The sequence below is a fragment of the Rhipicephalus microplus genome, chromosome 2 (genome assembly GCF_043290135.1).
Source record: "Rhipicephalus microplus isolate Deutch F79 chromosome 2, USDA_Rmic, whole genome shotgun sequence".
Lineage (NCBI taxonomy): Eukaryota > Metazoa > Arthropoda > Arachnida > Ixodida > Ixodidae > Rhipicephalus > Rhipicephalus microplus.
Genome location: NC_134701.1, coordinates 124,514,640 through 124,586,728, shown reverse-complemented (window position 1 = coordinate 124,586,728; position 72,089 = coordinate 124,514,640).

Sequence of the window (72,089 nt, the reverse complement as noted above, 5' to 3'; positions counted from 1 at the left end):
CATGTAGAGCGTATACAGGATAAGCGCTGGTCATTAAGGGTAACTAACTGGATTCCCAGAGAAGGCAAGTGGGTTAGGGGGAGACAGAAGGTTAGGTGGGCAGATGAAATTAATAAGTTTGCGGGTGTGAATTGGCAGCAGCAAGCACAGGACCAGGTTAACTGGCGGAACATTGGAGAGGCCTTTGTCTTGCAGTGAACGTAGTCAGGCTGAGGATGATGATGATGATGTAGTGTTCAAACTGCTGCTACAATGAAATTCTGCTATGTCCAAGTCTTGAAGATTTACTTGTGCATGCATTTCCATGCGTGTTCTCCTGATACGCTCATGAGTTCTTATATGAGCATATAGTCATGTGAGTATGAGAATCATATGCTCATATGAACTCACTTGAGCGTATCATATGCTCATATGAGTCCATAATAGCATACAAGATTCACATATGACCATACAGATCTGAATCTAATTTGATCATATGATAATGTCGCCAATTTTTTAAAAGTATGTGTTTGTGCTGTGCACTTACCCCAGTATAGTTACATGGCGCCAATAAGAGCCAATAATAATTTACGAGGAACATGTCAACGCGTTTTTTATTCTACACTTTTGTAATAGAATCATATTGATATGGCCACGCACACAAACATTTAACAAAATAGGCGTAAACCTCTATTTTCTGCGGTTACTGACAATTTAGTAATGAGCCAACCACTCAAGCCAGCACTATTCGCTTACTAACTCGGTAGTAATTTTAACTACCCAACTACGTAGTGCTTTTACCCAGCCTGTTAGCATTTGGGCTACTGTTCGCTACGAGCCCAACGAGGTAGTGCAATACGCTAGGGTTACTTTTATTAGCTTCATTTACCAGCTAGTTAGTAAATTCTGTGACAAGTAACCGGCTAGTACTTGTTGAATATACCAACCCTTTTTTTATGAGTGTATATCGCCGTATAACTTACAGAGCCAGCGTGACCACCAATATTGTGAACACGAGGAATGCAAGGCGCCGCCACACGGATCTGGTTAGAACGGAACAAAAATTTATTTGATTTCCGTCGTGACGCTATATGAATGAGGGGCTCTCTTCTCCATGACCGCATAGCACATGTGAAGGCTAGGCAATGGCGACCGCAGAGAAGGGATTGAGGAGAGAGTGGTGAACGGCTGTATCGGGCGCATCTGGCTGGCATTGGTAAAATAAAGGAGGCGTTCACGTGACCTAAAATTCACAAAATGAGAAATAAAAGGGGCAAAAAAACAAAAAAGTTCTTTACAGTGATATCATATTCTTCCATTTGTAAAAACTTGTGAAAGCCAAAAATTGTGAATATCCAGATTAACCTTTCTTCGTTTACCTAGATCTTAGGATGCCCGGCAACTCCTATGAGCGGGCATGTTCTTTGGAACCGAAACTAGCGCCGAGTTCCCGGTGCCTGCTGTTACTGTAGCAACTCGGTAAAATATCAAGTTGCATCAAGTTATCAAGCCTGCTTCAGTTTTCCAATTCATCCACTTGAGCGGATAAATCCTTTGCGATACAATGCTAATCTTCAGTTTTCTACGTACATTCTGTCACAACTTATTTTAAGTTTGCGAGCTGTGCTATTGAGCTTTTCAATGAATCTATTCGTGACTTCAGCCATTGTATAGCAGTGTTACTTTGATTCTGCGATGTTTCAATAGCCTGTATTTTGGTCTTTATGTATTTGCGGCAATCCAAATTTTCGTTTGATTTCTCTGCAGCAGACAGACCAGGCTTTACCTTAACGTAACCACAAAAAAAACAAAAGCAAGAAATAAAATATTGGCTCCATATCTGCATGTTTCACTGAAAATGTCGTCGAAAGACGTTAGTCTTGCGTCTGGAGAGAGTGGACAAAACGTTAGTGCTCTGCGCGAGAAAATCAGTGAATTGTATTGTGGAGGCGCTGCGTTAATCTCACTCCGTCGAACGAAGGTGAACGAGCACATCGAGGCATGTTAGACACGAGCGCTATCATGCAGTTATCTTCGAAAACGAAGGAAGACGTGCGTGCCTGCCTCGGAGGCGATAAGGTGTAGAACGCAAAGCGACGGGCAAGTGCCACTACCATGTCGTCTTAGCAAAGCATTGCAAACATTTGCCTTTTTAAGCATAGCATCGCATTGTCAGCGCAGCGTGATAAATGTTACGGTCCTTAGAATTACTTAAGAATGCTCTCTTTAGGATGAATACACACATACAAAGTATTGACGTTTTGTTATGGTGCCTCAGATGTGTGCAATAGTTGCTTTTTAATTGACAATCGCACAAGTTTGAACGCTGAAACTTGAGCACTATTGGTGGGCACGGCGTATGGGGCTGGCCGTTTAGGGTATCATTACGGTGTACAAACAGACTAATGTACAGACATACAGACAGACGGACAGGCCAAAAGTTTTGCGTCGAAGTACCACAAGAAAGACTCTCTATTTAAAATGCTTATCCGCACAGTAAAACAAAGCGACGTCGAGTATAACAACACATACCACGGCATTTTGAATCCACGCGTGAACCACGGGACATGACCGGTACAACGAATACATAAAAACCTTCCCTAAACTTGCTGTTAACAAGAGCCAAAATTTCCCGATAACAAACAAACTTGTGTTTTAAAAAGTCTCAGAATGGCTATCAGAAGGCCTGTGTGCATCTCTCTTTACCCATGTTTTTGTTCCGCTAGTAACATGTATTCAAAACAACGCCAAGTACCTGAAATGTTAGCTTTAACGTTTGACAGCACACGTTGACTTCTAACAAACGCCAGCATGTATGAGCCATCAGTTAGCAAGATTACCAGCATTGTCTGGTAACTGTCAGGCGTACAATAAAGTTGAAAGCGATTTCTTCAGTCGATATTGATATCTACTACCATGCAGAGGTAATGAAATGCTTCAGCAGTCACCTCTCCCGTAGAACTTCGCGAGTGTGGGATTGACAGGTGACGCTACACTGTTCTTATACATGCGCACATAAATATCCGTTAAGCCCTGCATCATGTTGTTTTTTTTTTCAGTTGATGGTCGGCATTCCCATTCTCTTATCCTATACGCTTGTCTCCTTACCTTCCCACCATCTTTAAAGATTTACCCAACAAGTCTGCTAATCGACAAGTGTGAGGCATCAGTAACGGAAGCTTTGGCGAATTGGTACATAGCTGAAAATAATGTACTGCGCACGGAGGAAGCACTAGGAAGAAAAACTTACTAACGCTGGACGTACCCGCGTTATGTGCCACGGGCATGCGGGTATGTGCCACAGGTGATTAACAGTTCATATCTACCCAGAAACGGCGTGAACAGATATGGGCAAAGTTAACGCGCGAGCATTCAGAAAAACATTCGACAGATCCTACGTATCTGGGAATCGATGTCAGGCGAAGCATGCCGATGGGAGCCCAGCGTGGCAACCAAGTGTCCTACCACAGAGCCACGCCAAGATTTGCGACTACTTTCCAAATAGGCCCTAATTTTCATGAAGGTTACATTGCGGTTGCAGTGCTGGCTATCCAATTTTATAAACATTGCATCTGTACTCCTATGATACAGCCTTAACATCAGGTTAACCTCAATCGTAGATATGCGCCATGCAAGATAACTTATGTAGGAGTTTCTAGCAGTAAGAGGAAAATCAATCAATAAATCAATTATTCAAATGAAAATTTATTGCAATATAATATAAAAATGTGTACAGAAATGTTTGGGCCTATAGCCTAAGCGGCTGGTGAAGGGTTAACTACAAAATATTGTAACAAAGAATAAACTAATAGCAGTCTTTTACAAAAAAAAATTCAACAATTGTGAAAGCATCATACTAAAGCGATTTAGTGATATACGAAAAACAAAATATAAAAAGAAAACAAGACAAAGAAAGAATAGAAAAAGTACATCAATTTACAGTTTCGCTTCAGAATAGATTCGAGGCTTTAAGCGAGGTAACCGACGTTAGCGTTGACACCTTGAACGATGATCTAACTAGTATTACGAAAGAGTGTGCAATGAAAGTAGGAGGTACAGTCACTTGACAGGACACCAGCAAGCTATCTCAGGAGACGAAAAATCCTTTTAAGAGACGCCAAACTACGAAAGCCTCAAATGCAACCAAAAAAATGGAGCTAGTCGAGCTTTTAAATTTAATCAACAGGCGTACCGTAGCCGACATCAGAAGCTACAGCATGCAGAGAATTGAGCAGGCTGTAAAAAGCGGCAGAAGCATAAAAGCTGCGAAGGCAAACTTGTGCATAGGCAAAAATCAGATTTATGCATTGAGGAACGACAAAGGCAATGTCATAACCAATCTGGATAGGATAGTCGAGTTGGCGGAGAAGTTCTTCGGAGAGCTGTACAGACCCCAGAACAACCAGGTTGTTACCGTGAGAAAAATTATTAGTCCATAAGAATTTGACAACCTACTAGTAACGACATGGGAAGTAAGGAGAACCCGAGAAGGAATAAAGAGAGACAAAGCCATCAGTGAAGATAAGGTAACAACGGACCTGCTGAAAGATGGCGGATAAATTGTGTTAGAAAAACTAACCACCTTAGACACGCAGTGTCTTTTGACGGGAAGGGTACCAAAATCTTGGAAGAACGGCAGCATCACATTAATTCATAAGAAAAGAAAAATGGCAGCAAATCCACGGAGTGAATGATGGAGAGTGGGGCGAAGCATTCGTCCGTCCATGCGTCCGTCTTTGTGACCGTCCATGCGTCTGTTCGTGCGCCCGTCCCTGCGTTCGTTCAGGCATCCGCCCCTGCGTCCGTTCATGCGTCCATCCATGCATCTGTCTGTGTGTCCGTTCGTCCATCTATTCAACACTCCAAGTCCCACCATCTCGCATCCTTTTATCATATATTCCCCATATAGAAGCACCACCATTCAGTGGACATTCCAAGGACTAAACGAGAGGTGGCACACGCACACTTTCTTACGGCTTGCGCTTCGGGTCTACTTCCCACCTTCAACCACCTTGAGTTCATGGTATATACTAGTTCACTGTATTCATGGCACTGCGGCCCAATTCTCGCTAAACCTTTCTAAAACCAAGGAGGTTACGCCCAGCGAGTATAACGTAGCAACCTTTTTCTATCAGATAGGGCACAATGTACATGCCAGTGGCTGATAATGTGAAATGACAGACAGGAGGATTCAGCTTTTAATTTCTTACGGCTTGCGCTTCGTATCTGCTTCCCCTCTTTAACCACCTCGAATTCATTTATGGTATATACTAGTTCATTGTATTCATGGCCCTGCGGCTCAACGCTCGCTAAACCTTTCTAAAACTAAGGAGGTTACACCCAGCGAGTATAATGTAGCAACCCTTTCTTGTCCGATAGTGCTCAATGTACATGCCAATGGCTGCTAATGGGGATCGCCGCGTGCGCGTTGACTAAAAGCCGAATGCTCCTGTCTCTCATTCCCTATCAGCAGCCATTGGGATGTACATTGAGCACTATTTTTTATTGTTAAACAACGCACAGAAGAAATCTCTCACCGGCCCCACCTTGGAGGTCAAATGTTATACCTATTTCAGGTATGTGCCACTGGTGGTTACGTACTACGAGAGACGCCCAAGCCACGCCATAAGGAGCTTCGCCCCTAAATAGTCAAGGACTTGGAAACGAGGCCGATAAGATAACTGTCTGTTTTGTACAAACTAATTAGGAAGAATAAGCAAAGAATAGGTGACACTAGCGTTCAATCTATTAAAGGACCAAGCAGGATACGTGCAGGCTACTCCACAATTAATACAATCGATCATGTAATAGATAAATGCACAAAATAAAACGAATTTTCATACATATCCTACATAAATGATGAGAAGGCGTTTGGCTGAGTCGAGACTTCAGCAGTCATGCAGGCACTATAAAATCAGGGCATCAACGAACCCTTCATAAAAATACTGAAAGAAATTTACAGTGGCTCCACAGCCACCATAATCGTCATAATAAAAGTGACCAAATCCCAAGACAGAAGGGTGTAAGGCCGGGGGACACGATCTCTTTAATGCTATTCACCGCGAGTGTACCGCGATGGCCTTATATTATCACCGCGAGGCCCTAATATTAGGAAGAGTTATATATACGAGTTAATGAAGAGTATCTCAGTAACCTGGGATCCTTTGATGATATTGCCTTGATGATCAACTCAGTGGGCGAATCACAGCTCATTATTTCTGAACTAGACACGGAAAGCAGAAGAGTAGGTATAAAAATTATTATTCAAAAGACTAAAGTACTGTGCAACAGTCTCGGCAGAAAACAGCGCTTTGCGATAGGTAGAGAGACGCTCGAAGTTGTAAAAAAAACGTCTATTTATAACAGGCAGTAACCGCGGAGCCGAACCATAAGAGTAAAACATCTAACTATAATAAAATTTGCAGATCCCACGTACTGTGGGAATCGGTGATATCCGAAGCACAAATGAGAAATGTTTATATTCCACTTTAAAATCCGCACAACGTTACGAGTTTGAGGTAAATGAGGCCATACATTACTTCCGTGTCATGATTATCATGTTTGGATGTGTCGTTTACCTTCGTCATCTATTCACGTCACGTGATACCAAATTTAGTATATGCGGAGCTATCGAGATGGCCACGAGCACGCTATGAGCGCGGTATTTTGTCATGTTATTACATGACAGCGTGTCAGGGTTATGATTTTTGCACCAGTAATATATTTGGTCATCGATTGACGTCACGTAACACCAATTTTGGTATATGTGGGGCAAGCAGAACGGCCGCGAGTGCATCATAAAGGGCTCAATATACTCCAATGTAGCACTGAAACGCTCATGCGTCAAAGCGACGCACTGCGGCGCGTGCGTGCAAGTATATGGCAGGACCGTTGCCTGGCGTGGCAACGCCAGCGTCACGCGACAAAATGAACGCCGGTGAACACGTGCACCGCGTCACGTCGTAAAGTATTGGTGCCTTCACTGTGGCATGTAGTCATGTTCTCACATGACACGAATCTCATGATTATCATGTTTGCACCAGTCACATACCTTCGTGATGCATTGGCACCACGTAATTCTAAATTCGGCATATGTGAAGCTAGCGAAACGGCCGCGAGCGCATCATCACTGTGGCATGTGGTCATGTTGTTATGACACGCATGTCGTGATTATCATGTTTTGTTGTGTCATTTGCCTATGTCGTCCGTTCATGTCGCATGATACAGAGTTTGGTACAAGTGAAGCTAGCGAAACGGCTGCGAGTGCATCATGAGTGTAGCAGGTAGTCATGTTCATACATTACACGCATCTGATGTTTATCATGTTTGCACCAGTATCATACCGTGGTCATCTATTCACGTCCCGTAATACCAAATTTGGTATAAGTAAAGCTAGTGAAATGGCCACCAGCGCATCATGAGCATGGCATGTAGTCATGCCGTTACATGACACGCATCTCATGATTATCATGTTTGCGCCAGTCAAATACCTTCGTAATCCATTCATGTACTGTAATATCAAATTTCGTACATGTGACGCTAGTGAAACAACCGCGCGTGCATTATGAGCGTGGCATGTAGTCATGTTGTTACATGACACGCATGCCATGATTTTCATGTTAGGGTCTCTAACTTGTGTTCGCTATGCAATTGTCGTACCATACCAGTTTTGCCACTTGTCATGTGAATGAAACCACCGCAAGAGCTGCTGGACCATGAAATGTATATCATAACATTGATGTCATAGTTTAATGATTTCCATGTTATGACTAGTCAAATATGTTCTTCGTACAGTCATGTTATGCCATACCAAATTTGATATCGATACCATTATTGAAATGGCCGGGAGGGCTAAAAAACGTAGGCGGATAGATAGATAGATAGATAGATAGATAGATAGATAGATAGATAGATAGATAGATAGATAGATAGATAGATAGATAGATAGATAGATAGATAGATAGATAGATAGATAGATAGATAGATAGATAGATAGATAGATAGATACGCTCAAAGTCGTCGAAGTTTGCTAAAAAATGCTTCGTATTTAATAAGGATTGAGTGGATGACATTCGGCAAGCATTCTGAAATAACGAATGGTAATCTACCCCTAGTCCTAGAGAGAAAGGTAATTGGCACTGATCATAGTGAGATAACAGCTGCATCTTTCCAGTACGTACAAAGCAGAAACCCAGAGGCTTACAACGAGGGTTCAGCTAAACATGCACTACGACACAGCGAGCGATGGAAATGAAAATGATAGGTGTAACCTTAAGAGACAAGAAGAGAGTAGAGTTGGTCAGGGAACAAACCGGTGTTATTGAATAATATGTGGGGTTTAACGTCCTAAAACCACCATATGAATATGAGAGACGCCGTAGCAGAGGGCTCCGGAAATTTCGACCACCTGGGGCTTTGGGAATGGGAGGCTGCGTTCGTACGGCTCCTGTGGACGCGCAACTAAATCTGTTTCTAGAGTTTTTTCTTCAAGTGTTCATGAACTGTTGCTCGCATCGGTTCCGAAAAGTCACCAGGATCCTACCGATACCATATTTGACCACAGTGAGTGAGTTTTTGTCAAGTTAAGAACAATTTCTTTTCCTGTGGAGTGGTGTCCTCTTTAACCCTAACGAGTGGCTTGGGAGACCGCGCTTTTGTTGGGCTTGTTCTCGCCTGCGGTCGGCCCTTCGGAGGACCGGTGCGCGGAATTATTTGCTCACGATGGAGTATGAAGTGCACGGAGAAGATATTTCAAAAGAAGAGTTTACTCAAGATCAAGGTTGGCAGTCCGCTGGGGCTAGAAGAGCTGGCGCCAAAACACCCACTGCTGACTCTAACATGCTATCGTCGCAGCCAGGCGCACACCATTGCAAATTGAGTGGCGCTGTGCTGAAGTGCAAAATAATACGGGCGGGAAAGATGCCCTCCCTTCCTCAAGATGACATCAAGATTGTTATCCGGCCGAGAGGTGGACTCAAGATCTCGAAAATTGGCACAGATACAATGGCAGACGCAATACTAGTTGCCGCTGGCATAAGCCAGGAAGATTTGTGCCAGGATACTCTATGCCCGAATCTGCAGCAAAATATTATGGTTGCCAGTAATCCCAAGCGCAAAAACGCAGACCAATACGTTCACATGAAGCAAATACTCATTTCGGGCAAGGTGCACGAGCTAAGTGACTCTAAGACTGCCCCACATTCCACTTGCAGAGGGGTTATTCGCAACGTCCCGCTTCAAGACGGCTCTGACGTCATCGATGCGAAGATTGTCAACACAAATAATCCACTCGCCTTAGCAGCCAAGAGAATGGGCCAAACTGGCAGCGTCATCACCGCCTTCGCCGGGTATCGTGTACCGAACTGGACCAGTGCTGATGCAGTGCTCACTCTACCGCAAGCAAATTGACGTGTGCCATGCGTGCAGCCATCTTGGTCATCGCGCTAACGTGTGCCCCACTCCCGGTGACACGATTTGCCGAGGCTGTGGTGCCGCAAGACCCGACAAGGAACATTTGTGTACTCCCAAGTGCAAACTCTGTGGTGGCCAGCATCTCACGGCTAGCAAAGACTGTGCTCAAAGCTTCAAGATCCAGTACATTGTGCGCCATCATCGCAGAGAGCGTGCCAGAATGGCTGGTGCTGCGTCACCGTCCACGCAACGTCACCTCGACACTGCGCACGACTTCCTGTCTTCGTCACCCTTCACGGATGCTCAGCGCAGAGGACGCCCCCGTTCCAGGGGACGCTCGGGAGGCCGCTCCGGATCCAGGCGCCGTGGTGCCTCCAGTGATGTTCCGGCTCGTGCTCCAGGTCGACAAAACGTGCCCGGGGAAGTTCCACTTCTCAGCCTCGCTCCACCTCAAGGTCGAGGCACGTTTCATCGGGGCCGACCAGGTCCCGCTCCCGCACGCCTACCACCTCTAACAGCTAGAAGCCGATGCTCTGCTGGGCCGACAAGGCCCAGGAAAGACGTGAGTCTTCTAGAGGCGACGAATCGAATCGAGGTTCTCCCTACACGAGTGAGCTCGACGAAATGCGACGAGCTAACGAGCAGCTGAGGAGAGAAAACGCGCAAGAAATGATCGAGCAAGAAATGATCGAGCAAGCTAGCCGCGGAGATGGCGGAGATAACAAAGCTCGCATCTTCGCCCTTTTTGGTGCAGCCCGCCCCAACCCCGGTCACCATGGAAACGTCTGAGCCACTTCGCAGGCCTAGCGGAACCAAGCGCCGAGTGGTTGAGAAAACACAAAAAAGAGGCGGTAAACTTACTGTCGGAACTCAAGGTTTCCTTCGTCAACATGCAGGCTACCTTAGCGAAAATTCAAGAAGCCATGGCGCACCCCCAGATGGAATTAGGAGCACTGAGTGAACGCATAAGCAAGTTAGAAGAGGTCTATGCGAGGAGAGACACCGGCCCAGCTCCTTTGCAGGTCCCAGCACAACACAATGTACTAGCGCCACCGACTGAGGGCGCGATCCTTCACGCCGCTATAGCTGCTCAACCATCCCTTCAGCTTAAACATGGATAGTGTGGACAAAAACTTCAGAATCTGGCAACAGAACTGCGGCGGGTTTACTCACAAAAAGCCCATTCTACAGCAATATTTAGAAACTCTCGATGTTGAGCCACAAATCATCGCTGTTCAGGAAGTTGCATCTGGCCCCCCCATCAAACTTCAGGGCTACCTAGTAGCGTCATCACCTTGAGTAGGTAGGGGAGTTGCCACACTTGTCAGCAAAAAGTGCAATTACCTATCGCGTAACCTCGGTGCAGTTGCCGATGAAATTGAGTACGTAATGACTGAAACTAAAATTAACTCGCGCAAGAAGGGTCTTCAAAGAAATAGCCTTTTTTTATTCTCAACGTATACTGCAGTCCAAGTTATCGCAGGGCGAGAGCAAACTCTCTCCTCAAAAAGGGCATTGAGCATGGCCAGTAGTTACCCCCTTGTCGTCGTAGGGGATTTCGACGCCCCAAACAGCGAGTGGGGACACATGTATGATACCCCCAAAGGACACGAGCTATGGCAGAGTGCGACAGAGGCCGACTTGACGCTTATCACTGACAAGGATTTCCCCGCTAGGAGAGGTAACTTCACATGCCGGGATACCACCCCAGACCTCACTTTTGTGAAGAATATAGGTGGGGTCAAGTGGGTCAACACGGCTCTAGACCTCGGAAGTGACCACTACGTCATCGAGGTATCCTTTGGGATTGCCCACTTTAGAACGAAAAAATTTAAGGTGTTCGACTGGGATGTTTTTCACAAAGTCAGAGCTGAGAGAGCACCGACGGCTGTGACAGAGTTTGAAGGATGGTACAAAGAATTCAGAGATGACGCCACGGCAGCGACCAAGGAGGTCGTCACTGACCTCGATGTCGAAAACATGGACAGCAGGTTGGTCCACCTACTAGAAGCCAAGCAAGCCCTACTCACGAGGTGGAAGGGACAGAAGCATAAGAGGAGGCCCCGCAAGAAGGTTTCTGAGGTTAACAGGGTGATCGAGGAGCACTGCAAAACCTTGTGTAAACAACAATGGCACGATCTCTGCGAGAGCATCGAGGGTCGGCTCAGATCTGGGAAGAGCTGGGGTCTTCTCAAACACCTTCTCGATCAGCGCAGCACAAGGTCCAGCCAGAGGCGATCCTTCGCGCGAGCCATCTATCTTCCTTTTGACTCTACCCCGGACGAATTCATTGTCAATAAGCTTATAGACAAGTATCTGCGAGTCGCGAATAGCTCTGCATCCACACAGTTTCCGGACTTCGTGGGGTGCGACGTGCCGGAGTTGGACCAGGACTTTACTGTGGCTGAGATCCGACAGGCTTTCTTTTCTCTAAATGCCAAATCCGCCCCTGGCCCTGATGGCATAACCAATAAGATGCTCAAGAACCTTGATGGTGACTCCATCTAATTCCTTACGGAAAAGAATAATGAGGTGTGGCGTGTTGGGGAGGTCCTCGCACAGTGGAAGACGGCCTACACAGTTCTAATGCCGAAACCTCGTAAAGCACCAGGAATAGATAATCTAAGACCAATTTTCGTAACTTCCTGTGTCGGTAAGGTCGCAGAGCACGCCCTTCTGAACCGACTCAAGGTGCACCTCGAGACCAATGACATGTACACCCACATATGATTGGTTTCAGAGCTCGCCTCTCGACACAGGGTGCCATGAAGCTGATAAAGCATCAGATCATCGACCGGAGCACAGGAGATACCAGAGCCATCCTTGGATTACACCTGTAGAAGGCTTTCGACAACGTTTCTCATGAATTCATTCTCCAGTCTATTACCAGCCTGGGGCTAGGGAAGAGGGTCTACGACTTCGTGAGATCCTTTCTTTGCCAGAGAACTACAAAGCTCAAGATCGAAGGGTACTTCCCACGAGATATCAACTTCGGTCCACGCGGCACGCCTCAAAGCTCAGTTATTTCACCAACACTATTTAACACCGTGATGATCAGGCTCTCCAAGGTACTCGCGAAGATTCAAGGAATCAATCATACCATCTACGCAGACGATATAACCATCCGGTGCACCGGCGGGAGCGATGGTCAAGCTGAGGAAGCCATGCAGCGCACAATCGACATGACCGAACATTTTCTCCGTCCCTCCGGCCTTAGGTGCTCCCCGTCGAAATCTGAACTTCTGTTCTACAAGAAAAGACCCTGAGGCGGCGGCCACCGTAACTGGAAACCTGCGTCTCAAAGTGGAATACGCCTTTTCACTGGTGACAGGTCCCCAGTACCCAGAGTGGATTCGCTCCGAATATTGGGATTGTATACCGAGTCCAACGGCGCTAACAGAGCTGCACTCAGACAGCTTGGTATTCACAATACACTCGAAGAGATAATCGAGGCGCACGAGCGCTCACAGCTGCTCAGGCTTTCCGGAACCAAATCGGGCCGCAAGATACTCGATGATTTGGGCCTCAACTCTATTGACCAGTGCCCCGATCCCATGCAGATTTCCAGAAACATCAGGTCTCAACGGCGCATCGCACCCATTCCCCGCAATATACACCTTGCGCACAACGTCGGTTGACGTAGGGCCAGGACTAGAGCTCTGCTCGAGCGCGTCCGTAGCAACCCCACTGATGCAAGCTTTGTGTACGATGCGCCGTATGTTCAGCAAGAGGCATTCGCTGTTTCCATCGTCGACTCAAATTCCAGGCTCACTTGCTCCGCCACGGTATGCGAACAAAGCCCATGATAGCCGAACTGGTTGCAATTACGCTGGCTATGCTAGATAGTCGCAGAAAGTCAATATACAGCGACTCCAAGGCGGCTATCAAAGCCTACAAAACCGGGATGGTAGCCCCTCAGGCCCTCTGCATTCTCCAAAACGTCAAGAGTGTCACGCCCCATTCTCTCACTTGGTTTCCCGCTCACCTGGGGTCAATTGAGGGCTCTACCTCTAACCCGAACGAGGGCGCACTCGAGGCCGCGTGAGGACTCACTGACCGCGCCGCCTCCGCAGTCCCTCTGCCTCACTGAGAACCCTTACTTACGTTCAATGAAATAACAAAGCACTTCTATCTGTCAAAAAAGGTATTCCCTCTCCCACACCTTGCCTTGTGCAGGGCGACGGCAGTCACCCTAAAACTATTGCAAGCCAGTGCGTATCCTAACCCTGCGGTTCTTCATGCCATCTACCCTGAATGGTATCCAAGAGCGGGTTTCCCCGGTTGTGGACTGTTAGCCACATTCAATCATGTGCTGTGGGAATGTGAAGCCATTGGCCCCGCCCTATGCGAGGACAGGTGGGCTGCACTCTTACGCAGCTCCGAACTTGAGGATCAAACCCTGGCCGTCCAAAGTGCCCGTGAACGGGCCGCCAAGCTCGATTTGACAGTCCCTACGTGGGATTAGTCGGGTGGCGCGGGGTCTCCCCTGCGTCTTCTAAGGACAAAGATAAAGTTTTAATCAACCAATCAATCAGCTGGGGTTCTTTAAAGTGCGCCCATATCTGAGCACATGGGTCTACACCATTTGCGCTTCCATCGGAAATGCAGCCGCCGCAGCTGGGATTCGATTCCACGACCTGTAAGTCAGCAGCCGAGTACCTTAGCCACTAGACCACTGCGGCGGGGCACAAACCAGGGTTAAGTATATCATAGTTGAAATCAGGGAGAAGAATGGACATGGGCCGACAACGCAGCACGTTGTCAGGATTACCGGTGGTCATTAAGGGTAACTGACTGGATCCCAAGCGGAGGCAAGCGCGAGAGCCGGAGGCAGAGAGAGAGAGACAGAGAAGAAATGTAGGAAAGGTAGAGAGGTTAACTAGACTATGCGTCCAGTTTGCTACCCTACACATTAGGAAGGAGGAGTGGAGTAAAAAGAAAGTCAGAGAGAGTATACACATGTCACATCACACACACAATGCCGAGTTTCACAGGTGGTCCCTCAATAAAGTTGCTGTCAAGTATATCAGTATCGAGTATCAAGTCTCGAGTCTATTCAAGCCACACTGGAGAGTCCGGCAATCTTCATCAAATTGGGCACAGTGGCACAAGAGATGTTCAATAATCTCTATACAGTTGCAGCTTTCACACATGGATGAATCTGCCATGCCAATGCGATGGCTGAATGACTTAGTAAACGCTACCCCAGTCCACAGCCGGCACAGCATTGTAGCGTCACGTCGAGAAATCTTGGATGGCAGTTGTTTCTGGAGTAAGAGCTTAAGGTTCTTAGGGTGATGATTGGAGTTAAGTGAAGAATTCCAGTGCGCCAGCGTGGCATTATGCGCCATGTGACGAAGTTCTCTAGCTGCGTCTACTCTTGACAAGGGTATTAACAGTGTGGGCGCTCCATCGTGGGCACATCGAGCAGCGTCGTCGTTGAGGTGTTTACCACTGATGCCACAGTGGCCCGGCAAGCGTAGTAAAACAATGTCGTGTCCTTGGTCAGCGGCGCGATGACAAATTTCATTAATACAATACACCATCTGGTGGTAGTTTCCACGTCGTAGACTTCGCACGCATTGAAGGGCTCCCTTGGAGTCGCAGAATATGGCCCATATACTAGAGGATTCCTGCGTAACAAACTCCACAGCGGCTGGAAGAGCGGCAAGCTCGGATCCCGTAGATGTCGTGACGTGTGCTGTCTTGAATTTGACGGTGATTGATCGAGATGGTATGACAAAGGCACCTGTCGAATTTCCCAAGAACGAACCGTCCATGTAAACATGAATTTGGTTAGCATACGACAAATGCAAAAGGTCTAGTGAGATCTGCTTGAAGGCTGCAGATGACAGGCTTGCTTTTTTAGATATCCCCGGCACTTCATTGTGCACAGTGGATCTTTTCATGCACTACTCTGGAGATAGTGGTATGGTTACGGGCGAGAATCTTCCCAAGATGGAATTCTGGTTAGCCGCAACAACTTTGGAAAACGCTGCTTTTGGTCTTTCTAGTGGCAAGCTAGCAAGGTGCTGGTTAGACACTCCGAATATGTGACGGATATGTGTCTGGAGTGTGTCGACAGTCATATATGTCGTGATCGGATGGTCTTTAGCAATACCAATTGTTGCTAACGTATTAGCGCACCGAGGTAGCCCCAAGCATGTGCGGAGGACTTGGCTTTGATTGCTTTGCAGGACCCTGATGTTAGTTTTTCCGGCGTTGGAAAGCACAGACATGCTATACCGCAAATATCCTAACAGCGCTCTGTACAGCTGAAGCATAGATGACACTGATGTGCCCCACGTTTTACCAGCGAGAAATCTCATCTAGTGTGTAATAGAGCTGGGCCTCTTCTTCGAGTGCGAGATATGAGCAGATACGAGAGATCTCTGTCGATAATGACGCCCAGGAATCGGTGACATCTCGTATACGAAAGGTTCCCGTTGTCGCTGGAAACAGGATAATAGATCATGGGCTTGCGGGTGAAAGGGACTAAGGCGCACTTCTCGGTGGAAATTGTCAGGCCTCGATCACGGAGGAACGTCGACGTTATTCTCGCTGCTCTTTGGGGCCGTGCGCGAACTTGGGGTCGTGTCACTGCTGAAGCCCAGATACATATCTCGTCAGCGTATGTAGAGAGACTGACTTATTGAGGTAAACTTTGTACAAGGCCAATGGTCGTGAGGTTAAACAGCGTAGGGCTTAGAACCCTGCCTTGTAACGCCACGAGTGGTGTAATGATCAACGGTGTGGCCTTCCGCAGTAAGCACGAAGAAGAATCTCCTCTGTAGGTAGCTCCGAATCCATCGAAACATTTCTCCACTGATTCCAATGTTCGCCAAGGCATCTAGGATGGCATCGTGCGTTACTTTGTCGTATGCACCTTTCACATCTAGGAACATTGCAACCGAGATGCGCTTTAGGTATTTCTGTTGTTGAACAGAGGTTACGAGGTCAATGACATTATCAATAGAAGAGCGGTCTCTTCAAAAACCAGCCATGGCCTCTGGGTATATATTATAGCGTTCAAGGTACCACTCGAGGCGTGTCAGAACCATTCTTTCCAATATTTTTCCCACGCAGCTGAATAGCGCAATGAGTCGATATGATGCGAGATCAAGCGGTGGCTTCCCAGGTTTGAGGATTGGTACTAAGCGGCTGGATTCCCACCTTTCTGGAACGACGCCATCGTTCCATGACTGGTTGTAGCATTTAAGTAGCTGGTCTCGGCCGCGTCTTCCAAGATGGCTTATTAAAGCAGCGTATGTAATACCGTCCGGCCCAGGTGACGATGAACGTCTGCAGGTGGCTAGAGCTGCATCCAGTTCCTCGAGTCAGAAAAGCATATTCAGTTCATAAATTTGTGCTACGAAAACATCCCCGAGAACTTCATCACTCATGGTAACCACATTGCCCGCAATCCTCACGCAAAAATCTTCAGTAACGTCAAACTGCAGGCGGCCTTGATGGAGAGCCAATGTGCTGAATGGACGTTGTTGTGGAGTCGAGCGAAGGCCATGCACCGTATTCCATTATGGGACATAGGCTTGCGAGGATCGAGTGATTCACAAAATTTCTTCCACCCTTGGTCCTCCAGCTTGTCCATTCGACGTTGGATTTTCTTTTGTAGACGTCGAGCGTCTCTGAGGTCATGAATCGAATTAGTGCGCCTGTACCTCCGCTCAGCCCGCCTACGAATCATTCGTAGTCGTTCAAGTTCTATATTAAATTCTGTACGCTTTGATGTGTATTTAAAGGCACACGTAACCTCTTCCCTCACATTTCTCATTATCTCCTGGAGGCCGCGCGCGCTATCATCGCATGCTTCTTCGACCTTTGTCTTGTACATTGTCCAATTAACTCTTCTGTTAGTTGATGAGGAGGAAGTTGCGAAACCTGTGACCTTCAGATACATTGGAATATGATCATTGCCGTGAGTCTCAATATCAGTGAACCATCGCACTTGTTAGGTGAATCACCGTGACACCAATGCCAAATCCAAGCAACTTATATATCTCGAACCACGCTAATACGTTTGACTGCCGTCATTCATATCGTTTAGTTCGTGGCGTGAGGCGAATTCAGCAAGTTTCCGGCCTTTGGAGTCAATCTTTTTGCTTCCCCAAAGCAAGTGATGAGCATTGAAATCCCCATTAACAATCCAGGGTCCAGGTGTAGCGGTCTAGATGTCATGTAGTCTTTCACCATCGCACTGACCAGATAGTGAGATGTATGCGCCGATAAGCGTGAAGGCTACCTTCTTATTTGCAACGCGGAGGCATACGTATTGATTTTTGTTATGGGGTTGCACTAAACGTGGAATGTAGGTTAAATCTGTGCGGATATATATAATTACTTTGCTGGGCTCACCACAAGTCGATGAAGTGAAGGCTTCGTAGCCAGAAAGCTTTTTCGCTCTTGACAAATTTGGTTTACATATTACTAATATAGGAAATCAGTTGCGGAAAATGTACTGTCGAAAACATGAGATCCGTGATTTAAGTCCCTTGGCATTCTATTGTAAAACTGTCGCACTACGTACTTCATCTCAGAATGAAGGCAGTGAACGAGCCATTTTGTCTATGCAAAGTTGGCAAGCACTGGACTCAGGGCATTCAATACTTGCACTGCGCATTGTGCTGTAGGCGTGTTCGTGTTCCCTATAAGCGTGCGAATGGCATTGATGAGAGACTTGATCATCGTCAAAATTTCACGCTCATGCTCTGTGGCCTCATCTTGGCGAGATGCAGAAAGTGGTGCTACCGGTGCACGTTCCAGTTTTTCTGTAGGGGATATTCTTGGAAGTGATGGCCATGCTTCTTCTAGAACCTCCTTTTCAGAGGCAGCATTCTTTAGTGCACGTGTTCCTTCTGTCCGGCGGTGGTGGTGAGGCCGATTCAACAAAAGGAGGCTTTACAGAAGGCTTGATACTGTGGGCAGGCTTTCTAGATGAGCGTCTGCGGCGAGAAAGATGTCGCCTGACGACAGCAACCGCTTCTCGGTGAGTCGAACGGTCCCACATCATTTTCTTCAAAACCGAAACCTCCTGCCTTAATTTCGGACACTCTTCTAATGTGGCGTCGTGGGGCCCTTGGCAATTCGGGCAATTATAGCAATTAGCCTTACAGTTGTCGGCAGAGTGTGGTGCACCAGAACGAGAACATGTTGTAGGATTTCCACAGACGGCGCTCACGTGACCAAATTTCTTGCATTTTCGGCACTGAAGCAGCTTAGGGACAAATGCCCACACAGCATGTCGCAAATGACCTACCTTAACATGTGTCCGCAGGCAATTACTCTTAAAGTCTATCTTCACACAACTCTACTTTCCTAGACGGCACACCTGTAGTATTTGGGGCCTATCATTAGCAGGCTTAATAAGAATCGGCAGATCTTCGTTCGAGATGGTCACATCAATGTCATATATGACACCTGTAGTTGCCTGATTTTCTAACGGAATGATAGTGTGAACATTCATGCCGCCGAGAACGGTGACTTTTCTCAGTGAATCTAACGCTGACGCTTGAGAAACGTACACTGCTACAACACTTTTCCGGGGATTTAGTCTGATATCCTTAATACCGTTCGGCAACAGTGCCTCGAGCTCTTAAGATACAGCTTGCCTGTTCAGTAATCTCATGTTGATGGATGGTTGCGTAGGCAAGAATAGGACGGCGTACCTCGGCGTGCTTTGCGGGGCCCTCCCAGCAGATGCGTCCATGGATGCCCTGAGCATCCTCCGTTTTGCTTTCTGGCTCATGACGGTCACGTATTTGTCGTCGGAGCTGTCGGCGCTCTCGGCAGTGTCAATGAGAGTAGCCTCGCTGTCACTGTAAAGGCAGTTTCGCTTCCTTGAGGCTGCCGGCACTGTCACCGGTAAATCGGGCGGGAGGGCGTGCAGATGAGTACACTTCCATCACCGTCGAAAAGGGAACTATGTTCCCCGTATAAATGCAAAAATAGGTGAAAAGTCTGAAGATGAACGGCAAACACTCAGCTACAGCAACACTTCTTCTTCATCCCTCCAGCAAGAGGCAGAAGGTTAGGCAGGCAGATGGCACTAAAAAAGGTCGCAGGTATAACGTGGCAGCAGAAAGCACAAGACTGACGGATCATGGGAGAGGCCTTTGCCCTGCAGTGGGCGTAGTCAGGTTGATTATGATGTTGATTTTCAGGGCTCCCCGCGAGCACTTCATATCAACTTCATAGTACTTCATATCAACTTACCGCTTCTAGTGTTGCTTATACCCATGTTGCTATTTGCATCGTTACGCAACTGTAAACTGCTTATATAAAACATATGCGGCTCTTTGACGTATGTGTGTGCGTGCATTTGGGCACATTTTTAGCGCTATGCCATAACGTTTGGCTTATTCAAATTATTACAACACAGTCACCTTTCATCTGCAATGCTTCGCATAACATTGACTGCAGAGGTACGTTGGATCTGCGGTATCTATTTTGTTATTATTTTATCGGTCAGTCGGTCAGTTAGTAACTCAGTTAGTTAGTTAGTTAGTTAGTTAGTTAGTTAGTTAGTTTGTTTGTTTGTTTGTTTGTTTGTTTGTTTGTTTGTCTGTCTGTCAGTCAGTCAGTCGGTCAGTTAGTAACTCAGTTATTTAGTTAGTTAGTTAGTTTGTTTGTTTGTTTGTTTGTTTGTTTGTCTGTCTGTCTGTCTGTCTGTCTGTCAGTCAGTCAGTTTGTCAGTCAGTAACTCAGTCAGTCAGTTTGTCAGTCAGTAACTCAGTTAGTTAGTTAGTTAGTTAGTTGGTTAGTTAGTTAGTTAGTTAGTTAGTTAGTTAGTTAGTTAGTTAGTTAGTTAGTTAGTTAGTTAGTTAGTTAGTTAGTTAGTTTGTCTGTCAGTCAGTCAGTAAGTCAGTTTTTCAGTCAGTAACTCAGTTGGTTTGTCAGTAACTCACTCAGTCAGTAACTGACTCAGTTAGTCAGTGAGTAACTCACTCACTCAGTCAGTAAGTCAGTCAGTCAGTCAGTCAGTTAGTTAGTTAGTTAGTTAGTTAGTTAGTTAGTTAGTTAGTTAGTTAGTTAGTTAGTTAGTTAGTTAGTTAGTTAGTTAGTTTGTCTGTCAGTCAGTCAGTAGGTCAGTTTTTCAGTCAGTAACTCAGTTGGTTTGTCAGTAACTCACTCAGTCAGTAACTGACTCAGTTAGTCAGTGAGTAACTCACTCACTCAGTCAGTAAGTCAGTCAGTCAGTCAGTCAGTCAGTCAGTCAGTTAGTTAGTTAGTTAGTTAGTTAGTTAGTTAGTTAGTTAGTTAGTTAGTTAGTTAGTTAGTTAGTTAGTTAGTTAGTTAGTTAGTTAGTTAGAACATACTACAGGCCCACATGGGCCCAGCAGGTGAGGCAAATCAAAAACAAAAGCAAATCCGAAAAAGTGGCAAAAAATATTAAGCACATAAACACTTATTAGATCAGTATAGCTAGACTCTCACCGCTTTAAATTCGTAGAATGACACCGGATTCGGTTTCACAAAGAGGTCATCCAACCTGATGCGCTTGTAATTTGGCATCGGCGACGGAACATTGCTATAGTCGTTGGCATTCGACAAGGTGCAGCCGCTCTTGTAGATCTTCAGCAAAAGCATCAAATTACCGAGCTGAGGATTCCGAACCGCAGGAGCAAAGCGATCTCCGTTATAGTTTTGTGCTGACACGCTGAAACAAAAGGTGAGGCCGATGAAGTCTCTCAATTTACGTGACCTAGCTTCATATTATGCAAATGAATGTTACAATGCATTGCTGCCCTATCACACGGCTATCATAGGCACATCTACAATGAGCGCGTACAAGCTTAAGGCAATTAAAATTCGTGAATCACACTGACTCCCGTGCGTGATGTTTCCTTAAACAACCGCTAGAGCAAGCGGTTTTTACTACCCTTTCTTTAAACTTTCTCTGAACATATGCGTTCCAGATTGTAAAAGAGACTCCAAGCACTGCAACTCGTTTGTCGCAATAGGCTGACAAAACCGAATTAGGCTGAAAAAACTTTTCGCACTCTTTTAGGTCTACAGACACTATTGTTGGTAGGACCACACTGATGTTGTCAAAATGTTGCTGTTTTTAGTCCGATTATAAGTCATTTGGCTCTCCTACGAATAAGATATATGCTGCCGTGTGTTTCAATCAAGCTATGCACATATGGGTAAAGCGCACATGCCCCGAAGCTACCCACTGAAGAAAGTAACCAAATATGTTGCCGCTGTCTACTCATCATATGGCTACCCACAAGCATTCTAAAGCAATATACCTAGTTGACATACCATTTCAATATTTCGTGATAATATTGCCGCGAACCATGCATTGCGTTTGTTTATTTGTGTTTTGTTTTTTCGGCCTGGCTGCACCGGCCTGTGCTATCGCCGTTTTCACAGCGTTTCGAACAAACGCTATCACAGCGTTTCGAACAAACGCTATCGAACAACGCTTCAGGCATTGTTCGATAGAAACAACGCTTCAAGCGTTGTTTGTTGGAAACGCTGTTCGAACGAACAGCGTTTCTAACAAACGCTATCACGGCGTTCCCGATACAATTCGAGACTATTTGAGAAACCCTCGTGCCGAGGGATATAAATTCCCGCACAGCCGATGCCGCGTCATTCGATCGCCGACGCTCACTAGCGTGCCCGTCGTTTTGCTGGCCGCTGCTTCGCCGCCTGTGTATGTTTTCAGTTGTTAGGGGAGCACAGGTTCGCTCCAATAAACTTGTTTACCTCATAGACAACTGCGACGTCCTTTGCTGCGTGACAATATTTCCAGGTAACTTGTGAAATACGTAGGGAGACGCCTGCCACTCCTCCCGCAGCAACTCTTCCGGGTATGTTCTTCATCAATATATTTCTTATACTGTCCTCTTTTCTAAGACTAATTACCTTGCTAGTTTCGAACGACTTATAGCTCGTATTTGAAAGTACTATATCAAAAGGCGCCAAGCACAGCACTGATCACGTGAGATATTGGTGTCAAAGAGCATTGACAGATTGATATAAAAGTCATTTTAGACTTACGGACTCCTGAGTCAACTAACTCGAACTCACATCAAGCCGTTAGTTTTAGTCTCTGTCCAGCTGAGTACTATTTTGGTTAGTTTGAGTCAGAGTGACTCCTGCTCAACAAAATTTTGGTGAGGCTGAGTAAGTACTAAGGGCAAAATATCTTTCATTAGTGAGTCTGAATAAGGTCCACAACTTTTGCCGACCTATGGTTGCAACTGTGCCGAAACAACACAGTCTCCAGGAAAACGTTTTTTTTAACACTTTAATTGGAACTTGAAGGACATCGTCAATTTCACGTTAAAATATTTGTCTGAACGGTTGTGTAGCGCTCCTCAAAGGACCCTGGAACACTTTTTTCTAGTAATCATGAAATGAATTCACTGAAAGAGCTCGTTGTCTTGCGAATTCAAAGCGGCGAAAATTTCGAGAATCCGTCCAGTACGAGCGGAATTAAAAAAGATTAGTCGCACGCTATAGTATACAATCGCATTTTCTCTTTTCTCGTGCCGACGAAAGCCCTGGAAGCTAAGCAGAAAGGGGGGAGGGCAGGGACAAATAAAATACGTCACGTGCACCTCCTGACTTAAAGCACTTCTTTTTTTTTCTTCAAATAGGCTGCTTTTTCAGTGCAATCACGGCCACACGCGTCCACAAGTCGTGGCCTTCCGCAGCGATCCCTGCAACAACCGAGCGCGCCACGTTCCAATCAGCAAATGGCTGACAGATGGCCTCCAACGAGTGATGTCTGAGCGTCTTTCGTCATTTTTCAACAGAAGAAAAAGCAATTTTTAGCCTACTTTGATCATTTAGTGTGAACTTAAGGCCCCGTATTGCGCTATAGCGTTTTGCTCGCGTACTCTCGGGAGCCTCTACTACTGATCAGCAGCGTTTTCTGACCATGCACAAAAAGTGTTGCAGGGCCCCTTTAACCTTGACTTGATTTTATGTTTACTGCGCGTTGCACAACATATTTTCAAAGTAGGTGTCTCATTTCATCGAGTTTCGTCTCATTTTTTTCGAGTTTTCTCGAGAAGTAATTTAAGATGTTCTTCTCGCAATTCAAAGCAAAATTTTCTAATTTGCATCTTCGCAGCGGCATCACTAAGATCACGCACCTCAGAAGGAACGCGTTTACAGCGTTTGAAGAATGAAACAAAAATATTATTCAATAAAAAGTTTCAGTTATGTATTAAAAAGGAGCCATGTTTTTAACGGGAATCCATAAGCTTTTCTGCCGCCTGGCTAATGAGCCGCTTTCAGTCTTCCAGGTAGGAGCTGGACAGCAAGATCTTCCTTTGCTTTCTAAAGGCGCGTGTACACTAGAGAGACACACACCTACTCTAATCTGTGGGCTGTCTTTAGGAGTGTCTTCTCTCTTGTCGTCGGCCTATGTACACTGCAAAGACACAGGCAGTCCACCGGTGGTCTCTCGAAGGCCCCGCCCGCACCTTGTCGTGCTTACAGTCTTTCGTTGGCCAATTCTGTAGTCACCTTGAGGCGCCTTTACACTAGAGAGACACGACACTGATTTTGGTCTGCGGGCTGTCGTTATAAGTCTCTTTTCTCTTGTTGTTGGCCTATGTACACTGCAAATACACGAACAGTCCGCGGATAGTCTCTCCAAGATCACGCCCGTGCCTTGTCGTGCTCACAGTCTTTCGTTGATCAATTCTGTAGTCACACTGGAGGAACACACAGCGACACCGACTAAACTTGCACACCTGCACCTCATTTTCAGCCATGCTCTCCACTCTGTCATTGTCCCTCTCCGGTTACGCGGCGCAGCCCCCGCCGTAATGCATGGTAACGAGGGGCGGGGGGGGAGCACACATTAGAGAAGAAGAAAATACTTCTTATTCAGGCGCCGCGGAAGCCCCGGAGGGCCCGTTCTTGCAAGGGGGCATTCAAGCAAAGACATGGGCGAATTTTTACTCAGCCGCCAATCTCCCAAAGACACGCTGACGACAAGTCTGCGGATGCTTTTTGCTGGAGTTTTCGTTCTCATCATGTTGCACTACGACGAAATGCTGTCTTTTGAGGAGGCGTCGGCGTCGTCAGCCTAGCGTGACCATGGGGTCTGGCAACTTCGTCGGTGGATGACTCGTCGGCAAATGGCTTGCGTCTGCATCGTGCTTTTTTCGGGTTCGCGTCAGTGTCATGTCGCTCTAGTGTACGCGCTTTAACTCTTTCGTTACCGCGCGAAATGGTTTGTGTTTGATACGTCTCGAGAAGATCGTTTTTACCAGTTTAAAAAGCACTTCAGCACGCATCGCAGCCTATTAAACTTTGCACTATTAAACGCCCTTTCCAAAAAATAGGTGTTTTAGACCGACAAAACTATTTTAGAATGAACGAAAATGTAAAAACTGTGGAATGGTGGTTTGCCAGCTGATAAAAAGTGCAATAAAAACACTATATGTGCAAACGTATTCTTAAGAAGAAAAATCAGAATATACACTTAGTAGATGAATGACCCAAAAACAGCATAAAAATAATGAATGTTGTACAAAAGATTTCTCTTTACATAGACCAAGAAAACCTGAACCGGGGGGCTGCTTCGTTTCTCATGCCATGCGGTGAAGCATTGCATGGTATTTCGTGAGATACAAGTGTACTAGTAAACTTTTCACAGTAGCTTTCGCTGTCTTGCGCAAAATGTCTGGAAGTGTTCCGATCCAATATAGATGAATACCCGTGATGTGAATAATGCCTCTATAAATGATACGTCCAATGAATTTCGCTGTTTCATCTAGTGTCGCCTCTTTTCATGAGCCACCTCACTCCACATAGGTTGGTATTCTAATAAATGCATCCAAGCATATTTCTTTGCATGTTTGTGCATTTCATATTTCATAAAAGGACAACATCGCGCGCCGTTCTAAAACGTTTCGCACCTATCCGTAGTCAGGGGCAAGATGTGCTGGGGGGCCTTCCTGTCGTTAGGAGAAGCACTGCAGCCAGTGCCAGCACACCGCGCCCCAGCGAAGTGTGGACCACGCAAATAAAAAGAGTAGCTATAGATTGTGCCCAAAGGTCACAAGCTGTACGCACTTGCGGCGGAGGAGACAACTTGGGGATGTAAACGAAACAAACTCATGAATGGCCGTGGATGTCTGTGTCTGACGCAAAACATCGTCGCCATAATACTTGAAGCCGAGGCGCTGTCATCGTCCAACTCTAAGCCCATTCTCCCTCATTTCAGGTGGCCTTGCAAGACAGTTTCAAGCAGCGCATGTGTTTTGCAGCGCTGGTGCACATCCATGCGTGCGTGACGATGATGTCATAGGTGTGACTAGTGACAATAGATGCGACCCTGTGTCTGATATAACAATACAAGTAAAACCAAAGCTGCTGCAAGCTGTCAGAGGATGCCACCTCGACATTTTAAACTCGCGGTGGACCTTTGTAAATATTTTTTGTAGAATAAATTTTTCCTGACTTGTAGAAACAGGTCTATAATCAATAGCTGGCATAAATATCTGGCAAATTACTTCTCAACATTTTCAAATTGTTCAGCTGACAATTTGATTCATTAATTGGCTTGTAAAGGTTCTTCTCATTACAGAACTGCGATGTTACTGTAGCATAATCACGAGGAGCCCGCAGTATACTGTCAAGGGCACCCGCATAGTGCACTTTGCCAACAACGCACGCACATTGGTTCCCACGATAGTCTGTCGAAAGTCACTATGCTGCCGAAACGGAAAAATATAAATTTATTTTGAAAGATGATTGGCTATACTAAATACTATAAAGTACTTGGTGCATGAGAAACAAATTTATTATGCCCATATCGACGATCCAAAAGCGCCCATCACCGAAGATCGACTCGAATAGGCCTGGTAACGAAAGAGTTAAGGGGTGATAAATAGGGTGGAGATGGATTTTGGGTGTAGACCCCATAGAAGTGTTGATGCGTGCTGTGCTGTTGGTTGAAATTGCATTCCCTTCGCATGTCTTGTAGTGACATTGACTTTAAGCACAAGGGACACTTCTCCCCGTATTAACTCCGCTGCATTCTGTTAACTATCGGGAATAGCAGGAATGTTTCTTAACTTTATCAATGAGCACGTTGTCTATTGCTCCCTTGTAAATTTAGACAGCCAAAACAAGCCATATTGCAGGACTGCGCTATAGAACGCGCACAAAGAAAGGCAAACACAGGGCGCGCGCGTGATACTCATATAAGAATTGCCTGACAAATTGTACCTACGCATTGTGTGTGTGTGTGTGTGTGTGTGTGTGTGTGTGTGTGTGTGTGTGTGTGTGTGTGTGCGTGTGTGTGTGTGTGCGTGTGCGTGTGTGTGTGCGCATGTGTGTGTGCGTGTGTGTAGGCGCGTGTGTGTGCGTGTGTGTGTGTGTGTGTGTGCGTGTGTGTGCGTGTGCGTGCGCGTGCGTGCGCGTGTGTGTGTGTGTGTGCGTGCGTGTGTGTGTGTGCGCGCGCGTGTGTGTGTGTGTGTGTGTGTGTGTGTGTGTGTGTGTGTGTGTGTGTGTGTGTGTGTGTGTGTGTGTGTGTGTGTGTGTGTGTGTGTGTGTGTGTGTTTTGAGACGACTGTCAGTCATCAGTGCCTTCACAGTGTGTCACCTGATTCTCACCGCGGTATTGCATGGCGTCGTGGGAAAATACTGAATCGAACAAATCCCTGAGTGAAGGAATAAACATTCAACACTGAACATCCTCTGCAAGTTGTCTTCATGATTTGTGAGCGTAGATATTTTTCTAGGCAACCGTTGCAGCTTTTCGTAGAACGTTGTTGTCGGGCGACGTTGGAACGTTGTTGTTAATGTTCTATAGTTAGCATCCGAAATGGCTTCAGAAAAGCCGAATCTGACAACCACTGAAACGCGCGTTCAGGATTGAGTTTTCTCATAGTGACAATTTTTCCAGACTTGCAAAAAGCCTTATGGTGGCCATAAATTTTGTCCTAAAGAGAACTTTCACTCCACCAGCTGCTTCTGCCTACTTTTTCTACTAGAATTGCTCTATATATGAAGCAATTTTGGTGCTGAAATAGGTTATTCGAAAGCAGGCGCCCTGCTAGGCATTTTCTTGCATTTTTGCCGATCTCGTATTGGATACCGTACTTTCTTTCTCGAACTTAGCTTCAAAATTTAATCCCTCTTCAGGGGTTGCTGAGTGCATGCAGTACCCGACTTCGCCATATCCCTGAATTCCCTTTGCGATAACGCTTGAAATGGTGCTCAACTGCTTCGTGGGCCAATTTCGACGGCTGGGATTAGTGCTAATCAATATTTTTCATTGCTGAAGCTAAATGCTCACTCTGTTCCCGGTGTCCACGATGCATACCAAAGTACGTAACCTCCTTCAGAAATTTCAACGTTTTTATGAGGGAAATAGTAGTCTGCGTTTGGATTGTAGAATGCCGGAATCTGTAAAACAAAGCAACAAGTTTGCGGTTACACATAGTTACAAACATAGTGCACTTCATTGCACCATTTTCTTTGTACAATGAAACACAAGAGTCAATCTTAAAACGAGTGTGTGAAGATTGTCCCAAGGAACACAGCTTGATTGCACATCTTGTACACGCGAGTGCTGCGACGTTACGCATGCTGGTCCTCCGGATACACTGTTTTGACATTTTAACACGACAGTACCTAAAGAAGTGAAATCTATTGCAGGAGTTTCACCCACCGAAATCATCATAGTATCCTGAAGTTGGGGAAAACTTTGAAATAATTTTGACTTCCTCGACTTCGTTAACTCGCATCTAAACATAAACTAACTGTTGTCTTACAATGTAAGCTGTTGTGAGCTCACCAGAACAGTCGACAATGGTGGCGATGTTGTCCGCCACTCGTCGCAGTCATTGCACGCACTGCGCTGTGAAATACGAATGATCCAGCGCATCGCGGCAATCCAGATTATACGCAGCCGTATGAGAGCACCTGCCGCTGCTGTATTTGGCAAAATGAATTAATTGAATGCCTTCTCAAAAGCAAAAATTAACACGAGTGATGCGAAAATTATTGTGACGTGATAATGTCACCCTATACGATGGCATCACATGCAGTGCGAACCAAGGTTCGAGAAAAGAGAACACGTCTGGCCAAACAAACCACCGAAACCTTTCGGCAATTGTATGCAACGCGTTGTGTGAATATATTACCAAGAGAAAGAGAGCGAACATATTACAAGGCCGGGAGGTCAGCCCAAACTCGTGTTCTGCGGCCTGCTACTCTGCACAAGGAAAGAGAGAAAGGAGTAAGAAGAGTGATAGAGAGATTACTATGATGAAGATAGGAAGAGGTGATGCGCAGGCATGTACAGGGACCACACGTTACACGTTGGTCTTCATAAAGTCCAGCGTCAGCTCAGTACTCTTCCAAACGCCTACAAATTCTTTCAGCCGACACACGTCTTCGCGTGTTGCCCAACGAACGCGTAGTGGGCCTCTGGCTGATTCTGAGATTATTGTGTATTCGACACTTCGCAAGTGTACTTGCAGTAGGCATTCTGGGCTAGTTTGAAACAGTCAGTGTTACGCGCACAGACAGTCGTTTACTTGCGACGCGGATGTGGCCATCCACCGAGAGCCGCAGCACTTGAGAAGACGATGCACGCGGGAACAGATCACGCTATCGCTTTCTGCTCTTGAGGGCGACGGTCAGGCGCCCGTCAAGTTTTTCTATCTTTCTTTTTACCCATTCATTTCTCGAACCTATTTACTTACAACCCCACTATGTTCGAGAATATTGGGCCCCTCGCTAGGAACTTCGCGTCGATTGAAGCTAGAGTCATCGAAGCGGCACAAAACAGGAGGCGAGGTTTCGCCGAGCTGTCGCAAAGGTGACCCGTACGAATTTCATTCTCATTGTCGTCATCATAAATGTCATCTTGTAACTTCGTGCACGTTTTCCTGTCTCTTACCGCCACCGTGGACTCCGGGAGAGAAAGACTGTGTTCTATGTACGCAGGCCCGTAGCCAGAGGGAAAAGAAAAAGAGAGCGAGAAGCTTGCCCCCCCTCCCCTTCTACCGAAATTAGGACGGAACTGTGTGTTTTACAGACGACATTAATAAAAAAATAGGCGCTTTGCAAAGCTTGAAGCCGTCAACATGTGTCCCCACCCCCGTGCCGAAAAAAAAATTCCTGGCTTTGGGCCTGTATATATATATATAGGTATAACTTTGCTGCTCAAACAACGACCTCTTTCTGGAACACTACGTGGTGATTTAGATCGAAATGCGAGCGATGCCTTACCTTAAGCACCCGATCCACGTCAGGCATGGTGTAGTGTGTCTCGTAAAACACGAATGGGGAGTGGGTTGTGCCTTCCGAGGTGGCGAAAACCACGTGAGCATCAAGATCGGGGCCGTCCGTGATTGAGCGCGCAGGAAGCAGTAGCTCACCGTCAAGAAACAGCTGCAAAGGGTTTTTTTTACTGGTACATTGCTTTCAGAACTGCACTCTACCTAACAGAAAAACGTTTACATAGACACTTCTTTCGATAGGCTATGGCGGCTTCTTTTATTAGAGTGTCAGCACTAAATAGTACGGGGATGACACAAAAATCACATGGATGCTGGCGAGCGAACCAAGCACCATTGCACAAATTCGGAAACAAAATCAGGGAGCGATGGCACCAAATTCACGCAATATATTTCAATGGAAATAGCGGCCCTGCTAAGCAATTATTGCCCACTTTCGCATTCAAACTACATCATATAGGACCATTCGTTTCAGCACTTGCTACGATCAATTGTTTTGAATGATAGACTGTATAGCATGCTGCACGTAAGGATCATGGACAGTGTGACGCTTTCATAAGAATCGCATGATACTATGGGGCAGAGAAACACAATTGATTAAAAACCACATAACTCCTCGAGGCATCAACGAAAAGAACAGGGAAAAAAATGTGTAAGAACTCGAAGTTCAACGTGTGTCTCCCCCCCCCCCCCATGTTTTCTCGTTATTGCCTTTTTTACCTGTCTCAAAAAAAAGCGCGAAAAACAAACAAGTCACGGTAAAACATTACTGCGGTATAGGGGTCTGCCACAGTTTTTGCAATACCAACCTACTTTGCATACCTTCATGTTTAGTACATCCCTCTCGAACTCCAGAACGTGAATGCCTTCCAAATTCTGCTCCCTCTGAGTCGCGAAGGACGATTTCTTTCCCTTGTATCGTCGCTCCACTGCAAGTTCGTCCGCTCCAGCAAGGCTAAGTCGCACGTACGTGTCTTTGTGGTCGTTGTACTGGCCAAGGTAGAGCGGGTAGCCCTCGCTGAAAAAAACAAAGAACGCGATCAGTTGCACCGGTAATACACGCTCAACGTTTCAACGTGCGAAGGAACTTGAAATACTTTTAGCTCCGCTTTCTGTAACATTTGACTCATAGCGGTGCGTCAAAATCGTAATGCAAATTAAGCCTTTCAACCATGGGACACCCGCCATATTTACTACAGACTGCTTAAAAGTGGAGGAATGAGATAAGCAAGTGCGAGAGATATAAGGCGCGTGCGTCGAACCTCATGTGTCTGTGCCGTTGGCGCAGTGGGTAGATGGGCCGGCACCTATTGCTGCTGAACGAGGACTTGTAAGTTAGACTCCCGGGTCACACAAAATTTTTGTGGCTTTCCTTTTTCTTCCGTTGGTATCCATTCTAGCGACACTACTTCGTGATGAAATTGAGGTCAGTAAAGTCCGGATGCCACCCGGAACAAAACATTTTCGTGTTAATAAACAGCGACAAAAAAGCCATAAACAAAGACAAACAAGACAAACAGGAAGCAAGAAATAAGGATCCTAAATGAAGAAAAACAAAGAAAGCCGCTGTGTTTACGTTATAGGTGCATCTGTAAAATTTCATTGCCTTGTTTGTATTATCTGCATTTATTTATTTAGTTTTAATATCAAACATTTTGGAATTACCGTACTATCAAAAGCAAGATTACTAGAAATAGTTTTCTTCCCTATATATCAAATATAGTTGTCGCATATTCCTTTTTTTCTTGTTTCTTCTTTTTCACAAATTCTACTGTCGCACGTTTCGTGGCCGATCTAGTCGATCCTCCTGCTGTGTTGAGCAATTCTTCAAGCAACCAGCGAGCCACCAGGCTCCGCACTTTCATCAGTCTGGGCACCAGTAGTGCTAAGCCACATTGATTTTTCAGGGGCGAAGGTCCTTACAGTGGCACACGTTCGTCCCTCGTAGCCGTTGTACTGTGTAACAAGTATAACATTTTGACTTCCAAGGTGGACCCGTGCGTTGTTTTTTCTTCTGTGCGTTGTTGAACAATATAAGAAAATGTTCAATGTACATGCCAATGGCTGCTAATGGGGAATGAGAGACCGAAGCATTCGGCTTTTAGTTAACGCGCACGCTGCGATCCCGATTAGCAGCCATTAGCATGTACATTGAGCACTATCTGACAAGAAAGGGTTGCTATGTTATACTTGCTGGTGTAACCTCCTTAGTTTTAGAAAGGTTTAGCGAGCGTTGAGCCGCAGTGCCATGAATACAATGAACTAGTATAGACCATGAAATCGAGATGGTTAAACGTTGGAAGTAGACCCGAAGTGCAAGGCGTAAGAAAGTGTGCGTGTGCCACCTCTCGTTTAGTCCTTGGAATGTCCGCTGGATGGCGGTGCTTCATATGGGGAATATATGATGAAAAGATGCGAGATGGTGGTACTTGGAGTGTTGAAAAGATGGATGAACGGACACACAGCCAGATGCATGGATGGACGCATGAACAGACGCAGGGGCGGATGCGTGGACGAACGCAGGGACGGACGCACGTACAGACGCACGCACGGACGGGCGGATGGGCATGCAGGTCACACAGACGGACGCATGGGCGGACGGAAGCAAGAACGAATGGACGGACGAATGCTTCGCCCCACTCTCCATCATTCACTCCGTGGATATGCTGCCATTTTTTTTACTCCTGAACCTTGAAGCTTGGTGCTTTCTTTCCAGAATTACTTGCCTATCTGACGTTCACCGACGTCTTGCTGCAGTTTCGCAGACACAGGCAGACAGACAGACACAGACACAGACAGACAGACAGACAGACAGACCAAAATTTTTGCACCGAAGGTCCCCAAGAAAGAATCGTCTTCACTTCACTTTCACTTCACTTTATTACCTTAAAGACCCCCTGTAAATAAGCAAACATCACTGTACAACATGCCAGTGGAACAGACGTGCTACCAGAATTATTACAAGTGAAACTGCGTAGAAACGTCGAACCTTTCAACACAATCATATTCACTTGTTGCAGTCACTAAAAAGTTCATTGTTCAGTCTTATGTAATTGGGCGGCTCATGTCAATGTACCAATTCGCTTTGTCTGTCTGGATACATAACCATCTGCGTAGGTGGTTTTCACGTACTTCATAGTGCTGAACTTGAAAAAAAATGAGGAAGTTTGCATTCGGCCACGCAGGACTTGATACAGTGAAGCCGGTTGATCCACGTAAAGGCTTCATGGACAATGGATCACTTGCTTAAGCCTAGGTCTCACACTAGGTTAAGCCTAGGTCTCTTTTATGACTCTTTGATTGATTACCGCTTTCTCCACTGCTTTTTTGAACTGCTTGTTGCTCCTGGATTGACCACTAGCTAGCGTGGTAGTGCGAGTCGAGGCCAGGTGGTGCATAGCTGTGGCGTCGGTGGTTTCTAGACAATGGCGCGACGAGGGCTCTTGCGGACAACACAATTTTTTTACCTACCTTTGAATACCCGGCATTCCACTTCAGGGGCGTAGGCTGAATTTTTTTCTCTAAAAGGAGAGGGGGACACGTTTCTGAAATGGTGATTTTCCGCTTTGTATGCCGCGTGCCTTGACGAAAGAATGTTTCGGGGGGAGAGGGTTGGCATGGGCCTGGTGTGCCACCATGTGTAAGTGCGGTTCTTTATTCCAGTGATTAAGAGACGTCATAATTCAGCGTAAATTGGACCGAAAGCTACCACCACAAACAGTTATGCTACTTAATTTGTTTAGGTTTATGCCTTTAACTTGCCAGCAATTTGTTTTACATGATAGAATGCTGGACAGGTTTCCTCACTGGGTTGGTAGAGGAATGCTTCTGCCTCAAAAACAAACATGGTAACTTAGTTTTATTATTTTAAGAATACTACAAAATAAAATATATATGTTTAATTCGGGCACGTTCTACCATATGCCTATTTATTTCTACGGTACAGCGTTATTCTAGGCGTAACGTTACGCAAATACTGAAGTGACTGAGGCTAAGCGAGACGGGCGATGTTGGGAGGAGTCATGCTTTTATTGGGATAGCAATTATCCAGCTAAAGCTAGCAGCTGTTTAGGGGCGAAGCTCCTTAGGGCCGAGCCTTGTTGGCGTCCATCACGCTCCGAAAAACCGAAACTGAACATGCGTACAACGACAAACAAAAACATCTAAAACAGGTGTAAAAACTCACTTTATGAATAGATCAATCAAGTATATGCCAGTGTACATGTTCATCTGGGCCACACGTTCATACACTCATGTGTCCGTTCTTACTACTCGTCGGGGATTTCAACATAAACAGTGTGGACCTCAAGACCGAGCTTTGCCCACTCGTCATTATTCGCTTCGTGGAGATGCGAGGATTTTTCAAAGTCAGCGCCACCGTGACTTCGCCGCACGACGCATTAGGGCGCGTTCGCACTTCACCTCGAAGAGAGAGAAAGCGGTGAAACTCTCCGGAAATTGGCTCATTTCACCAAGCGGCCGGAAAACCACGCCACGCGGCCGGTTCAAATCACAAACTACCCATGCAGCATGAAGAAGATTGATGGCCTCAACGAGGACGCGTTCATCGAGAGCATGGTTTGGATTACGATCGCCGAAAACTCTGGAACGAGACAGTGTAGCAGCAGCGAGTCGGCGTGCCGCAACGGCCCTCCCGTTTATGTGCAGCTGGTTGAATCTGCCGCGGCCGCTGCCGGTGCTTTTGCTGGTGCGTTTCTCCGGGCTTATCTCCCAAAACAACGCGTGAAAAGGCTCGTTTTCACTACTTTGCTTGAATAACTAGAATTCAGCACGAACTTTAGTTTTCGGAAAGCAGGCAAAATTGAACTAATTCTCAAGGTGGCGACCGCAGCGGTGGCGGGATGGACACGCGCTGTGGTGGGTTTCCGGCCTCTTTGGAGCTTTCGCTTTCTCTTCACTTATACACTGTGAACGCAGAGTGGTTGAAGAGCTACGGCCGGGCTAGACTGCACGCCCGCGCTCCTTTCGTTGTGGCCTTCTCACCCATCACGAAAGCAATGGGAAAGTTTCTGAGTATGTTTCGCCACCCGTCGATGTTAGGGGCGCTGCGACCCTGACCTTTCATGGTATTGGAGCATTTATTCATAAAAGTACAGACTGGCAAAGGGTCAAGCAGTAGTGTAAGCAACATTTATGGCTAAAAGAGAAAGTGGGAGGGCCCATGACGCTTCGCGGTTTTATATACTTGTGGACAGAGGCAAAAGCCAGAAACTAAAACGAAGAAATGGTGCAGTGCATAGAAATCGACATTGACGAACTAGGAGAAGAGTGTGAAGTAATTATATTCGAAGATATAAATGCACACGTAGAAGATATGGATGGATATACTGACCCAACAGGCCGAATGCTAATGGATATGTGTGAAAGGCATAATTTGATCACTTGCAACAGTACCGAGAAGTGCGAAGGACAGTTAACACAGGAGGTGGGAAGGCTGCAGTCGACGATAAATTACGCAATGATGTCACATAGAATGTACGATCGGTTAAGGGTCATGAATACGGGTCTAGAAGCTGAGGTAGTGATCACAAACGTATCAAACTGAGTTTAGGAAGAAAAATAAAAATGAGAGGGAGACATTATGAGCAACTACATGGTAATGGTTATTCAGAAAGGCAAATAGAAGTAGCAACTAAAGAGATTGAAAAAATAATTATCGAGGATAGTGAAATAGAGTGAACGTACACAAAGTGAACTCGATTGTTTGAGTTCTAGCTTGCTAAGGTACGAGTTAAATCAACCGGGAGTGGAAACACAAATCCAAAAGCTTGTGGGATGAGGAAGTTAAAAGAGCCATAGTTTATTTGATTGATATGTGGGGTTGAACGTTCCAAAACCACCATATGAATATAGAGACGCCGTACTGGAGGGCTCCGGAAATTTTGACCACCTGAGGTTCTTTAACGTGCACCCAAATCTGAGCACACGGGTCTAAAACATTTCCGCCTCCATCGCAAATGCAGCCGCCGCAGCCGGGATTCAATCCCGCGACCTGCAGGTCAGCAGTCGAGTACCTTAGCCACTATACCACCGCGGCGGGGCTTAAGAGAGCCATACTTAGGACGCCTTACTTAAGAGAGCCATAGTAAGGCGTCAGGAGGCCTCCAGGAAACACAGGCATGCTAAACAGGGGGGTGAACCGAAAACTGATGTCAAAAAAATGGGATAACTTTTCAGTTGCGAAAGGAAGAGTCCAATCTAATCAGTGAAAATATTAGAAAAACTGGAGCCCAATGAATGGCGGAAGTAAGCAAAAAGAATGGAAAGGCTGCTGCAAAGTTTTGGAACCATGTCTATTCTCTGAGTAATAAGACAAGCATGGAACAGAGGTTTATAACTACAGTTCAAGAGGTTAGACTAGAAGGGGATGAGGCAATGGAATACATCACAGGAATGATCACAAAAAATTTTAAACTCAAAGAAAGCGTTGCATGCACCATACCAGATAAGTATGAACCAATTAGCGCAGTGGCTCCATTGCGACAACGAGAGTGGAAATGGGCAGAAAGGAGGGCTCCAAATAGCACATCAACTGGCCTTGACGGCATCCCAATTATGCTAATAAACTAGGAACAAACTCTAAGCAAACTATAAAAGAGGCCGCGAGCAAAGCACAAATGGATAGTGAAGCCCCCAATGGGTGGAATCTTAGCAGGAAGAGAATGATCTATAATGGAAATGGCTACAAAGCTGATATAAGCAACTACTGTCCTATGACAGTGGCATCAGTAGTTTACAGGCTGGTGATGCAGATAGTAAAGGAAATACCACAGGCATTGGTGGAGATTGAGGGGGTGCTGGGAGAACTATGAAATGGGTTCCGTAAAGACAATCTGGTTATAAGACAATCTGTTTTCATTAATACAGTTGTAATAGCAGAAGTAGAACGCAGGCCCCTGTGGCTGGTATTTCTAGATATCAAGGGAGCTTACGATAGTGTTATTCAAGATGACTTGTGGGGGATACTTGACACAGTAGATGTGGGAAATAGAATAACTAATCTTATAAAGGATATCTATACAAGTAACAAGGGGTTAAAATGGGAAGAACAGGTATTCGAACCTACAGAAATACAACGCGGGCTTCGACAGGGATGCACCTGGTCACCTTTGCTATTTATGTTCTTATGCTATTTTTATGCTATTTTTCGCGATATAACGACGACGAAGCAATTCTGGCGTAGAACATTGCTGTCAGTATCTGTAATTTTTTTAAGTTTTTCTGTGGCTTTGTGGAAGACACCGTTCAGGTGACTGTGGCGATGGGCGTAAATTCGCCTGGGCTTCCACCACAACTATCGACGTCGTCTGCAGCTACTACGAGAAAGCGTACAGGCCACCCAAGTGATGCCGAGAACGAGGACACGCTGATTTACTCTACGGCCAGCAACGAAAGCTCCGACGAAGGCGACGTCGTGCCTGTGACACGGCATCAGCCAAAAAGAAGACTAGTGATGCCGTATCCATCAACAAGTAAGAATGCTACTAAGACGCGAGAGCCTACGTATACACAATTCTGTTTGTGCCAGTCGATGCGGCTCATAGTCTCAACAGGCTCATTCGTCAAGCCACGTTTAGGTTTCTTGAGTCGCCCAGGGACAGATCGCGGACATGCGGATCAATGGCCGTAAGAATATCCTCGACATAGACGTCACTCAACGAAGCATATTGGAAGTGTTGAGCAACGTCAAGATGTTGGATAATATCAATGTTCGCTCCTACATACCTGATGGCCGCGACTCTATGGCAGGCGTCACTTACGATGTCGACATTTCCATCAGCAAAAGCGACTTTGCTGCTCTCATCAAACCGGTGTCTGCAGAACTTACCATACTGTAAGCGCATCGCCTTGGCAAATCACGCTGTGTGAAGCTTGTGTTCAAGGGAGACAGCCTTCCATCGCAAGTCAAGGTCGGCCGTTTCGTTTTCGACACACAGTGCGACCCTTCATCCGAAGTCCCTTCAATGCCGGAAATGTTACAGATTGGGACATGCCAGTGCTGTTTGTACAAACCTGGCTGTGTGTTCGCTATGCTCAGGATCACATAGCGGAGACACTTGCCAGGCAGAACCTCGAAAATGTCTAAACTATCATGTCCCTCACGAAGCATCGTCGAAAGATTGCCCAAGCATTAAAAAGAAAATGCAAGTGTTGAGGTAAATGGCCCGGAATGGCTCAACTCACTGGGAGGCCGCTGCCAAAGTACGACGCCGGCAGTCTCGTCGTTGGCGGACCCTGAGGAGGCCCAGTGCCGAAGCAAGGGCTGCACCTCACCTAATGATCACCGGCATACCACCTCAAGCGTTCAGACACGCTGAAGACAAATCATCCAAGCAAGACAAGAGCATCGACGGCTCGCCTAAAGCATGGCCAGCACTGCGAACGATAGACCCGCCATTTGAGCCGCCGCATCGCTCGTCTACAATCCCTTCGGGACGAGAATGTGGTGATAGTCGCGATTAGGAAATCGTAGCCATGAAAAAGGCCCTCATGAATACCATTCGTATGCTCCTCACTAGCATTGACAGTCCGGCTGCTAAGAGTGCACTTCAGTTAGTGGATGCGCTGAAGCCGGTGCTATCAAGTCTGCAAAGGCACCATGGCTCCTCCTCTGCAAGCTTTTTGTAAATAAGTCAAAGGAGCTTCAATTTTTCAGGGGAATGCTCGAGGCCTCAAGCCCCGTATTTCTGATATCCGAAATTTTGTGTTAGAAAACCAGTTTACAATTATTGTTATCTGTGAGCCACGGCTACACTATGCAATACGACTATCCAGGTACGAAGCCTTCAAGTCCGCTACCTGCAACGAACAGAGTAAATCCATTGTATATATCAGATGCAACCTTACCTATATCGAACACTGTGTAGCACCTCACGATGACAACCAGTTTGTCTGCTTGACAGCAAAACGTAGAGACCTCAATTTCACGCTAATAGGCGCATATATATCACCTTCAAGCCGTTTTGAACCTGAAAGACTACGTGCACTTTTAACAACCACACCTGGACCATGGATCATCCCCGGAGATTTCAACACTTACCACCCACAATGTGGAAGTCAGAAGATAGACCGTCATGGGAGGCAAGTATTATTCTTTGCTCTGGAGCAGCAGCTGCTTTGTGTAAACGACGGAAGCCCAACGTTTCTACGGGGAACGACATACAGTAGCTGGCTTGGCTTGACATTTGTGTCACAAAGCCTGAATGGAAATGTTAAGTGGTTCGCAGACTATGAAACTCATGGAAGCGACCACGTACCAACTTATTTAAAGATCAAGGGCCTGGAAAAATCGCACAACTACGACACTTCGACTCGCATCGACTGGACAAAGTTCAGGTCACTGACCAAAGAGAGGTGTCAAAAAAAGAAGCGCCTCCTCTTCACACCCTCGAGGATATGATTAAAAGTGCTGCTCAAGAAGCGACTTATCATATTGAACATACTTCTAAATATTGTGAACATGAAGCGGAATTGGAACGGCTTAGAGCGATTCGTCGTCGTGCAGAACGGAGATATAGGCGCGCTATGTCCATTCACGACTTGAAGGAGGCAAGGCGCCTACAAAAAAAATTCAGCGGCGAATCAATTCACTTTAGTCCTTTAGGTGAAAAGCTCTGTGCAAATCTTTGGACCCGTTCGTGGCCTACAAACATCACCACATCAACATCGCCCCTTCAAGTGCCTGTCTCTCCACCAAGGATGCAGCGAAATTGAAGTAGCTACCAGGATATTTCTGCATGAAAGTTGCCGGTCAGGCGTCCGCGTGCACCACGCGTCACCTAGAAAACGCTCTAGTCTTTATAGATTCATGAATGGACACCTTCTTCTTTCTAAGAGGAACTCCAAGCGGCCTTTGACGGCATGCAAACGATTTTCATCGCCTGGCCCGGATGGGATCACGTACATGGCTCTTTGCAACCTCGCTGAAGCAGCTCGACGTGCCCTTCTATCCGTGTACAACGACTCGTGGAGCAGCGTATTTGTCCCTCAATCGTGGAAATCAAGCCGCCTCGTTCCTGTGCTTAAACCAGGTAAATCTCCTCTAGACTAGACCTCTTATCGCCCCATCGCGCTTACCAGCTGTTTCGGAAAGGTGATGAAGAGAATCATTTTGACTCGCCTAGAGTGGTACCTGGAGCACCACGAGGTATATCCTGATGCTATGACGGGCATTCGGCGTGGGCAGTCCGCAATCGATAACGTTATTGACCTGGTTTCGTCTGTGCAGCATCAAAAGGACTGAAACGTTTGTCTGCGGCGTTGTTCTTGGACGAGAAAGGTGCATACGATAATGTATCACATGAAGCCATTCTGGATGTCATGGAAAATGTTCGATTAGGGTAGCGCCACTGTACGGAACACCATATAGAAACGGACTAGCACAGGCACAACACTATTGCAGCACTAAACAGAATTGAGCAAAACTGTAACATTCAGTGTCGATGCTGTTGAACCAACGAAAAATATTCTATAACCACGCATGGTCTGTCCAATTTAGATTGACGAGGCATTTCTCACAACCATGTCTTATTTTGGTGGTGTCACAGACAATTATACCTGTTTTGCATAAAGAAAAATTCAGTGTCGACGCTGTTGAACCAATAAAAAGTATTATTAACCACACATGGTCTGTCTAATTAACGTTGACAAGGCATGTCTCACAACCATGTCTTATTTTGGTGGTCTCACAGACAATTACATCTGTTTTGCATTAAGATTGTGTCAAGTACTTCGTGAGCCAAAATCGCATACAATAGTGCACAGCAGAGTTCTATAAGAACTGGCATCCGAAAGGGGGATCACCAAAGAAAAATTTCAATTGGTTCAATACTGATTATGGGCACCAATTCAAACGAACTGCACCTGTGATGACGAAAGCAAAAAAGGCTAGTTTCGAAAACAAAAACGAATCTCTCGAAAAAAAATTGAAGCTTGTTGCCAAAGCATCCAACAAGAAGGTTTGAAGTATTGCCTTACCATAACCTCGCAGAATTTGAAAATAGGGTGGGCAGTGGTCAATGGGCTCACTGTTCCTTCAACGCCTTCTTATATTTATGTCTAAATCTGGGAGGTGAAACCTAAGTGCCTGTGAGAAGTTGCGTGCAAAGTGCACATCATCACTAAATTTCTTCATAATATGGAATGAACAAAAAACGGGGAATGTTAGGGCACGCTTTTAACAACATTTTAATTCACACAGTGTTAATAACAACAAGAAATTCAATGAAATAATAGGGGCTGTTGTTTCAAGTAATTATGGTGTATTTGTCAGAGCAAAGTGTCTCCTATGTTCTATGCAGCAAATGTGTAGTAAATTTCATACAGTTATAATACTGCTGTCCTGTGGCAGGGCACCAAGTAAGCTTAACATCAATGAAAGACATAGAAAATGCACAGAAAATAAATAAAACTGTTCACGAAAAGCACACTTTTTCGCTCATTTTAAAAACTAGTGCAGCTGTGTACTGCAGTTTTTCGAGACGTGGATTAGACACCTTATTCCTGCTGCAAATACATGCAGCTCAGCACTTGAGGAGCAGAGAATCTTCGCAAATAAAGATAAATTCAGTATATCTTTTTGTAGTACAGCAGCACGGAATATGACAAGTAAACATGAACTGGTAAGGAGCCATATTTCTCGAGTCTCTGCTGGGCTATTTGACATTGTGGATTTATATGAACTAAACCAATCACAATGCTGTCGTGGCATAAGCTTTTGTGCATTGAAGCTTTTGACAGCACAAAGCAATTTTAAAAAGCGTGTGAAAGCACCACGTGCAGATTATCTACTCTGTTCTTGATGCACTACGAAAAAATTCCTAACTTCAACAAGCCTTTATAAGGACACAATTTCACACTAGAAAAGGTAACTCCCATGTTTGACAGCAATTTACAAAACCGCAGTTTGCCCTTTGCAGGCTTCACTTACACTGCACCACTCTAAAACATTCACTCTGTCTCCTGCATAGGTCCTTATAACAACCCGAATTCAACTTTGTTTTTTCCACGCCTCCAGGTATATTCTGCCTACAAGAGCGAAGACTGGAAAAGAAAGGAAGACCACTTGAAAGACACTCAATTTGCAACCTAGTTCTCTTTGGAAATATTACAGTGCGAAAACAAATGCGCACGCACAGTTACACCTGATTTTCACTGAGCCAACAACAAATATCTGGGTAAAAATGTGTTGACAATGTACATTGCCACGAAGGGGCATGCTTAATCAGTTCTTTGATTCAACTGCGTTCAATAGAGTTTATTTTCTTCATTGTCTGATGCACCGATGATGCACAAATGCATGCATCTGCACTGATTTTAATCTTTCCCGCCTGTAATATTTTGCCCTCACGCCTGTCCTTATCCCTGCCCTTGACGTCCACCTCCTCCAGAATTGCGTTGCATACACATGTACTGCAGCGCGCAAGAAGGGGCACCCCCTTATTCCGAGCATTCACTGTAGTTTCGTGCGCTCCGAGTCTATCGTTAGGGCATCGGCCTGTTTGGCCGATGTAAGCTTTACCACAACTGAGTGGTCAGTAGCACAGGCCACAAATGGCTTCCTATGTTTCTTTCGATAGACTTATTTCTCTGTTTTGTCACCTGCTGCGTGCACAAATGAATATGCTTTAAGGGTGCCGAGAAGGCGAGGTCTACATTATAATTTGAACATCCTCTTAAGACTGCGTGAAATCGTTTGAATATAAGCCATTACACCAAAGTTATTGGACCTTCGTCGTGTTGGCACGTTCAGTGAAGTCACAATCAGCTTGTGAAGTGACGATACTATGGCGACAAGCAATGTGGAAGGAGAGCCCAAAGTTAGAAAGTGCGAAATCTGGCGGTCAAAGCTAGGGCTGTCCTTATGATAGATCTTGGTCAGAGCCATGTTGAATCATGAAGAAGTGATTCCCCTTTTCAGCAGTATAGTATGGGAAGAGTCATTTGGGAAAATAACTTTTTTTGACCTTGGCTAGTACTCTCAGCAAATGTGGTCTTCGCAATTAAGAAACAATGCTAAATCGATAACTGGATCGTTTTGTTGTTGGGTGAACGCTGCTTTAAGCATTATCATCAGCAGCCTGACTACATCCACTGCAGGACAAAGGCCTCTCCCATGTTTCGCCAGTTAAACCGGTCCTGTGCTTGCTGCTGCCAATTCATACCCGCAAACTTCTTAATCTCATCTGAGCACCTAATTTTCTGTCCCCCCCTAACCCGCTTGTCTTCTCTGGGAATCCAGTTAGTTGCCCTTAATGACCAGCGGTTATCCTGTCCACGCGCTACATGCACGGTTCATGTCCATTTCCTCTTCTTGATTTCAACTATGATATCCTTAACCCCCGTATGCTCCCTAATCTACTCTGGTCTCTTCTTGACTCTTAAGGTTACACCTACCATTTTTCTTTCCATTGCTCGCTGCGTCGTCCTCAATTTAAGATGAATCCTCTTTGTAAGTCTACAGGTTTCGGCTCCGTAGCTAAGTGCCGGCAAGATACAGCTGTTATATACTTTCCTCTTGAGTGATAGTGGCAATCTACCTGACATAATTTGAGAGTGCTTCCCAAACGAGCTCTACCTATTCTTCTTTTTCTAGTTACTTCAATCTCGTAGTTCGACTCCGCGGTTATTACCTGTCCTAAGTAGACATAGTCTTTTACAACTTGAAGTGCACTATTACCTATCTCGAAGCGCTGCTCTTTTCCGGGGTTGTTGTAGACTACTTTCGTTTTCTGCAGATTAATTTTAAGACCCACACTTCTGCTCTTTTTGTCTAACCCCATAATCATGAGTTGCAGTTTGTCCCCTGAGTTATTCAGCAATGCAATGTCATGGTACAAGAAACGCCAGAGGAGAGCTACTATTTTAATTCGCAGAACGCAATAATTTGCGGATATTGAATACCTTCTACCGAAAACGAGGAAACCGCAAGTGGACATGGAGGAGCCCTAATGGCGAAAATAACAACGAAATAGACTTTATAATGAGTGCACACCCAGGCATCGTACAGGATGTGGAAGTGGTTGGTAAAGTACGATGCAGTGACCATAGAATGGTACGATCTCGAATTCGACAAGACTTGAAGAAGGAACGACAGAAACTGATACGCAAGAAGCCAATCAATGAGCTAGCACTGAGAGGGAAAGTACAGGAATTCAGAGTCTCGCTTCAGAACAGGTACTCGGCTCTTAGTGAGAAAACGAACCTTAGCGTAGATACAATGAATGATAACCTGACGAATGTCTTTACGGAGTGTGCAGTGGAAGTTGGAGGCAGGGTAGTTAGACAGGACACTTGCAAGCTTTCCCAGGAAACAAAGAATCTCAATAAGAAGCGTCAAATCATGAAAGTCTCAAGTACAACAGACAAATTAAAACTATCAGAGCTTTCAAAGTTAATTAATAGGCATAAGGTATGCGATGTAAGAAGGTATAACATAGAGAGAATTGAACACGGTCTAAAAAACGGAGGAAGCGTCAAAGCAGTGAAGAGGAAACTTGGGATAGGCAAAAATTGTAGGTATGCACTAAGGGACAAAGAAGGCAAAATAGCTGCCAATAAGGATAGGATAGGTAAAATAGCGGAGGAGTTTTACAGAGATCTGTACAGTAGCCAGGATAACCACGACTTTAATACTATAACAACTGGCAGTAACCCAGATGACACCCCACCAGTAATGATAGAAGAAGTCAGAAAAGGGTGCGGCGATGGCGTAGTGGTTAGAGCATCCGCCTCGCATGCAAGAGGTCCGTGGTTCAAATCCCGGTACCGCGCAGTTCCCAACCGGATTAAAAAAATCCGCGTGTTGATGGAACTGCATTAAGAGGCCTGGAGTGCGGCCTAACCGGCAAAACACCGCCGAGAACGCACTCCCTCACCAGAGAAGGATTGGCCACCCTGGTGCAGTATCTGGCCACTACCTCCCACATGCTTACGTCAAATAACTCACGGCCCTCAATTCCCAGCAGCGGCGAAGCAACTGACCACGGCGGCGGCCAGATCTACAACGCAGCAGAGGGTGCTAAGAATCTCTGGATCCGGACAGGCCGCCATTGGAACCTGAACTTGGCAACGTTTAACGCTAGAACCTTATCTAGTGAGGGAAGTCTAGCTGTACTATTCGAGGAGCTAGAGGGTGTTAAATGGGATATAATAGGGCTCAGTGAGGTTAGGAGGACAGATGAGGCCTATACGGTGCTACAGAATGGGCACGTCCTTTGCTACAGGGGCTTGGCAGACAGAAGAGAACTGGGAGTGGGGTTCATAATTCACAGAAACATAGCTGGCAACATAGAGGAATACTATAGCATTAATGAAAGGGTGGTAGGTATCGTAATTAAACTGGATAAAAGATACAAGATGAAGGTAGTACAGGCTTACGCGCCTACATCCAGCCATGATGACGCTTCAGTTGAGAGCTTCTATGAAGACGTGGAATCGGCAATGAGTAAGGTAAAAACACAGTATACTATAGTGATGGGCGACTTTAATGCAAAGGTAGGGAAGAAGCAGGCTGGAGACCAGGCAGTAGGAGATTATGGCATCGGCACTAGAAACGCCAGAGGAGAGCTACTAGTAGAATTCGCAGAACGCAATAATTTACGGATTTTGAATACCTTCTACCGAAAACGAGAAAACCGCAAGTGGAAATGGAGCAGCCCTAATGGCGAAAATAAGAACTAAATAGACTTTATAATGAGTGCACACCCTGGAATCGTGCAGGATGTGGAAGTGATTGGCAAGGTACGATGCAGTGACCATAGAATAGTACGGTCTCGAGTTCGCCTAGACTTGAAGAAGGAACGACAGAAACTGATACGCAAGAAGCCAATCAATCAGCTAGCACTGAGAGGGAAAGTACAGGAATTCAGAGTGTCGCTGCAGAACAGGTACTCGGCTCTTCGTGAGGAAACCAATCTTAGCGTAGATACAATGAACGATAATCTGACGAGTATCATTACGGAGTGTGCAGTGGAAGTTGGAGGCAGGGTAGTTAGACAGGACACTGACAAGCTTTCCCAGGAAACGAAGAACCTAATTAAGAAGCGTCACACGACTTCATGCAACCCTAAGTGGATAGCTTCAAAGCAGGGGATAGAAATCTTCTTCACGGCACCCTTAAAGCTTTTTTGTTTGTGCACTACTTGCAGGTGAAAGAGCAGAGAAATAAGTATGTCGAAAGAAGCATAACAAGCTATTTGTGCGCTGTGCTACGGAAGTGGTATATAAGATACCAGTCTGCTGTGGCAAAGTTTAATCGCCCAAACAGTCCGATGCCCGAATGATAGACTCGGAGAGCACGCAACTACGGCGAATGCTCGGAACAATGGGGTGCACCTTCCTTCGCATTGCAGTACATGTAGCTGCAATGCACTTTCCGAGGAGGCGGACGTCAAGGGCAGGACTAAGGACAGGTGGGAACGCAAAAGTTTACAGGTGGGAATTATTCAAATTGCCGCAGATGAATGCGTCAGTGCATCACCTGTGCATCTGGCTATAAAAGAAATAAACTTCCTTCAATGCAGTTGTCTAAAAAAAGATTGAGCGTACCCCCTTCACGGTATTGTACATTGTTACCACGTTTTTTTACCCAAATATTCCTTGTTGGTTCAATGAACATTAGTTGTGACGGTGTCTGCGCATTTGTTTTCACCCTAATTTTCCTTACGATCATTACGAGAATTGCACGTCCCTTGTGGTGCCTCGACCCGCCGCAGGTACGTCCAGTAGTTCTGGGTATCAAAACGAAAAGCAATCATTCCATAGTAGCATTGAATCAAGCAACACTGCTATTATTACGTGAGTTGTATTTGGTCCGAACGCAGCTATACACTGAGGGGTCCGTCTTGTCCAGCAGCTCATCAGGTGCCGCTGTAATTCCGGCTGCAGCAATGACAATCAAATTTAGGTTTGCGCATACGGCTACGTCTACGGAATCGGAGCTGGCTTCTATAAGAGCCGCTTTACAATATCGCGTTCAAGAGCGTCCAAGAAAATGGGTCATATTTTGTGATTCGAATATCTGCACTTCAGAGTTTGCAGTTTTCCTTGCGTAAGAGGAATCATGAACAATTGGTACATGAAATAAGACATTGCCACTATCACGCTCTAGCACGAGGGCATGATATTATATATCAATGGCTCCCTGGACATATCGGTATTACTGGAAATCAATTAGCCGATGATGCAGCCCGCTCATCCCATGAAGGAACATGTGTGGTCCCGATTCCTCTATGAAGGACTGGTGCAGCAAGATAACTTTACTTGCTGGCTCGAGATCTTATACGCACGTTCTGGTCGTCTACCTGCTTCCAAAGACGTCACTTTTATGAACTGGATCTTTCACTCAAGATACAGCTACCATCACAATTTTCCCGCTCCGATGCGACACTGTTATGCCGCCTTTGGTTGGGTGTTGCATTCACAAAAGTGCACTCTTTTCGCATCGGTATGGCAGACACCTTTACATGCGACTACTGTGGAACTGACGAGACGATCGAACACGCCCTGTGCAGCCACGCTCGCTATGAAGCACGGCGATGCCAGCTCCGGGTGGTTTTGAACCAACTGAACTCTATACCATTCTCTGTGCAGAAGATTCTGGGACCTTGGGCGTCTGCCTCAATTGCGCAGAAAATGACTAAAGCACTCCTACATTTCTTGAAGACAACAAACCTGAGCGATTGCCTGTAGACTGTGTGTGCTCCCCCGAGTGTGCTCGTGATTGTGTGTACTTTTCTTATCTCTCTGCAACCTCTTTTCTCCCCTTCATTCCTTCCCCAGTGCAGGGTAGCAAACGGATGTGTGTCTCGTTAACCTCCCAGCCTTTCCTTGCATCCTTATTTCTCTCTCTGTTTTCACACTAAGACACTATGCGAAATTGGGCGTCTTCTAAGGAGTCTTCCTTTTATTTCAAGTCTTCACCCCTCCAGGCCAAATGTAATGTAACTATACCAACAAATCACTATTTTTGAAGCATATTTCCACATATAATGGCTGCTGTGGTCGCGTGTCCTCCAGAATTTAAGAATCACCGCACTTCTCAGTATGAGTCACTTCATATTCCTCTTTTTTTGCTGATGAGACTGCATAGTTGTTTTGAGTGAATTCATGTTGCTCTGGTGGCTTTGTTAAAATACCTGTATGCATTGATCCTTCATTTATTCTTGTTTGGCACATGTTTTATTGACGAATATTGCTAGCACGAGTACCATTTGTCACAGCATTTTTCCGGCACTTCGGCCTGGAAACGGCTATACCAGTTCCGTTTCTCGGCCTTAATATCTTTGAACTTCTTGATTTAGTGCGTTTGGGGAAGGGAGGGGGGTACAGCACCTACTACAATGCTACTTTTTCATATTCACTGCATTCAAGTTCTTTTCAAGGTTTCGTGCTTCTATTTTAGCAGCTACTCATGTGGTCGATCTCTTGTCAAAAGCAGACAATTTCAAACGTGAGTTGAATTCAAGCTACTATTCTGCCATGCAGATAAACAGCCAGAACAGTTAAATTTTAGGGTTCGGTCCTTCAAATCAACTACAAAGTCTTCGCCGCTTGCGTTGTGAAGCTGTTTTTATGACTGAATTTACACCTTTCGACAATTACAGACATCTTCGAGCAGCAGTGACTCTGTATTAGTTCTCTCGCTTCCACGAAGAGTTTTTCTCGTGGCAATGAAAGAACCGAATTCTTGCAATTTTTCATATGCTTTAGAGCCAATTATTGGTAAAAACAGGTGCAATTTCTTCTATTCGGTTATGTCATTTGTCCTGAAGCTCGAAATGCTCAACATGGGATTTTAAGCTCTTAACCTAAGAAATAAATTTGTTTGATCTGCAGACAGGAGCATGACTTGGCCAGAGAAATAAAAACACTACTTGCCGGACTTTCAGATTCGTAGCTGGCCTTTTGGTTATGGTACATGCGGTGTCCGCATGAAGCCACCACATCCTTGTGGGTATTGTGGGTATTATCCAGCAGGTCCTGTACCCCAGGCCCAACCCTGATTGCCAGATTAACTTTTTCACACTAGCAGCAATTACTCTGTAGTGAAAAGTCAAATAATTTATTGACCTGAAATGGTTCTTTTAGAGGCAATATTGTGACACACATAGGACTATGTGCAGCTATCAACACCCCTATACTGCTAGGCTATAGAGCGTCATATAAAAAGATTGCACCACGACGCTAACATGCCTTTCACTTTTTTTATAAATATTTGCTATTCCCCTTGTTTACTCGTGCTAAATTTCATTCAGTTACGCTTTATAGCGAATGGGTTAGCTCATTTCATGGATTTTTATTAAGGTTTTTTTATACATACTGTGACATTTATACACACTGTGACACAAATCTATGTTAGACTTGGGTACAGAAAATCTTATTCATAATTGCAAGGCTGCATGAAGTCTTCAATGGCTTTTGTGGGGTGGACACACAGTATCCATACAGCAGGCACATTAGATGTCCACAAGTATTTTTACGTCCACTGTTAGAAAAATCTGGTTCCAATATTTTTTCGCCACACATATATTCTGTACGAATTTTATTCAAGCTATGTGTTGGGGGTACCGGCGATTTCGGAATGTCATTGATTAAAATGAGACAATTTAGGTTTTTCGAAATGTCATACAGTTTGACTACATTAAGCGCTATCCATTACATAGTGTCAAAAACATACACTTGATACACAAATTAAGTGCAGAAAGCTTTTAGTATACTAATGTATTTTTCGCTTTCATTTTTTATGTCTTAATGCTATCGAGGCCTATTCGAAATTGGCCCAAACTAGGTCTACCTTTGAGCTGAACACTTGTTGATATGTGCCAAAGTCCTTGAAAGAAGTATGTTGAACAGCAGTTGAGACAACAAATAGAATACCATGAAGGTTCGCAGCTGTTGAAACAACCCAGAAAAGATATGTAATGCACTTCCGTTATGTGATAACCAGCTCAACAGAGTTAAGAACGTCAAGCCAGAGGTAGTAGCATAGCAGGCACTACTGCAGAGAATAACTGACACACTCTCCTGATACTTGCCCACCTGGTACAGTGAATTTAAGTTGCCTGTAAACCATATACGGTGCCGATAATATTTTTCTGCAAAGGCAGAGCCATGAGGGAGCCTATCAAAGTTCTCGCGATGTTTGATCCACAGCTGAATGTCTTTTAATCATGCAATGTTATCTTGACCCTAGCACACATTCACAAGAATATAGTGACAGACGAAATATCGTTCAGTATAGCTTGGCAGCACTTTCACCGAATGCTTCTGAATGTTAGTGCACACACCTATATGTATGAGCTGTGCTCGACATTTTCTTAGCGTACTTTATCGTCACACAGTACGGAGAATAACTTATACACAAATTTTGATGAGTTCCCACAGTTTTTTTTTTCCTTGCAGCATGAATAAAAAAGCAATCACCATGACACATGATGGTCGCAACTTGATTAAAATGAAATATCAGTAGGCATATGCCAACTAATACATACGTCACCACACAAGGAAACAGCCATAGGTCAGCTGATATCTGGCCATGAGTCTGCATCTTGTCTTTGAAAGGTGTCAGAGTTAAGTGTCAACTATATTTTGTTGCAGCAATTCACTTCCAAGCCAACTAGTAATACATGAATGTCACCTTTAAATACATGCCAAAAATTATGAATTATGACTGTAACAAACACAGAACATACAGCATTCAGCTGCGAGTGATTATTGCACTGCCTAGGCTGCTATGATGAGCTCACAAGTTTATGAAGACGTTTCTGAACGCAGCACCAGCTTTGTATAGCTTGCAACGTATCCCAAGCATACTGGCGTAAGCAAGAGTGTGCCTACCACAAGGTTGCGTTGCAGAACGCATCGACGTGCCACCTCTGCACACTGCCTGCTGCAGTGTGCATGCCTGTCCAGTCGAAATCAGGTGGCCTTGCACAGCGCTTTGTTTGACGGAGTTACGACGCTCATAGCCAAAATGACAACTGAGTCTTGCTTTCTTTGCTTGGTGAAATCTATACCCCTCTTTCACGTAGCCGATTATGCAGGGCCAATTGAAGTGCTGATCACGTAGTTTTTTTTTCACCAGTTAGCTTAACTAAGCATAGCTAGCACCATATAACTAAATGAAACCAAGCAATAAAAAATTAAATTTTCTCAGCCAAGCTTGCTTTTGTGACATAAGCAAGTTAAACTTGCCTTGTTGCGTGAAACTAGTTACAACTGCTCAAGCAAGCGTGGTATAACCTATAAAAGCCAAGCATAAGCATAATAAATTAACTTCATTGTAATTAAGCATAGTCGTTTGCTGTTTTCGTGTTAAACCATGTAACGATTGAATGAGCTGATATGAGTGAAGTTAGGTATATCCGAATCTAACTAGGCATAATTGATCATGGTATCACTTCATATAGCCGAGCATAATTACCCTCAATAAGGCAAACCTAATCGTGGTTGATTCATCCAAGTCGAGTTTTCCATCAGCCAGAGAATACAATCCCAGGAAGAGACTAACTACTCTTTACTGAATGGATACCGAATAAGCTTATTTAGGTCTGGCATGTGTTAACTGAGACACAGAGGTCTCATGAGGCAAAAAACATTTCTATTAGACCTAACTAGGCGTACTTTGCATAATTATGGGACCTCTGGTCTGCTTGGTCGAAGTGTAGTTGTGACTGCTTTTTCATGCGTGCCGCAGTGATAAAAAACTGTTCGAGCTCAACAGGATTTATGTATAAGTTAGTCCATCGTACTGTTTGACGATAAAGTATACGAAGAAAATTTCGAGCACAACTCATACATGTAGGGGTGCGCAGCAGCATTTAAAAACACGCGGTGGAAATCCTGCCAAGCTATACTGCACGATGTTTCCTCTGTCACAAGATTGTTGTGCATGTGCACTAGGGTCAAGATAGTCTTGCATGATTAAAAGGCATTCAGCTACGAACTGAGCATTGCGGAGGCTTTGATTGGCTCCTTCATGGCTCTGCTTTTTCAAATAAATATTGTAGCTACACTAAACAGCTTACAGGCAACTTGCGTTACAGGTAACTTATAGTAGGCAGCATGTACCATGCCGCCATCGCATTGAACCAATATTCGCTGATTCTTGATCATGTTATCGTTTTACATCCACGAGCGAACACGTAAAGGAAAAACAGATGAAGCGACGTCTCAACCTTTTGGCCGCTATGCTCTTACAACGGATGCTTCAAACTATAGCTAAGAATCCGCCTCTCTTACAACGTCGCTTTTACAAAAAAGCGAAGCTTGAACTTGCGAAAAACATACTGGTTGTAGTTCATTTCAATCAGATGAATATTATTGAACGCACGCATTCTTTGTGATCGCACGCTGCAGCAACTCAAGCAAGATCGCTCTGCATGGAAGAACTTTCTGGCCGAATGCTACACGTCGTCGCTCGGAGCACCAAGCGTTAACAGCACCAAATTGATTGATATGTGGGGTTTAACGTCCCAAAGCCCCCATATGATTATGAGAGACGCCATAGTGGAGGACTCCGCAAATTTCGACCACCTGGGGTTCTTTAACGTGCACTCAAATCTAATCGCACGGGCCTACAACATTTCCGCCTCCATCGGAAATGCAGCCGCCGCAGCTGCGATTCGATCCCGCGACGTGCGGGTCAGCAGCCGAGAACCTTAGCCACTAGACCACCGTGGCGGGGCTTAACAGCACCAAATAAAAGCACACCAAGGCAATGCGTAGTTTTTGAAAATCTCAAGTGGCGTTACGACTACCATGCGGTGACCTTGACAACAGAACTGCACATTTCTGCTACACACGGCACTCTCTTTGCATGTATGGTCATTCCTAATTTTTCTTCCCCACGAGCGAAGCTATTAAGAGCACGCGCTTGCAACACACATGCCACATTCACACTTGAGAAGCTGGGGCTTAGCCAAAATTTTTTCCAGGGAGTGGGGGGCACCTCCTTTAATTCAGGGAGGGCACTCCCCTAAAATGGCCATTTTCTGTTCTGTATGCCAGGACGGACAAAAATTTAAGGGGGTGGGCACGGCGCCGGTGTGCCACCCCCTGCCTACGCCCCTATTGAGAAGTGAAACGAAAACACCAGAGCGGCCGGAAAACTACGTCCGCGGGCGTCGAAATTTTAACATTTGTTATGCGCCCGGGGAATGCTGCAGCCACCGCTGCTTCCGCAAATTAATTTGAGTTTGCCTGCTTTCTCAGCGCTAAGTTCCGTACCAATTTGCTGTTTTCACGCAAACTACTGTAAAGACACAGCTCGCACATTTTGAAACTTTGTTTGGGGAAATACGCCAGCAGAAACAGCACGAGCGAATGCACCGGCAGTGGCGGCGTCGGATTCAGCCGGCTGTGCACAAAAAGGAGACACGTTGGAGCATGCCGACCCGCTGCTCCTGCACCGTCCACTTCCAGTGTTCTCGGCGATCGTATTCCAAACCAGGTCTCGATGAATGAGTCTTCGTTGAGGCAGTCAAGCTTCGTCGAGCTGCACGAGTAGTTTGCAATTAGAGTCAATTCGAACCACCGCCGACGCTTTTGCGGCCATGTTGCATCTACGGCCGGCTATTCAGATTGCATGGTTTTCAGCTAGTCAGCCGTGAATCTGAAAGAGAATCCGCTTTTACGTGACGGCAAAATTGAATCGATCTCTCCGGCCTCGCGGCGTGGGTTTCCGGCAGCTTAGGCGGCGAAGCGAGTGAATTACCGGTGAGTTTTGCTGTTTTCGCTCCGGAGAGGACAAATGTCGAATTTGAACCCACCGCGAGTCTTCTAACAACTGATTTGTTTGCCGTAGCTTGCACACACACGAAAAAATAACGCACAAAGTTCATTCGGACTTATTAACCATGTGTCCTCCGCTTGAAAATTGGATAACACCGATGACCTCGTCCCGGCCACCGCTGGCTGTCTCGACGAACAGAAGGTAGTACAGAAGCAACGCACTTTCCCGCGGTCCAAAGTACACACGATGGCATAGTCCGGATCACTTTTCCTGCCGTGCGTGCGTGTCGTTTTTCATACTCCGAGTCGTAAGGCACGGTTTCCAAACTTTTCGAAAAGCGTTGGCGCAAGGCGGGCTATTTCGAACTTGCCTACTGATATAACTTTTATGGCGTTGACGCTGAGGCTTTGAACAATTCTTCTCGCTTGTTTGTTCTTGTCCAAACGGGCGTATCTGAATACAACCTTCTGACCTAGGCGATTTTTTTATATTTTATCTAGTCACTCTCATTTCAGACTAATTCAACTCCCATGTTATCCGATTTTTGATGATCATGGTAAAACAGCGGTTTCAGCCTTTTGCGCACATCCGTATGTCGACAACACACGCGACGAACCACGCGGCCTTTCATAGCCGACGATGTGACGCTCTCACCGAGATCCTGCTGCCTTGTGTTGGTGTCGAGTGAGTGGCCTTGCTATGAAGATGTGGTTCAAGGCATTTCCATCGCGAGAGGCGTGCTGGCGCTTACTGGTGGACAGGCAGAAGTACTCCTCACAAACTTCAGCAACGAGCGCCATCAAATCCAGAAGGGTACCGCAATTGCCTACTAGGACAATGTAGACCAAGCCGCGGAATTTTTTTTTTTGCTTTGCAACTAGATGACGCAACTTTCCCTGCCTCGACAACTTTGTCGGTGGACATCTGCTCCACGCTGCCACCTTCTAATAGGAGGCGCCTGCTTGAACTTATACACCAATTCGAAGACTGCGTTTCGCGTACGTCAAAGGTCCAGCAAACACTATTGACCAAGCACCGCATCATTACTGAAGACAACACACGACTGATTCGGCAGAACTCCTACCGTGTGGCTCCGGAAAAACGCGAGGAGATTAAAAAGCAAGTAAAGATGATGCTCGTGGATGACGTCATACAAACTTCGAAATGTCCTCGGGTGTCCCCCGTGGTTTTGGTAAAGAAAAAAGATGGCAGCTTGCGCTCCTGTATTGATTATTGCAAGGTGAACCAAGTCACGAAGAAAGACGTCTATCCACTGCCTCGCATAGACGATTCACTCGATCGGCTGTGTCATGCGCGCTATTTCTCTTCAATGAACCTCCGAAGCGGCTACTGGCAGATAGAAGTCGACGAGAGAGATCTTGAAAAAACGGCCTTTGTGACACCTGATAGCCTTTACGAATTTAAGGTGCTTGCTTTTGGGTTGTGCTCGGCGCCAGCCACTTTTCAGCATCTCATGGACGCCGTACTGTCAGGCCTGAGGGGGCAAACATGCTGGGTCTATCTGGACGATGTTATTGTAATCTCAGCATCATTCGAGGAACATCTCAGCCGTCTAATAACCGTCCTCTAAGCCATACGTTCGGCCGACCTTACTTCAAATCCAGACAAATGTCATTTTGGTTTCAATGAACTCAGCTTCCTAGGTCACGTCGTCAGTCCCGAGGGTATTCCACCTGGCCCGGCCAAAATGGACGCCATAGCGCAATTCCCTGCACCCCACGACAAAAAGACTGTGAGACGCTTCTTATGGTTGTGCGCCTATTAACGGTGATTTATCGAGGACTTCTCGTCTATTTCGGCGCCATTGACACGACTCACACGTGAGGACGTCACCTTATTTTGGGGTGAACAGGAGCAAATGGCCTTCAATCAACTATGACAATGCCTGCAAACACCTCCAGTCCTTGCGCACTTCGACCAGGAAGCCCCTACAGTACTGCACCCTGACGCTAGCAATCTATAGGTATGGGTGCCGTTCTGGTGCAGTGGTAAGACGGCTGTGAAAGAGGTATAGCCTACGCCAGCAGAACTCTCTCTCGCACGGAGGAGAACTACTCGACTATCGAGGAGTGTTTCGCCATGGTATGGGCGGTCATCAAATTTCGTCCATATTTGTACGGCCACTCCTTCAAGGTTGTTAGCGACCATCACGCTTTGTGCTGGTTCACCAACCTTAAAGATCCATCTGGCCGTTTGGAGCGCTAGAGCCTAAGGCTTCAAGAATTCAACATGACCATCGTCTATAAATCTGGGAGGAGGCACACCAACGCCGACTGTCTCTCATGGTCGCCAGTGGAAACTCGCTCCTGATGACGAAAACATCGACGCGGCATTCTTGGGAGTTGTCAACACGGCCACTAATGCACTAGAGCAGCGCAGTGACCCTGAGCTGTTACCACTCATTGAATATTTAGAAGGACGACGCAAAGACGTGCCATGGTTATTTCCTAGTGGACTGCCATCTTTTAGATGCGGAGCATCTTATACTCGCGCCTTGTAGTGCGCCGTCCGCGCCGTCCGCGCCGTCCGCACCGTCCGCACCGCTTCTCGAACATTCGACAGCTGACGCACGCGCATGCGCCGTCGCGCCGTCGCCCACTCTTCCACCATCTGTGCATCCCTTCCTCCTCTACACACCGCGCGCGCTTCACTCCTCCACCATCTGTGCACCCTTCCTCCTCTACACACCGCGTTCGACATCTACAATTCTCCTGATTCTCCAGTGGACGCGCATGTGGCGTCGCGCTTCGAGAACATTCAACAGCTGACAGTGCATGCGCCGTCGTGCTGTATATATACTCAAGGTCGGCGCTCGCTCGCTCAGTTGCCGCTCGTCGGTTGGTTTGTACGGCGCGTCGACGTCCAAGGTCGCGGTGAAATGAATTCCAACGAATCCACAAACACAATGATCGACGTCCCTTCGACCAGCGCCGCCCTTTCGCATACGTGTGTACGTGTTCACTCATTTAACACCCCCTCCTACAACCACGTTAACCAATTTAGCCATCGACCCAAGTAAGTCGCAATTTAACACCCCATTTCACAACCACGTTAACCAATTTAGCCATCGACCCAAGTAAGTCGCACTTTAACACCCCGTTAACCAATTATATGGTCCGCATCCTCCTCAGTGTTCCCCCGAGGGAAGCTGCGGGCAATTTTTGCTTTCGAAACGATGTTCTCTATAAGAAAAAACTCTCACCAATGCGTAACCCACACTCGCTCATTGTGCCTTCCTCTCTTTGAAAAGAAATTATGGAAGCATGCCATGATGAAACAACTTCTCGTCATCTAAGCTACACCCAAACATTGTGCCGACTACGATGCAAGTACTACTGGCCAAAGTTACCTGCTGCTGTTAGTCATCACATGCGAACTCGCACCGACTGCCAAAGACGCAAAGCCCCTCCCAGCAAGCCAGCCGGTCTTTTACATCCAGTCAAAGCACCAGAAAAGCCGTTCGCCCAGATTGGAATGGATTTCTTGGGTCCCTTTCCAACTTCCACAAGAGGGAACAGATGGAATATTCTGGCCACCGATTACCCCTCCCGTTATGCGGAGACTAAAGCTATGCAACGCGGCACAGCAGCAGAATCTGCTCAGTTCTTCATCGAAATCATCGTCCTTCTGAATGGCGCTCCGACAGCAGTGATCACAGACAGAGGACCTGCCTTCACCGCAGAGCTTTCGGAGTCGGTTTTCAAACTCAGCGGTACAGCTCACCGGAGAACAACTTTATACCATCCGCAGACAAACGGACTGACGGAGCGCCATAAATGGACCCTCACAGACATGTTCAGCAACAGGGAACATAAAAACTTGGATCATATATTGCCGGACGTGACCTTTGCCTATAATACCACTCGACTAGAAACCACTGGAATGACACCGTTCAGTCTGATCTGTGGTCGCGAAGTCACGACAACGCTGGACGCCATGTTGCCGCATGAGTGTGACGACAACCATTTAGACGCTGAAGAATTCACTCAGCGCGCCGAGGAAGCCAGACAGCTCGCGCGCATGCACATCTGTCATCAGCAGCAACAAGATGCACATTGGTACGACCCCCGACACAAGTTTATTAGCTACACACCAGGCGACAAGGTCTCGGTCTGTATTCCGATACGTCGACGTGGACTGTCTGAAAAACTGCTAAGATGGTACTTTGGCCCATACAGCGTCACGCGACGCTTGAACGACGTGAAAGACGACGTTGTTCCCGACCCTGGTTGTAGTACTAAGTGCCAAAAGCATTTACCCAACGTCGTGTGTATGAAACCGTATTTATCGAGTTATTTAGCTCCCGGTTACTGTTTTGGTGCGACCACTTCATTCGCCTGTTAGAGCGCCTAAGTTGCGCTTCGGATCGATGCCTCTTTCGGAGGGAGCAAATGTCACGTGCTTGTTCAAGAAAGACGATGGCAGTTGTGCATGTGCCATGAAGGACTACGGAATGGACAAAAAAGAACTCGCTTGCGCGTTCTATTAAAAGTCCGACCTACTTCTGGTGTCTCAATCTCTGCATCAAGACCTCAGTTTTGACGTGGTGACAATATGTTTACGGTCAAAAAAACAACGCTGCTCATTACGCTTTCTAACATGTTTATTTTTTATTCCTGTGGTGCCGACAACGCTTCAATTTTTGTGCAGCATAGAATATGCGGCCGTGAGTATGTTTACATTTCGCGCACGTACTTACATCAGTTTGACATCCGCGGTGTGTTTCTTCGTTGTGATGTTTAGAAGACTAGAGGTGTCACCGTTAACAGTGACAATAAATGTTTTACATCAGCGTTCATTTGTCGAGAAACAAATTAGCTCCAGTTCGCAATTGCTCTTTTCAATGTTAGAGCAAAACGCAGCGGTCACTTAATGTCGCCACGCTAGAAACGCAACTCTGGCAATTCTTGCACACTCTATTGCATGAGCCGTACTTTTAGGTTAACAAATTGTGTGCGAATATGCATAAAATTTCTCTTTCGACATGCGTCGAGACGAGCTCCGGCGAATTTGACTTTCCCCCTTCTGTTCTACCACCATGATTTTCACAAAAGGTTAGTCCTAGCGACCGAGCCCATACAAGTGTTATCGGCGCTTCTGGGGTTTCAGAATACACGGCTTTGACGAGTAAAAATGACAATACATCACTGCTGTGGCATCATTTACCCTAAATGAAGTCTTTTTTATTGTGTACGATGTCCGCGCAAGAAGCGACAAACATCGATGCGACGCGCTTGCAGCACTTCCACCAAATGTACGCCTCCCCTCACCGACAGCCGCTGGTCGTACTCGCCGGCACTCACTGGCTCTTATGCGAGAACACAGATTCGTCAATTCGTATGCTTACTGAACGAATATGATAGCATAATGTTTCTGGCGCACTGCATTCGTTTTGGCCAAACCGTTAAGTGGTTGTTGCTAACGGCAGAGCAACAGCGGTGCGCTGGCACGACTGCACTGTGCGTGGCGCAAAATACATCACAATCAATTGTGTGGGCGTATCTATCGAATGAGCATAGAAGCGTCATAAAGCCTGAACATATATCGCCCTTTCGATGGAGCAAAAAGCGGATATTAAACTTGGCAGTAACCACCAATAAACTCTACCTGCTCCTCAGTTCCCTGAGTTGTTTTTTTTTTCTTGCGGTTGTAAATTGTAACAAAAACATAGTGCTGTTGCCATTATCGCACTGGCAATCGTTACAGGCAGCAGTTCGTGTTTATTAATTGTGCAAATTCTAGTAGCGGGTGCAGATACCATCCATCTCGAGTAACCGACAAACAGAACGGAAGTTTGTGGGTTTGTGAGTTGACTACTTCTTCAACAGCAAGATTGCCATCTGCCGGCGTGGCGCAGTAATAAAAAAGTAATAAAAAAGTATTAAAAAGCCGTCGTGGCACCGTGGTTAGTTTGCTCAGTTGGGAATCCGAAAGTGGCAGGTTCGATTCCACACAGTCACACCTTTTTTTAACGGGTGCTATTTACACCGTTTATACAATGATTTTTATTATTTTTAGTGGCACCTCGTCGTGGTAGTTGTGACGCTGCTTCGCGCTCCAGCATTGCCGGCTGGAGCACGCCATCCACCACTCGTCACCATACACCATGTGCCACCAACATTTCCAGCACCTTAATCCACCAAAATGGTAGATGGTGGAATCTACCATTCCTATGGTGGACGTTTTTTTCAATGGGGCATTTATGTAAACTATTTACCGCAGGCGGTACGCCAATCTCGGAGGAACTTCAGCGAGCCTTTATCTGCATTACCAGTGTGATGCCGTGCAGACGGCGCTTTAGCGGTCGGCGCGTCGCTCATTGCGATACCTGAGCTCGTCTATCACATGAACATATCTCTACGGGGCATATGGTCGACCATGCACGCACACTTTACTCGTGAATACGAAGGTTTTTACGCCTTGTGGTTTCCCAATAGAGATTGCGTGTAATTTACAGAGCACACGAAGGTCATTTTACTCGCTGCAGCAGCCCCGTTTGCGAAAGGAGCGCGCTGTTCAGACACATTGAAGAAGCATGTCTGGTAGTTCTTGGTTCGCTCTCGTTCTGTGTATACCTGTGCATACTTTTCGTGCGTCCTTTTTTGTATTTGAGCAGCGCACTTTCAGCGACGATCCGTGAAGATTCTCACTTCGCGCTTATCTTGTAATGTATGGTCTTTTCGTGCATCCTTCGTGCTTTAGTAGTCTGCTTCACATTTCCAGCTGTTTCCCGTCTTTCGCATGGCATTTCAATTTTTTATATTGCACTCGTTGCTTCACTCTGGCGGCAAAACTGTGCATTTTTTATTAGGAGTGTGAATCAACACTCACTTTGGCTGACCCTTCCGTCCACTGGGAGCTGGATACTGGAACACTGTGGTCAAACTGCACCCATTTATCATGTAACCAGGGCAATAGAACAGGAAGGTTTTCCTGCTGGCATCCAAACCACCCTGCGAACAATAGAAGCGCGTACACTGTCAAAATAAGCGGCATCAGCAGGCATTCGGAAAAACAGTGACCGACCCCCGCGCGTGATTAACACTTAAGTAATGTCGATTGTGAGGAATGCGGGTGCTTATCTGAAGTGCACTCTCGAGCTCGTTAAACAATTCGTGGCAGTGCGTCGGTTATCACGAGTCCACCGGTAATGGCCAACGCACGCACGCCCATTGACGATCAAATGAAAGGAGGGTCTCGGGTTTCACGGACCAAAACCGCGACTGTGAAGCGCGCTGTTCTGGAGGGCTTTAAGTTTCGAATAACCGACGTTCTGGAATGCGTGCTGACATCAGTATCCAAGTAACCTTGGCGGACTGCCGTCGATTCGCGGATTGCTGGGATGTAGTCACCAGCTAACTTCACTGGCCCGAAGACCTTGAAGAAACTATGGACCATCTCCCCGAAGAAAACTCTGATGGATGCGAAGCAGCAGCGGTGCGCACGGCATTGACCCGGTTGAAACGGGCGTCGACGTGGGTGCTGGAAAAACGGTTCGAAGCGAAACTGTGTGTAGCATTTACTTGAGGTAATTTTTTTAATGCAAAGACATTGGAGGAGGGACGCGTTGAAGGCGCTTGCGCTCGGCTTCCTTGGCTCGTGTCTCGTCGGTGTTACCTGCGCGTCGTCCACATTCTCGAACGCGATCGGTGTTATTGACTCGCACCTTGTCGGTGTCGCTGGTCTTCTATTGCCGATGCTTGGGTTAGGCTTCCCTGGCCCTCGGCTCGTCGGTTTTGACATCACCATTCGCTAACGCGATCGGCTTCGCTAACCCTCACAACGCCGGCTACAGCCGGCAAAGGTACGCGCACCCTAACGGAAAGCATGCGGCAGCGGCGTCCCACCCGTCGGCGCGATCGCGCGGCAAGCAGCGGCGTGCTGTCCACATTGTCGGCACCGCGAGATTCTCGAGTAGAATTACTCTATATGTTACCTTTAGCTACCTAAAGGTAGCATATACAGTAACTCTATAGGCCCGTGTACATGGACGCGACGGGGGCGGGCTGAGTTGAGTGGCGGGTTCAGCTTACCTCGATGCGCCCGAGTTTATATGAACTCGCAAGGACGAGTTGAGGTGAGCGGTGATCGCAGCAACGCTTTGCGTCGAGGCGAGCCGAAAGCCCGTCTTCCGGTACCGGTTTCCGCTCCTCCAAGCCTGCGCTCTCGCCTCTCGCCGCTGTGGGCTGCGGTTGTTTACGCAGTTGTCGCTCCGCCACCGCGATGGCTGTCTTGGTATTTTTTCTCAGTTTGCACCAGCTGTACTTTATGGTTGTGTTGGTGTCTTGGCTAACACTGCACAACGCGATGGCAGCAGTGGTTCTGTTGCGGCACAGCGCTCGCCGCAGGCGTATCCGCAGCCTGACGCACCGTCCCCTATTCACCCCTGGCTGGTCTCTCTAGGAATTCACCATGATTCATGGTTTGTAACGCCTTCCATTTGTGTACCTGATGCCTTGGAAAATCCTTTGAAGCCCTACACGAGAGTCATTTTTTGCAATAGTTGTGGCTTGTCGCTAATACGAAATAAGCAGCGCCCTGAACCTCGTTAAAAATTTTAAATTGAAAACAATAAGCGGTTTTTAAAGAAAAATTACTAAAGACCCTCATCAATTGTTGGAACAAAGTGTACAGTTCCACCACAATTAAGTGCACCGTGTTCCTTTTGCCTCATACGCTCACCCTGTTTCGCTAATCTGATTTCTGTGGCTTTTGGACTGGACAGTGAGTGTAAAATTTCTATCGGCTTACGTAAAAATTCATACGGCCGCATACCATTTTGCCGTAATTTTACACCTCTATTTCTATTGTGCCTCATTTATGCCTAAAAATGAAAGTAATTTGCTATTTTTTTATATTTCCTTGCAGGATTGGAGTGTACAGCACCACCGACCAAGCGGGACGTGTGGATGCGAGAACGGTGCCAAGATTTTTGGGACCGAATTGTGGCTACCAACTCCAATGACATTGACTGGCGGGAGAATTTTAGAATGTCGAGGCACAATTTCTGCCACCTTGTTGCTGCCGTGGCGCCATTCATGTCTCCTTGTGAAAACTACGTGCGGACCCCTGTTCCTCTCGACAAGAGGGTGGCTATGGCTCTCTACAAATTAGCAAGTTGTGGAGAATATCGCATTGTGGCCAACCAATTCGGCGTGCACAAATCAACAGTAAAGAAGTTTTTCATCGTGCCTAAAGTAAAGAAGGATGTCATTGTGCCTACGCGTGCGTACCGGCCGACAGAGAAAGAGCAACGTCGGAGTGATGGGGACGGGGTAAGCGGAGACCGCGACGGGCGGGAGAGGTCACGAGCCCTCAACTCAGCGCGACCGGTTATACATGCCCTTTCTGAGCGTGGCGAGTTCGGTGAACCTACCCCCTGTCTCCGGGTCGACGGGACTCTCCGCCCCGACGCGTTCGCTTGTACATGGGGAGGGCGACTCCAGAAAATCTGTTGGATGGATGGATGGATGGATGGATGGATGGATGGATGGATGGATGGATGGATGGATGGATGGATGGATGGATGGATGGATGGATGGATGGATGGATGGATGGATGGATGGATGGATGGATGGATGGATGGATGGATGGATGGATGGATGGATGGATGTGGCTGTACCCTTTATATCGGGCGGCGGCTAACGCCACCTAGCCGTAATACTTAGTGAACTAACCATTACATTTATCTTTTTTTTCCTTTAAATAATGAAGTTGAGGATTCGTACTTCGCAGTGAAGGGTTTAATTTTCACTCGTGCCTTGACTTTAGCCACCAATCAGATAACCTCCTTCTAGTTAAGTCTACCCGCTTAAAGTCTATTTTGCCCTGCCTGTCCCTAAACCCCAGTGATTTGAAAAACTCTGTGCCATCATCCTGAACTATAGGGTGAAGCCCTTTACAGAACATTATCAAGTGTTCGGCACTTTCCCCTTCATCTCCACACGCACTGCATACCGTGTCTACCCATTCGTATTTGGCCCGATATGTCTTGGTTCGCAGTACTCCCATCCTGGCCTCAAACAGTAGAGAACTACCCCGAGTATTATCATAGATCCTTTCCTTGGCAATTTCCTGCTTAAAAGTTCGATAGATCTCTAGTGCGGACTTCTTAATCATGCCCATTCTCCACATGTCAGTCTCCGTTTCCTTCACGTTTTTCTTAACCGATAGTTCTTTTTGGTTTGGCCACCTGTTGTTTTCTAAGTATTTACCAGTCAACTTCCTGGTTCGCTTCCTCCATTTTGTATCGACATTCTTCATGTACAAGTAGCTGAAAACCTTCCTAGCCCAACGCTCTTCCCCCATTTCTCTCAATCGCTTCTCAAATTTTATCTTGCTGCTAGCTTCCCTGCCCTCAAATGATGTCCATCCCATATCACCTTGTACTCCCTGATTTGGTGTATTCCCGTGAGCTCCTAAAGCAAGCCTACCTATTCCACGTTGCTTAATTTCTAATCTTGCTTGAACTTCTGATCTCATGCACAAGACCGCATTGCTGAACGTCAGCCCAGGAACCATGACCCCTTTCCATATTCCTCTCACAACATCATACCTATTGTAATTCCACAATGCCCTATTTTTCATGACTGCTGCATTCCTGTTACCTTTAGTCGTCACGTATATTTCGTGTTCCCTCAGATACTCAGTCCCATTGCTTATCCATACGCCCAGATATTTGTATTTATCTGTTCTCTCTAGCGTGACCTCCTGTATTCTAAGCTCACTACCTTCGTTGTCATTGAAAATCATGACTGCTGATTTTTCCCTACTGAATCTAAAATCTAAGCTATCTCCCTCATTACCGCAGATGTCCATCAATCTCTGCAAATCTTCCTTGTTGTTGGCCATTAGCACTATATCATCTGCGTAAATTAATGCTGGTAGTGCCTGATCAATAAGTTTTCCTTGTTTGACTAAAGAGAGGTTGAAGCCCAGTCCACTTCCCTCTAATTTTGCCTCTAATCCTTGTAGGTACATCATGAATAATAAGGGTGACAGGGGGCACCCCTGCCTAAGCCCCCGTTTTACCTCTGCAGGCTTGGATACCTGTTTTTCCCACTTTATAACTACCTTGTTACCTTTATAGACACCCTTTAAAAGATTAGTGACTACATTTTCCATGCCTAGTGTGTCCAGTATTCCCCACAATTCCTCTTGAATCACGCTATCGTACGCTCCCTTGATATCCAAAAATGCTAGCCACAGGGGCCTGTGTTCTTTTTCTGCTATTTCGATGCACTGCGTCAGTGAGAACAGATTGTCTTCCAACCTCCTGTGTTTCCGAAACCCATTCTGCAGTTCCCCCAGCACCCCCTCATCCTCTATTCACGCCTGCAGTCTTTCCTTTATAATCTGCATCGCCAGCCTGTAGACCACTGATGTCACTGTTATAGGACGGTAGTTGTTTATGTCAGCTTTGTCCCCCTTTCCTTTATAGATCATGCTCATCCTGCTAAGTTTCCATCCATCGGGAACTTCGCCATCGATTATTGTTGTACTCACTGCCTCTCTCAAAGCCTGCTTAGACTTCGGACCTAATGTTTTTATCAGCCTAATTGGAATGCCATCTGGGCCTGTTGATGTACTACTAGGAACCCTTTTCTCAGCCCTTTCCCACTCTTGTTGTGAAAATGGAGCCATTGCACCACTTGATTCGTTTTGTCTATTGTGGTGCATAAAGTACTTCTTTGTTGAAATTTTTCTGTCACCCTTGTTCTTATATATTCAATAGCTTCGTCCCCTTCTAGCCTAGCACCTTGGGCTGTAGTTATAAACCTCTGCTCTAGGCTCGTCTCATTTCTTAGGGAGTTTAGATGGTTCCAAATTTTCGCAGCTGCCTTTCTATCTTTTTTATGTACTTCTGCCAGCCACTGAGCTCCCTTCCTTCTAGTCTTTTCATTGATCAGAAGGGATGCATCCCTTCTACAGCTTAGAAAGGTTGCCCATTTTCGTTCCACATCATCTGTCGGTTCACCCCGCTGCTTAGCATGTCTGTGTTCCCTAGAGGCTTCCTGACGTTTTGCTATGGCTCTCTTAACTTCCTCATCCCACCAACTTTTGGGTTTGTGTCTTCTTTTCCGGGGTGACTTGTCACGCGTCTTAGCAAGCTCTATCTCAAAGAGTCTAATTAGATTCGTGTATGTCATACTGTCTTATTATCCTCCATGATTACTTTCTCAATTTGTTTAGTGGCTATTTCAATTTGCCTTTCTGGATAAAAATTTTCCTGTAGTTGCTCATCTTGTCTCCTTCCCACTTTCACTGCTCTTCCAAAACTTAGCTTGATACGTTTGTGATCGCTACCCAGACTTCTGGAGCCACCTTCATCTATGTGCATTTCCCTGAGCTTATCATACATCCTCTGTGACATCAGTGCATAATCTATCGTTGACTGAAGCCTTCCTACCTCCCATGTTATTTGCCCTTCACACTTCTCGGTACTGTTGCAAATGATCAAATCAAGCCTTTCACACATATCCATGATCATTTTGCCTGTCGGGTCGGTATACCCATCTATGTCTTCTATGTGCGCATTCATGTCTCCTAGTATAATTATGTCGCACTCTCTTCCTAACTCCTGAATGTCCTTTGATATACACTCTATCATTGCCTGGTTTTCCTCTCTGGCCTTTGCTCCCGTCCACAAGTACACGAAACCAAGGAGTATAATTTGACCTGCCACTTTCCCTTTTAGCCATAAATGTTCCTTGCACTCCTGCTTGACCCTTTGCCAGTCTGTACTTTTATGAATGAATGCCCCAATACCACCCCCCTTTCTGCTGCCTTCTGTTCTATTACAATACTCCCACGCGTAGTCCGGATTGTTCGGAGGTTGTTCCATGTCCCTGAGATGTGTTTCTACAAAACCATATACCATCGGCCTTTCTTCCCTTAGCTGTTCTTCTATCTCTTCCCACTTCAGCCTGTTCCTACCACCCTGCATGTTAATATACCCTATGTCTGAATTGGCTCGGCGCTCGTGGCTACGTCTATTTATGCCCCGGACTCTACGTATCTTAGATATTGGTGCCACTTTGGAATCGTATCTGTCCATACCACCTGTCGTAGAGTCTCCTTGGTTGTTTTCCTCGTTACTAGCTATCCTGCACCCCGAAGGGCTCGCTTGCCCCCCAAAAAAGCTACTGCGCGTCCTGCAAGTCGCCAACCCACCTCATGACCTAGCCGCCCATCGAAGTGAATTCTGTCTCGTTGAAACCCCCCCCCCCCACCTATGCACCTCTCTGTTTATTTCGACCACCTCAAAGCCTTTCTCTCGACTAACCCGCCATATCTCTTGGTTTGCGTTGACCACCGCTCTTTGCAGGTTGCCAGCACGCACCGGTACCTCCGGTATCGTGCATATCACTACCTGCACCTTAGGAGAAGTGGCGCGCATGTCATCGACGCCTTTCGCCAGTGTGGCTGCTAGTCCTGCTGCATCTTCATTTAGGACATCGTTTAAACCGCCTGAAATTATCACGAGGTTGCGTCTATCAGCTGTCGTTTTGAGCTTTGCGCTCGCTTGCTTCATGACTGCTTCCAGCTTGCGTCCTGGGAACGCCCCTACTGCAACCCTCTTGTCACCTCTTACCCTCTCTTTGATGGCTTCTGTGCATCGATTTAAATTTGAGTCCCCGGCGATTATCACATGCTGTGACTTTTCCGCTGGAGCGTTCTGCACCTGGGGGCTACTTGCACCTGTGACGCCGGCTCTTTTGTTCCCTTCCTGCCCCACCACTACCTCACTGAAGCTGGGCCTTGCGACAGTTGAACCGGCTAAACCTGTTTTTTCCAAGCTTGCTTGATTTTCCTTCTCCACCTTTCTGTTTGCCGGTTCCCTACTGTTCTCTCGGTAGGTCGCTTCTTTGTTCAGCTTCGCTAGCACTTCCTCGGCGGACTTCAGTCTTTCTCCCATTGCCCTCGTTTTTTCTTGCTCTGTTGCCAACGCAGTCTCGAGTTTGGCGATTCTCATCAGCAGTTCACTCTGGGCAACCATCATTTTCTCCATTTTTTCCTCGACCTCACATTGCCTACACTTCGCGTCAGCCTCTTCTCCATCCACTTCTACGCTTGGGTCCACTTTCAAACCCACTCCACATCCTGAACACTTTACAGTCTTTTACACCATGTCTTTCTGACACCAATTGTCCCTATACTCGATAATTACTAAACTCGAGCTCTGCACTATGAAAAAAAAAGAAAGTCCAAGCTCTACTACAAAAATTTGCGTGTTCAATGTACGCGCACCTCCCCAACGGGGTAGCAAAAGAGAAAAAAAAACAACAAAAAAATTCAAACACACACACCCGCACTAACTATTAAATACCTGGTGACTGGCCCCCGAAAAAGCCGTACCATAAAATAAGTGCTACGAAGATTTCAACCGCTGCCTTATAATTATAGAGACAAGCTCAAAACATGCAACAACACTTATCTGCGCAGTCGATCCGGAGCGCTCAAAAAACACGTCCATCCACCTTGACAGCCTGAACTGAACTTGTTTATTTCCACTCAACGCGCCCTCGTCCGGTTAATGTAGACGGGCCTTATTCTCGAGGCGTGCGCAGCGCGCCCACCCGCCGGCGCGCGGCTTCTTCTCGCTGACAGATGGAGAGAGATGGCGCGGGTGAGATGATGCCCACTTGAGGAGTGGGCTCGAGCGTTGAGAGTGGTGAGGAGGGTGAAACGAGAGAGAGCTGTCTTGCGGCGAGCACCTGGCAGGCGAGGGAGAGAGATGCCACCGCGCACTGCAGGAGAGCGTGATTTACTCAGCACCACTCCAAAACCTGCGGCGAGGGGAGCGGTGCGGAAGGAAAGGAAGCGTTACCAAAGGGCTGCTTCGCATCCTAAAGGGTCGGCTGAATGTTCCCTGTTGGCTATGTCGGCATTTGGTCGGCGGCGTGGTTCAGCCTACCCGTCGGTGGACGATGGAATACCGAGCGCGTCAAATGCTCGTCGGCTGCATAGTTCGGGCCACCGTCGGTGGCCGAGTGAACACCGATCGTGCCAAACACTGGTCAGGGTGACCAGTCGGCAACACATCGGGACGGCTTTTGTTGCCAAATGAGCACCTATAGCAAAACAACGTGTATTTATTTCGGCTGGCCTCAAATATATTATTGCGTGATGTTAACTAACAAAATCAATGAGACAGATCTAAAAAGGCCTCGAGAAGGAAGCAGAAGAAGTTGACGTTCGGAAATGAGCCGTACTGTGGTTTACGACGGAATTAGTGTTACTTCTACGTAGTAATATAAATACCGGTGTGTTTTCTTTCACGTTCAAAAACTTTACCTGAGAGACAGTGAGATACAATAAACCTGTGGTCTTAAGCTCGAATATTTTATTGGCAGAGGGTACCCGTGCGACAATCTGATTACTTTGTTGACTAAACAACAAGGATATTAGTAATTTATTTCGCACACGGATTTGCCAGGTGAGCGTATCTACTTTGAGAAACTTCGCTGCCCCACCACGGAGGTCTAGTGGCTATAGATACTCGGCTGCTGACACGCAGGTCACGGTATCGAATCCCGGCTGCGGCGGCTGTATTTCCGATGGAGGCGGAAGTGTTGTAGGCCCGTGTGATCAGATTTGGGTGCACGTTAAAGAACCCCAGGTCGTCGAAATTTCCGGAGCCCTCCACTACGGCGTCTCTCGTATTCTTATGTTCATATGGTGGTTTTGAAACGTTATACCCCACATATCTTTCAATCAAACTTTGCGGCACCATCACTCGCCAAGGGGGCAACAAAGATATATATATATATATATATATATATATATATATATGTGTGTGTGTGTGTGTGTGTGTGTGTGTGTGTGTGTGTGTGTGTGTGTGTGTGTGTGTGTGTGTGTGTGTGTGTGTGTGTGTGTTTGTGTGTGTGTGTGTGTGTGTGTGTGCGCAGAGTGTTTTAAGAAATGTGTCCAATATTCTTTAAAAATCACATAACGGCTACTTGCGGCGTTGCCTTTCTTGTGCCAGAAGGCATCCTCAGATGCGACCGAGTAATAATTGCGGCAGCAACTATCGAAATTAACAAAATAAATTTTTAACTATTGGTAATAGGCAGTCAGATAAAACGAACGAATTCAAGCCCGAATTCCCACTAATAGTCTATAACCACTTTATGGACTATTGGTAAGCCCACGAAATTCTTTTGACGAATTGTGTGAATAGAGCTTAAAAACGCATGCGACTGTGCAACTAGTCAAGTGAATAGGCTGTCCTTCACTAAGTATTATTAATTTTGCTTGTTATTTTCAGCTTTTCCCAGCAACAGAACGATACAAGCATGACATCTTGGTGGTAAAATGGTATACATCAAATACGTATTCGAGGCCACGAGCACGAGAGTCAACGTAAACAGACAAATGATCTAGCAGGAATAGCACTCCACCGACTGTATAGCTGGGTTGCACAAGGCGTGTTGCAAATTGTTCCGTGCGAACAATGCTGCATTAATAATTATGCATTTCTACAACTGCGGAATAAACATGTCAAGGTAAAAAGCTTACGTACATGTCTTTCTTTCATTGCGGGTTACGTACTCACACGCTAACAAGTGCAGACTTTAGAGGCGTTTGATTTCGTATTACATGTGCATTGAGCCATCGTCAAGTGCACGAAATACAAAAAAAGAGTGAGAATGAACGTTTGCAACCGACTTGTAGCTGTGAGTAAATCGACGCCTATGCAAGTTCCGACCATGGTCAACCCGCATGCGGCAAGCAATTGGGCTCGTCGGCCATCGCGGTCGGACATACGTTGTGTGCCGACCTAGATCTGCGTGAGGCCTATGTCAATCCTCAAGACCAGATTTACGTTGGTTGCCAAGGTTGGGTCAACCTCAGAATAGTTGGCGAGTGACGACGGGCCGACGTTTTGCCAAGGATAAATTGTTGCTAGTACACGGGCCTCTATCAGTTTGCTTGGTCTATCAAAATTCAACCGTCGTGACCGGATTTGAACCCGCAACGGTTGAGTTAGCAGCCATGCATATTTCTGTGCGTGTGGGGGTTGAGAATGGGGGAGGAATGCGCAGCAAGCTTGCGTTCCATGACGTTGGGGGAGTAGGAGCACTGGTTACACTTTGGAGTGGAGCAAATGCTGGTTTGGAAATCAAGACTTTCCGCTCTTCTCAACCCTACCTTATTGCAATACTTCACGCTCATTCCCCCTTTCTTTCATTGTAAAAGCCTCCATCGCCTCATTGGTACATTTGTCCTCATAGTCAAACAAACAAGCGTTTTTGTCCAGCACCAGCGGGCAGCCACGCTCTCTGCAATGCGCCGGCAAATGCCAACTGCCAGAGGTGGTTAACGAGGCTAAGGGCGCGTTCACACTTGAGAAGGGAAGTGAAAATGAAAACGCCAGAGCGGCCGGAAAACGACGACCGCGCACGTCGAAGATGTTCACATTTGACCTGCTCCATCCCGCCACTGCTCCCATCGCTACATTCACAATCGATTCCATTTTGCCCTTCTAAAAACTTAAGTTCGTACCGAATTCCTAGTTATTCGCGCAAAGTACTGAAAAGAAACACCTGACACTTTTTAAATGCGAAGCATTTCTTAGCGAACTTCGGTGACTTTGAGCGTGTCTGTCTGTCCATCTATCTATCTGTCTATCTATCTATCTATCTATCTATCTATCTATCTATCTATCTATTATCTATCTATCTATCTATCTATCTATCTATCTATCTATCTATCTATCCTATCTAGCCGCTTACGACATTTAGCTCTCCTGGCCGTTTCGTTAATGGTAATGATGACAAATTTGGGGTGACGTAACGTGACAGCATGACGAGCATAACTGATTAGTTTTAACATGACTATCATGACATGTATGTCATGAATATCATAATGAACACTTCATGGTCTTGCTGCTGCCACGCCACAGTGGTCTAGTGGCTAAGGTACTGGGCTGCTGACCCAGAGGTCACGGGATCAAATCCCGGCTGCAGCGGCTGCATTTTCAATGAAGGTGGAAATGTTGTAGGCCCGTGTTCTCAGATTTGGGTGCACATTAAAGAACCCCAGGTGGTCGAAATTTCCGGAGCGCTTCACTACGGCGTCACTCATAATCATATAGGGGTTTTGGGACGTTAAACCCCCCAAATCAATCAACCAATCGTCTTGCTGCTCTTGGGGTGGTTTTGTTCACATAACATGTTGCAAAGTTCACGTGGTATGACATGACTGCATGGCGAACACAAGTGACAGACCCTAAAGTGGAAATCATGACATGCTTGTGATGAAAGTCATGAGTCATGACAACACGCCCCGCTCATGTACCGCTAGCAGTCATTTTGCTAGCTTCACACTTACCAAATTTGTTGTCTCGGGACGGAAATGCATGACGAAAGTATATGACTAGTGCAAAACATAATATTCATGATATGCTCGTCATGTTAGATCATGACGACATGCCATGCTCATGATGTGCTCGCGGCCGTATCGCTAGCTTCACATATCAAAATTGGTATCGCATGACGTGAATAGACGACGAAGGTAAAAGACACATCCGAACATGATAATCATGATATGCGTGTCATGTAACAACAGGATTACATGATAAGCTTATGAAGCGCATGCGGCCGTTTGGTTAGCTTCATATGTACCAACTTCGGTATTTGACGCGAATTGGCGACATTTGTAAATGACACGTC